The 69,942-nt window shown below is 45.3% G+C and overlaps 7 protein-coding genes and 1 pseudogene across 8 annotated transcripts; 4 read left to right on the top strand and 4 right to left on the bottom strand.

The window, feature by feature from the left end:
* The first annotated feature begins 10,571 nt into the window (after positions 1-10,571).
* LOC136521335 (protein STAR1) lies at positions 10,572-14,998 on the top strand. Of its 2 annotated transcripts, XM_066515065.1 has the most exons (4): positions 10,578-10,776; positions 10,878-11,210; positions 14,038-14,225; positions 14,313-14,978. In XM_066515065.1, exons 1-4 carry the CDS (start codon positions 10,758-10,760, stop codon positions 14,565-14,567), a joined length of 795 nt encoding a protein of 264 aa, XP_066371162.1. In that variant the 5' UTR covers positions 10,578-10,757; the 3' UTR covers positions 14,568-14,978. The 2 variants fall into 2 exon arrangements, with proteins under 2 accessions (XP_066371161.1, XP_066371162.1); XM_066515064.1 differs by having other exon boundaries at positions 10,572-10,776; positions 14,038-14,998.
* An 11,559-nt stretch (positions 14,999-26,557) lies between these two features.
* On the bottom strand, positions 26,558-31,976 carry LOC136521301 (UPF0014 membrane protein STAR2-like). Its single transcript, XM_066515013.1, has 3 exons — positions 31,316-31,976; positions 30,943-31,188; positions 26,558-27,031 (listed from the first exon to the last, which is right to left on the bottom strand). Exons 1-3 carry the CDS (start codon positions 31,619-31,621, stop codon positions 26,720-26,722), a joined length of 864 nt encoding a protein of 287 aa, XP_066371110.1. The 5' UTR covers positions 31,622-31,976; the 3' UTR covers positions 26,558-26,719.
* A 4,076-nt stretch (positions 31,977-36,052) lies between these two features.
* LOC136523118 (protein STAR1-like) lies at positions 36,053-38,486 on the top strand. The gene is made up of 3 exons (XM_066516901.1): positions 36,053-36,673; positions 37,817-38,004; positions 38,094-38,486. The coding sequence occupies exons 1-3, from the start codon at positions 36,196-36,198 to the stop codon at positions 38,343-38,345; spliced, it is 918 nt and encodes a 305-aa protein (XP_066372998.1). The 5' UTR covers positions 36,053-36,195; the 3' UTR covers positions 38,346-38,486.
* Positions 38,487-40,216: 1,730 nt separating this feature from the next.
* Positions 40,217-40,675, bottom strand: LOC136524509 (pentatricopeptide repeat-containing protein At1g31920-like). Its single transcript, XM_066517858.1, has one exon. The coding sequence runs from the start codon at positions 40,673-40,675 to the stop codon at positions 40,217-40,219; it is 459 nt and encodes a 152-aa protein (XP_066373955.1).
* A 3,218-nt stretch (positions 40,676-43,893) lies between these two features.
* Positions 43,894-45,833, top strand: LOC136523119 (protein STAR1-like). Its single transcript, XM_066516902.1, has 3 exons — positions 43,894-44,166; positions 45,186-45,373; positions 45,461-45,833. The coding sequence occupies exons 1-3, from the start codon at positions 44,115-44,117 to the stop codon at positions 45,713-45,715; spliced, it is 495 nt and encodes a 164-aa protein (XP_066372999.1). The 5' UTR covers positions 43,894-44,114; the 3' UTR covers positions 45,716-45,833.
* Positions 45,834-46,467: 634 nt separating this feature from the next.
* Positions 46,468-53,700, bottom strand: LOC136521755 (UPF0014 membrane protein STAR2-like). The gene is made up of 3 exons (XM_066515527.1): positions 52,915-53,700; positions 52,535-52,780; positions 46,468-46,928 (listed from the first exon to the last, which is right to left on the bottom strand). Exons 1-3 carry the CDS (start codon positions 53,218-53,220, stop codon positions 46,617-46,619), a joined length of 864 nt encoding a protein of 287 aa, XP_066371624.1. The 5' UTR covers positions 53,221-53,700; the 3' UTR covers positions 46,468-46,616.
* A 2,897-nt stretch (positions 53,701-56,597) lies between these two features.
* Positions 56,598-59,277, top strand: LOC136522188 (protein STAR1-like). The gene is made up of 3 exons (XM_066515979.1): positions 56,598-57,217; positions 58,409-58,596; positions 58,686-59,277. The coding sequence occupies exons 1-3, from the start codon at positions 56,752-56,754 to the stop codon at positions 58,935-58,937; spliced, it is 906 nt and encodes a 301-aa protein (XP_066372076.1). The 5' UTR covers positions 56,598-56,751; the 3' UTR covers positions 58,938-59,277.
* Positions 59,278-64,851: 5,574 nt separating this feature from the next.
* Positions 64,852-66,024, bottom strand: LOC136524510 (UPF0014 membrane protein STAR2-like; annotated as a pseudogene).
* Positions 66,025-69,942: the final 3,918 nt, after the last annotated feature.

A 69,942-nucleotide genomic window follows, 5' to 3' on the forward strand; every position in this document is an offset into this window, starting at 1 on the left:
CAGTAATAGGCTACAGGGATCGGACATGCCGCCTCTGTTCGTACGACGCCACGTAGCTAACACATGTATCACCCATGTCCCCCCTTCAACTATAAAAGGGAGAGACCGGGGCTGTTTCTAAGGGGGGCGAGTTCAGGGACCCAAGTTCACGAGGTAGACGAACACACACTCGACACTCTGTAACACGCACGCTTCCCCGCTGTCTGAGATCAACATCTCAAGCAATTCACGCCGTCCCGCGCAGAGACCTGGGACCAGCTCCCTCTCTCGCCCTGCTTGTAACCCCCTACTACGAGCATTTCGGTGCAAGGAATACAAGATCAATCTCTCAGACTGGACGTAGGGCGCCCATTGCCCGAACCAGTATAAACCTTGTGTCTCTTTGCATCACCATCCGGGATTAGGGACACGCAGTACATTTTTACTAGTTGGGTGAGGGCCTGCCGGTCCGAAACACCGACACATGGTGTAGGCTTAAAAATTAATGATTACTTATGTCATCATGATACTTAAGTAAATATTAATACAAGCATTTATACCTAAAATTCTAACCCGTGCGAGAGCACGGGTTGATGGACTAGTGAAATCCAAATTTTCCGCAATGAAATTCGATTTCGTTCATGTCGCCGGTTGGCAAAACGGCCCTGTGATCCAGGACCGGTAAAACATGGGTGAAACCCAAAACCCGCTAGGATTTTTATCTTGTTATGTGTGAGTTTGTTAATGAATAAAAAGCTAGATCCAGCCCGTACCCGAAACCTGCTAGGCTTTTTATCCTGTTATGCATGAGTTTGTTAATGAATAAAAAGCTAGATCCTGCACGTTTGCGAGCGGCGTCTGAGAACCTGATCTATCATATTAGAGTAACTCGCTCATATCTGTCAACAATGTCTCACTATTTCGAGTAGACTTGTATCTAATTAGTGGCATATGTAAAACAAGTTAACATGCTCATCCCGAATTCAAACCTAGCTTACTTTCCCCCTCCCCCATCCAATCATACTGCATCGGAAGCCCAATAGGTACGCATGACCCGAGTGGACATGAGTTTTAACACAAAATTGCACCCGCAACATACATGTTTTAACGGTCATATTTTATATTCTATGAATTTGGGTCGACAAAACCTAGTGGGTCTATGTCGGTTGCCATGTATATCTTGGAGAAGGTTCATAGGGCGTATCACACCCATAACTCACTGTTTCACCCAGCACAGTAATTTCAAGGGTTCACCTACTGGTACGCTTGTACCATCGGTGGTGGTGGTGGTGGTGGTGGTAGGACAGTAGCATGTAATGTATCACGTCCCAATGTCCCCATGCTTGCATGTTCCTTTCAAGTTTCAACTTTCAACGGCCGGGGTTTCGCTAGTAGACCGACACGCGTCGTTTTCGTCGTCAATCTGGCGACGGGATGGTTGAGATTGAGGCACGAGGCGAGGGTCTCTCTCTCTGACCGATCGATGGCGACGCGGAGGACCACCGACGGCGACGTTCCGAGGTGGGCACGCATGACAGCCTCATCAGCCGCCAGCCCAGCCGGCACATCCGCCCACCCAGGCACCCAGCTCTGGAAATCATTCACCGCCACTGTTGCCCTCTGCAGCCAGTCGCAATGCAAATGCGTGCGCAGCGTACTGCAGGTGAGGCGAGCGCGCATGCATGAGCATGAGACAGACAGCATCCATGAGCGACGAGAAAGATCGTCGTCGCCAGCCCAGAGCATGCATAATGCAGGGAGATTCGCGACGTGATTAGCGGCACTGTTACGCCGTCGTGCCAGGGAGGTATACGTGCAGTGTTTAGAGTGACGCCAGCTCGGCGAGCAGGCCGGCACGGCATTGACCGCCCAATAGGGATCCAGACCACGTCGGTTTCATTCATCCCAATAATGCGTCCGTGCTAGCATGGATGAAGCGACGTGTGATGTCTGGTGATGGAGCCGGGAGGGAGCCGTAGTTTCAGTCTTTCAGACGAGAAAGCACCGGGATATACTCTGTTTCGTCATGCTGAAAGAGACGCAATCTCGGTCGTTCATCCCCTGCGTAATCCCAGTTTACTACGGAGTAATAATAGACTACTTATATATAGCTTAATGGCTGACGTCAACTGAATTTTGTTCGGAACTTGGGCCTTGTTTAGATTACCTCAAAATTCCTTAATCACATCAATTTTTGGACGCATGCATGAAGCATTAAATGTAGGTAAAAAAAATAACTAATTGTACAGTTTGGTTGTAAATCACGAGACGAATCTTTTGAACCTAATTAGTCCATGATCGGACAAAGTTTGTCAAATATAAATGAAACGTGCTACAGTGTCCAGATTGCAAAAATTTGCAATCTAAACAAGGCCTTGGGAACGCAGCATGATTTTCAGAACCACCGTCGCCACCGAACATTGTCCCGTTCGCTTGTCTTATAAGCCATACTTTTTCAGTCAACGAACATTAGTTTTCTCTCACAACAAATCAGCCAACAATACTTTCAGCCGCTTATTAAACAGGGCACACATGATCCCAGTGGAGTACATGTAGTGCCATCACTGAAATCTGAGACAGGCAGACCTGGCAGAGGCAGGCACATTACTCCTCCGAACTTTGCGCCTTGTTTAGTTTCACCCTAAATTTCCAAAAATTGCTACAGTACCTATCACATCGAATGTTTGCGGCCCGTGCATGGAGCATTAAATGTAGACGAAAAAAAAACTAAGAGCAGTCCCAATGGTGCATTGATGATGGTTTCTATCCTCATTAAATGACTTACCACGTAGGCAAAACGCTGATGTGGCAACGTAATTAATGAAGAAAGAGAGCAAAAATCATAGAAATGGTTTCTTCATGAAGAAACTAGGTCTACTCTTGACCCAATGCACTAAGAAACCATAAAATCGCCATTGGAGAGAAACCACCAGTTTATAGGGAGCTCGTGTCGCATTTCCATTGGAGGAAAAGATAGAGTTGGGAGAGAGAAAGAGAAAATAGTTATTACTCATAGAAACCATAGGTTGGAAATGAGTACTTTTTTTTGTGCGGTATCCTATGTTATAGAAACTACTAGTTTCTTTCATTGGGACTGCCCTAATTGCACAGTTTGGTGAAAAATTGCGAGACGAACGTTTTGAGCCTAATTAGTCCATAATTAAACACTAATTACCAAATAAAAACAAAGTGCTACACTAGCCCCAAATTCCAACTTCTAAACACGCGCTTGATGTCACGCACGCACGTACGAACACACATGAGTACTGTAGGTTTAGGCTTGGGAAACATCGCGCGTGTTCATTCAATGGTCTGTAGTCAAGTGGCGCATCATTCATTGGTTGCCAGCTAGTATCGTGGAATCGGTGAATGATGAGAGCTACGAGTAAGCTGTAACACCGACGTGATTAACAATAGTGAATTTTCTTTTTAAAAGATTTTTGTTATGTCAGTACTAGAACTAAGGCCTCTTTCATTTCGCAAAAAAGTGAACCCGATAAATAGTACCACTTTCGTCTTATTTGGTAAATATTGTTCAATCGTGGACCAACTAGGCTCAAAAGATTCATCTCGTGATTTCCAACTAAACTGTGTAATTAGTTATTTTTTTACCTACATTTAATACTCCATGCAAGCGGCTAAAAATTGATGTGATGGAGAGAGAGTGAAAAAACTTGGAATTTGGATAGCATCTAAACAAGGCCTAACTATAGTTTGACAATGTTAGAAATTAACTTAGCGCGTGTTTAGTTTTAGGAAGTTGAAATTTGGGGCTACTGTAGCACTTTCGTTTTTATTTGGTAATTAGTGTTTAATCATGGACTAATTAGACTCAAAACATTCGTCTCGTAATTTTCCACCAAACTGTGCAATTAGTTTTTTTTGTCTACATTTAATGCTCCATGCACGGGCCGCAAACATTCGATGTGATAGGTACTGTAGCAATTTTTGAGAATTTGAGGTGGAACTAAACAAGGCGTTAGAATTAGGCCCTTCAACAGGATCTTTGAGCGATGACTGCGATGACCCGTGCCTGCTTCGTGTCTTTCCTTTACGGTAATATGCTCCGATTAAGACGTTCGAAATGGACGGACGCTGCACTCTGCTCACTTCCACGCCTAGTCTCTCGCTTCCTCCTCTCTTCCGTGCATGCGCCCCGTGCCTACCTCCGACGTGCGGCCATGGCTGCCCCCTGGCCGGCGGCGACGCACTCCCCCACCCCGGTGGCCTCCTCTCCTCACCCCGGCGTCCTCAACCACCGGGAGCGCCCAACTCTCGCGGATTCGGTGGCCCTCCCCCACCCTGGTGACCGGAATTGACCGACCCAGCCTTCTCCTCCCTTATATTGAATATGTATGTTTCAAGTGTTTCACGCGTTTTAGATATATGTTGTATTTGTTTTATGTGGATGTTGCAAAAGTAGATCTGGGGATGTTGCGCATGCTGCAATTATTTCAGAGGCACGTTGCAAGCGCATGTTTCGAGTGTTGCAAGCGGCAGATGAAGTGTATTTATCTGGATGTTGCATATGTTTCACACATACGTTGTATGCGTTTTATTTGAATGTTGCGTATGGCTGCAATGGTCTTCAATGTTTTCATGTGTGTTTTTGAAGTGTTTCAACTGTCTTTCAGAGGTATGTTACAACTGTTGTATTTGGATGTTTCAAAAGTAGATCGGTGTTGCATCTCTCCTCCCCACCTTTTGCCGCATCGTCTCTCCCAGCGCCGGCAGGACATTCAAACGACGCCGCAACCGGGTCCTTCCAAATCAGAGGCATCGCGCGTCCTTCCCCTCTTGTCACTTGGGCGATGCGAGCCCCACGTTGAGTGCGAAACAGAGTGCAGCGCACGGGCGTCCATCTGGACGTCCGGACGCTAGCACTACTGTTCCTTTACTCCAGCGCTCGGTTAGATCGGGTGCTTACGGTTTGTGTGGCTAACCTCTGTCGTTCACATTGGGTCGCGAGAGGGGAAGGAGAGCCTCTATTTATGAGCGCTGTGTATGTGGAGCCGTAACTGTGGTTCTGTTGTGGCGACACTAATCAAGTCGCATACATGGGTTTCCCCCACGGACTCGGTCGTGTGACCGTTTCCTGAGATCAATCAGATGGCTTACTGTAGCAAATAATCTCTGCAATAAGAGAATAAAATCGTCGAGTTTTACATCTGAATTCAATGAGCCTGCTTTGGTACCGGACCACCAAAATACAACGCTTATAGTTGTAGTAGCGCCACAAAGTTATTCGGTCTGTTCGTTGGTTGGTTTCTGGGTTGGTTTGGACTGGTTGGTGCTAGTTTGTTGTGAGAGGAAAATACTGTTGGCTGGCTGGTTTGGGCTGACTGAAACCAACAAGCAAACAGAGCCATTGGCTGCTGTTAGGGATGAAAACGGTACGGATATTTTCCGACCGTATTCGAAACCGAATCTGTTTAGAGGGATTGAGATCTGTCCGTATCCGAGTCCAGATATGCAACATCTGATACCGTATCCATATCCGAATACTCAAATCGTATATTTATGATATCGATATCCAATCGTATCCTATCCGACATAGTTGACACTATCCGTATTCGAATCTGAATCCGGACAAAAATATGAAAATAAATATAATATCGGTGATATCGTCTGTATCCGATCCGTTTTCATCCCTAGCTGCTGTTTGTTGGTTGGCGACATTCAAACACGCATCGATCTTCAGCGCCACATGCACCTGCGTCGTGGCATCAAGTGGAGGGTAAACAAACAACCTGTTAGGCCCAACATTCGTGAAACTATGGCCTGGTATATAGCTTGACTCTCAGGCCTTGTTTAGATGCCATCCAAATTCCAAGTTTTTTCACACTCTTTTCATCACATCAATTTTTAGTCGCTTGCATAGAGTATTAAATATAGGGAAAAAAATAACTAATTACATAGTTTAGTTGGAAATCACGAGATGAATCTTTTAAGCCTAGTTGATCCACGATTGGACAATATTTGCCAAATAAGACAAAAGTGGTACTATTCATCAGGTTCACTTTTTTTGCAAAGTGAACGAGGCCTCAGTGTCAGGCAGCGATCTTGACGATCAAGCGACTGAACTCGATAGCCTAAAAAAAGCTGCCTAGCAGACAGAGCTACCTGGGCTTGAAACCAAAGAACTGCTGAATGATCCATAATCTTAAGGAAAAAGTCTACTTAACCCCCACCTTTTATACTTGGTTTATTTTACCCCTCAACTATGAAACCGTCTGTTTTACCCCGTGAACTTTTCAAAACCATCTATTTTACCCCCTGGATAGTTTTCTGGCGGCGATTTTGCTACAGCAACCGCGGGTTTGCTACAGTAACATTGGATTTGCTACAGCACCCGTGGTTTTGAATTTTCTTTTTTTTTATTTTCGATGAATTTTTGAAAAATCATAATAAATCATAGAAAAATCATAAAATAAAAAATCTAATTTTGTTGGACTCCACATGAGTAGATCTACATAGTGAATATATAATACGGTATACTTTAGTACAAAATTTTTACTGTAGCCTTAGATTAATTGAAAAATCTAATTTTGTCTGTAATTAATTGGAATAATTCATAGCTGTAGCTTCTATGGTCCAATTGTGGTGAAAATTTTATGGTACGCTAATTATTGTATGCTTGAACTATAGTAAAAATTTCATACTCATTGGACTATGTATAACTTAGTTATAGATAAATTCTAATTAATTACAGATAAAATTGGATTTTTCAATTAATCTAAAGCTATAAAAAAAAATTTGTACTAAAGCATACCGTATTATATATTCACTGTGTAGATCTACTCATGTGGAGTCCAATAAAATTAGATTTTTTATTTTATGATTTTTCTATGATTTACTATGATTTTTCAAAAATGCACAGAAAATAAATAAAAAAAGGAAATTCAAAACAACGGCACTGTAGCAAACACAACGTTACTGTAGTAGACCCGCGGTTACTGTAGCAAACCGACCAGGGGTAAATATATACGGTTTTGGATAGCTCAGGGGGTAAAACAGACGGTTTCATAGTTGGAGGGTAAAGTAGACCAAGTATGATAGGTGAGGGGTTAAGTAGACTTTTTCCATAATCTTAATCACGAGGGCAGTAAAGTCGATGGTCATTATCTAAAAAAAAGGGAGTAAAGTCGATGGTCAATGGAAACTATTTTGGGCCAATTCAGAATCAGGCCAATGTACGGAGACTGTGAGCTTCCTAACCCACGTAACCAGCTCAGATCTACTCAACTATAGTCTGTTTTGGGCCTTTCGGCCTCCGGGCCAAAACTCAGAGGCCCACGACGCAATTCGGCCGGGAAGAGAGGAAAACACCGTGCGGGCCGCGTTCGCCAACTGCTGCAAGCAAAGCAACCGTGCTGAGCGGCCTCCTTGGACGACGCTGACATGCGCGAGTCGTCCGTACGGACAGCGCGCGGCGCCTGGCGAGATAAGATATATATACCGCGGCTCTGAGCGTGTTTTTCCTTTATCATCATATCGCACAAGTGGCCTCCGGCTAGCTTTGCTGATATCTGGGCGGGGTGTTTTCTGGGGCGGGGGGCGATACTGCTGGTCAGGCCGGCGTCTTGTGATCTTGTCTTTTTCTAGCTCGGGCAGATCTCAGGGCCGAGCTCCTGATTTGGGCCGCCGGAATATTGGGTTGCCATTTGCCAAGGTGCTATCTTATTACAAAAAGGTGAAGCATTTTGAGCTTTGAGTATCTATTACTCAAAATATATTTGTATATGTTTTACATGTAAAGCGTGAATAGATTCCTATTTCACGTCCACTATTTACATAGACATTGTTTTTATATTATTTCCTCTAGATCCATAATTCAATTCGAAAAGCAATACTATCTCCAAAACATAACTTCCACAGCTATTTTTTTTTTCTTATAACATAATATGTACTCCCTCCGCTTCTAGTATAGGGCCTATTAGGATTTAGAAAAGTAAAACTTCATAAACTTTTGCCAATAATTACTCAAAGTATGTGTTTACACTGAGTACATAAAAGTTGTATAATTACATTTACATTTCATGTATCTTCCAGATTGATTTTGAAGCAATTAATGTGTATCATTGTAGGAGTGGTAGTCAACTTCTAATAAAGACTTATTCAAATCCCAATACACTTTTATAAAATAAACAGAAGGAGTGTAAAAAATCAGAGCATATATAATCTATACATGTTGTCTTAGTGCCTTCAAACTAATATGTTTTGAAAAAAATAGATAATGGTCAAGCTTTTAAAACTTATTATACCTCACTCTCATCCAAATCGACAAGAACTATAGAACTCGGGGATCGATGACAAACTACGTAACCGATAGTGCCACGTACATAGTGGCGGAGCCGGTCAAAAAAATGAGGTAGGGTGGACTACTATATACATATGCAGAACTTCACCGATATATCAGTCTATAACTTTGTATGTGTACCACTATATCGTATATATATCGGTGTATCACGTGACATTATATTCTAATATGCAATAAACAAATGGTACGCTACAAGTTTGAACACAATTACCTTTCACATGAAAAGGACATAAGCAGAAGTTTTGTTCCATAGTGCAGATAATTTACCATGTCCATACATCAAATGATCAAAAAACATAAACAACCTGCCCTAGCTCGACATACACTAGACATTTCAATAAAAAAAACCCAATAGTCCACATTTTTATCATCGTTATCCATGAATGTAATGAAAGAAAACATAAAGATAGGAAGGCTCGAGACTCGAGAAGACTCAGATAATTAAAATCAGTCCACCCCTAGTCCCCGCTGAATGAAGTTTTCCCTTCCAACTATCAAGTTTTTTTTTTCTGAACCGACCTGTGCTTGTTAGAAATATTACGGTGGTGCATAAGAATTCCCAAATATCTAAAAATGAAGATATACTGTTTTACACCCCAAGAGTTAAAAAAAACAATTCACTTTTACAAAAAATGATTTTGAGGCCTGATAACGGTTCGAAAGCACATAGTACTAACTTCAAGTTTATGAATGTCATAAATATCACTATTAATTTTCACAAATTTAGTTAAAATTTAAAAATTATCTTAGGGCAACTATAGAAGCTGATTTATTTAAGGAGGGAAGGACTATTAAAAATGCTTCTATTATCGTACTATAATTAATTCACATAAAAATTGATGTGATAGTCTCATGCCTTAAATAACTGATGTGTGGAGGCTCTTTATTGGCCAACTATGAATAAGATGCTATAAAGATGAAACGGAGTGGCTACTACTCGTGTGTGCAGCCAGTGGAAAGCACTGTTCTTCTCGTGCTCAAATAACCAAGAAGTCTATACTCCGACCGTCCGACGGCATACAACTCCGACGGAGAAAGAGAAACGAGATCCAGACGTGATAAGCTATTGGACAGGAAAAGTCTAGCTAGAACGACCCAACTTGAGTAGCAGAATATCTCTCTCTATCTATAACTAAAACATTCATAACTATTCTATCCACAGATGCCGCTCCTTGCCATCAGATCAAGAAGGCAATGCGCACTCACTCCATGCGATCAGCTTAATCCCCATAACAACCGCAGCAAATCAGGAAGGCAAAAATTAATTCCCGTAGCAATCGTGATCAATTCCGCGATCACCCCACGCCGCCAGTTAGTACCACCTAAAAAACCTCAAAGTGTACGCGCTTGGCCCCGAGAATACGTTGATCGGTCTTGCCAGAAGGAAAATTCCGGACATGCAAAATCCACATAGGCCCTCCCAGGATATACGGTGCACGTCCCACATGTAAAATCCGGATTGGTCTTGGCCAAAAGAAAAATTCCAGATCAGTCTTAGCCTGTCCACATACAATTCGGATCGAACCACCTAAAAAGGGAGACGATCATTGTGTACGCTATCGCCACGTCCACATATGTATCTATCTTCTATCTATCTATCTACACCTAAAAAATCCCTACAGCTATCGTCTGCGTCGCCCCGCCCCACGACAAAAAAAACACAGTAAAAAAAACCAACCTCCCCATTTCCAAACAAAAAAAAATCAAATACGACAAAAAAACTTTTCCAAAAAAACATATACAAGGCAAAAAAAAAAATCAAACTCTTCCACATCCCCGTTTCAAAAAAAATACGGCAAAAAAGAGTTTGCAAAAAAAGATACAGCAGAAAAAAACCGTTTCAGAAATAAACTCTTCCACATCGAAAATCATATCTCTACAACGCACAGGTTCCCTTACGAAGACTGTTGAATAAAAGCTGAGAAATCTGATGAAATGCTGCAATCAGAAATAACACTCATAGGCTAATATGTAAGATTAAGCTTAAAATTATTATGATACTGTTTTATTTCTGTTGCAAGGCACGGGCATAATCAGTTAGGAGAAAAAGCCTGGAACGACACACACCGATAAGCTGTGTGCCATGCGTGGGACCGACACCGAGACCGGCCGCCACCGAATGCCACCGCTCTTCCTGCCGCCGATCGAGTTGTCACGCAACGGCAACGCACGCACCACAAGCCGCCCACCTGAGTTGAAGCCCCCCGCGAAAAGGTAGCTAGCGAGACTGCGAGACCTAACAAAGAACCCATCTTTGTTAGCTGCGCTCCACAAAGCCGAAGAAGCACCACCACACATCACACGGAGACGACGGGACGCACGATCGGCACCCCATCTCCCTCCTACACACCTTTCCCTCCACCGAGACAGAGTGAGAGCTGCGGCCACTCTCTCTACTCGCTAGCAGCTCCGGCCTCCATCCCCTGCTCTTCTTCTTCCTCCTCCTCCTCCTCCAATAATGGGCTCAGCTTCGTCAGGTGAGCAACCAAGCAAACTCAGCTGGTGGATCGTACGATCGGATCAGGCCATTGTTACCATCTACCAGGTCCGTGATGATATGATTCGACGACATGCGCAGATGATCTCCGGGAGCACCTGCTGGACGTGGACGGCGTGGCCAACGGCGGGGAAGCGGCGCCCAAGATACGGGTGCGCGGGCTGCGGCGCCGCGCCGAGGCGACCGGCGAGGAGATCCTCCGGGGCGTCCACCTCGACGTGCCGCGCGGGGTCGTCATGGGCGTCATCGGGCCCAGCGGCAGCGGCAAGTCCACGCTGCTCCGCGCGCTCAACCGCCTGTGGGAGCCCGCGCCCGGCGCTGTGCTCCTCGATGGCGCAGACATCTGCGGCATCGACGTCCTCACCCTGCGCCGCAAGGTCGGCATGCTCTTCCAGCTCCCTGCCATGTTCGACGGTACGTCCGACTCTCCGGCGGCCATCTATACATCGATAAAGCTGTTTTTTTTCCCTTGCTGAGCCGGAAACTCGAAATCAGTCTGTCCCTATTAATGCTCGATCTAATTGATTCATCGATGGCGCTAAGAACAGAAGGTTAGGTTAATTAATTGCTAAGCACATGTATGTAAGTTGGCAGTGAGTAGACAGTTAGTGGCCAACTGTGATAAGCTGACCTTTCTAGATGTTGAATAGGTCAACAAGGTCCCTGGTGATAAGCACTGTTTCTCCACTCAGACAACAGGTCTGTTCATGATAAAAGCATGTGCCATCACTCTGATGAGCACACCATGATTTTTCTTTTTCACATATACAATGCGAATTGTGCTTGTCCTCTACATCCTGAGATGCAGAAATAACCATCCTGAGCACATCATGCACGTGATGGCGAACCTGGAACTGGAAGGCAACTGCTAACCTTTAAACAAAGCTTGAACTATTGATAAATTTAAGTTGGGATGCCATTCAGATTTTTTACTTTGATAGTACACAACTAATTTATCAACCAACTGGTAGTTTTGACAGAGCATGAAATATTTTAGGATTGCTGAAGATCTGGTCTAATGTATTTGCTTGGATGTAAGGTAGCTAGATAGGTTTGCCTCTTTCAAATGTATATATATAAGGGAAAATTTATATAACTGTAAAATGTGCCGTAGTATTAAACAAGATTAGTGCTAGTAAACAATCGATTGTTTAAAGAAGAGCCAGCAAAAACAATTAACTTAATGAAATCTTCACAAACTTCAATTGACAAGCAAGAACTGATCCAATTTAAATGGACCGCGTGTCTAGTCGCTTAATGGTTCTTCATAACCATTTTGAGCACGTAACAACCTTGCTTTACACACCGTATTTACACACCGTACCTTTGACGCGCCGGTTAGATGCACACGAAACTCAGAGCACGTATCAATTCTATTATGTTCATATTCTAACACAATAATTATATAGACGCTCTCTTATTTTGTCTCGCTGTAATAAATTTTAGTTATCAATTATTCTATATACTTTTCAATCTGTCATTGTTTGTAATTTTCTCCTTTTCCTCACCTCCAAGTGTTCTTGACATATATTTACTTTGCCATATTTTTCTAATTAATAGATGCTAGTAATTTGGATACAATATAGAGAGTTATTTTAATTAGGTTATTAGCAGAGGTGGCTAATTTAGATGTAGATGTAGGAACTTACTTTATTTCATTTCTATAATGGTCCATATGGGTTACTTCAGGTTATTTCTAACAACGGCGAAGTTGACTAATGGATGCAAATTTATCGAGTTACTTTATATTTTTTAGTATTGTATAGGTAGATGATTTTAGATAAAGATCGACTAGAGGTCATGTTATATAACTTTTTATTGTTGCAATGGAGGAAATATCTAGCATGCTCAAGCTCAATAAACATGTCCTTTTAGAATTGTGCAGCATTGTTTGACAAAAATATTTATTTGTATATATATTTGAAACAATGCTAGTCTAAGTGTAGAATGAAGCCCATAACTTAAATTTAGTTCACCCACTCCACCCCACCCAAAAAACTCTTCCTTCAATCCGTTCCTATGTAGCCCAACGACTTAAGTTAAAAGAAAACAAAAAATAATTTCATGAACTGTGCATTCTGCCAGATCCAACAACACTTGCGTCCCACAAAGAAACTAAGTTCAAAAACCTAGTCTTGGATCATGAATTTTCCATGATGCACGGCTTGCGATGGCGGGCAATTCACACTGGCCTTTTGATCATAAACGACCGAGCTACAAGTGTAAGTGTTGAACTTTGTTGTATTTGTTACATGCTCTTTTAGTTAATAGAAACCATTAGATAATCATAAAAATCTAATATTGTTTGAGAGACACAAGAATGGCCCGGAACAAACCTACCGATGTACGGAAGAAACACTCTGACTCTTAATATTATAAAAGATAATAGCATACAAGTGGTTAGGACATGTTTAGTTCATATTAGTTTTCATAATGGTAAAGGTGGGTAACTTGTATATGGTTTTAGGGATTGCTTCACAGTATTTTTCGTAGTGGTACAAGTGGTTAGGTCATGTTTAGTTCATGCTAATATTGCCAGAACATGTTAGTCATGTCATATTTTAGCTGTTTCATCTAACGCTACAATTATGGTGCACCATGCTTTGCTTTTTTAGTACCCTCGTATGCATCGTAGATTTATTTTATTTTTTGAAAAAAGTGGCACAATGTATCAACGACATGATAAAGCTTATATTTATTTCTTGTCAAACTTAACTACAAGTATGAATCAATTTATTTAACATATTTTTTGTGGCAACCATTGTCTAAGATTAGCCAGGACAAGATTAGGCACAGCCCCTAACTTTTTTCTCATAACAAATCAGTATCAGCCCGCTTATCAACCATGGCACGGTGTTTTTCTCTCATAACAAATCAGCATCAGCCGGCTTATCAGCCGCAGAAACCATCAGCCGAACAACTCAGGCCGAATGTTTCTGAATGTTATTGTTGATGTCGATATTAGAGTCCGCTAATCAATGGTCGAATGTTTCTGAATTTCCCCTAAAATTTAACATAGAGAGCCAGAAGTTAAATACAAAGTCAGCTACCTCTCAAAGGGTTTGTATGAATGCCCAAATACATATATCTATCCCAATCCATATGTGTTAGGTGGATTGAAATGAAATTTAATCTAAATTCCATCCGAACCCATCTCAACACGTGAATTTAGATGGATACATCTGAATCAGACAATGCCTAAGCAGATTTATCTGATTTTTCCGCTGCGTGCTTTTGGCAGGTACCGTGGCTGACAACGTACGATACGGGCCACAGTTGCGCGGCAAGAAGCTCACTGAAGCCGAAGTGAAGAACCTGCTGAGCCTGGCGGATCTAGACCCTGCTCTGTGCTCCAAGTCGGCGTCTGAGCTGTCGGTCGGGCAGGCGCAGCGCGTCGCCTTGGCCCGGACCCTCGCCAACGACCCCGAGGCATGTGCACCGTCAGCTCTCTTGCTTCGTCTTCCTGACACTGTCCTCCACCATTACCGGCTTGCTGAAATCGATCGGTTGCTTCAGGTGCTGCTGCTGGATGAGCCGACGAGCGCGCTGGACCCCATCTCGACGCAGAACATCGAGGAGGCCATCGTGCGCCTGAAGAAGACGAGGGGCCTCACCACGGTGATCGTCTCCCACAGTGTGAAGCAGATCCAGCGGATCGCCGACCTGGTGTGCCTCGTCGTCGCCGGCGAGATCGTGGAGGTGCTCGCGCCGTCAGAGCTGTCCGACGCCAAGCATCCGATGGCCAGGCGTTTCTTGGAGCTCAGCAGCTAAAGCCTGGTTGCAGCTTCGTTGGATTCCATCTCCTCGGATGCTTTCTAGCAGCTGTGCGGGATGGAAAGGATCGGACGTGGTTATCTGTAGGTCGTATTTGGCTTATAAGCCATGATTTATCAGCCGACGAACAATATTTTTCTTTCACACCAAACCAGCCAACAGTACTTTTAGTCATGACTTATAAGCCAAACAAGCCCAAACAAACATGACGATATGTTAAAGTAGCTTCAGACAGCTAGTGTATGTAAGGCTGTTGGCAGATTTGCTTTAATTTGTGACCACCCACACAGCCGAGGCCCACACATACGAATCAAAGGCCACCACTCCGCTGGATACACAGCCCATGACATAATTGTACTATACTTTGTCCGTTTTAAATTATAAATCGCTTTGATTTTTTTTTACTACGTCTATTTTGCTATGTATCTAGATATAATAATATGTCTAGATCTATAATAAAATGGATGAATCAAAAAAGTCAAAGCGACTTATAATTTGGCACGAAGGGAGTATTTACTAATCTCCAAACTCTAGTGTTAGTCGTCTTTGCTTTTTTTTGTTAAGAAGGTACATGGCAGTAATTCTCTATTCATCTGAAAATATAATTATTTCTAGATTTTTCCCAAGTTAAAATATATCAACGCCTCAGGCACCTGGTTAGTATAATAAGGTTTATGTTGAAACATCGGTTTCTAACAAGGGTGAGAAGTGGGCGGAGGCCTTCGTCTTAGGTCGGGGTCTCCGTCCGAGATGGACGGAGGCCGGCCTCCGCCTAAGATGGGCGGAGGTCCCTGAACGCAGCGCACTCCTGTCGGACACAATCCTTTGTCGGAGGCTCTAGACAGAAGGTCACTAAACGAGGGATTCAGTAGGCTGTGGTAAAGTGGGAGTAAGAAAGGGGCGGAGGCCTTCGACTTTGGCCGAGGCTCCGGTCTCTAGCTTCGGCAGAGGTGAAGGGTCGAGATGGCGGACTAGAGGAGGGGTGAATAGTCTTTTCTAAAATTAATCGCGTCGGCTAACCGATATAAATTCGGAATTAAAACAATCAGTCTAGCCAAGACTACACCCCTTTATATATGTTCACTAGCACCTAGCAAAGATAACAATTATGCAACTAAGGTCCTGGGCTAGCTAGAGCTCTCCTAAACAATTCAAGGAGCAAGGTCACAAAAACCTATGCCACTAATACTTTAAGCAATAATGGAGCTCTTACACATGCTAGTAAGCAAAAGCACAAAGCTAACTAATCTCACTAGCAATGCTCAATAACAAGGCAACCAATGCCTAATTAGAGAGCGCAAATACTTAGCTACACAAACTAAGCAATGTGACTAACAAGGTTACTAAAACCAAATTAGCCACGCAAGGGAGCTACTTCTATGCTACACAAGCAAGAAGGTAATTAGCAAGCTACACAAGCTATCTAATTACAAGAGCAACTATACAAGCTTAATATGTATAAAAAGTAATTGCAAGCTTGTGTAATGGGGATAGAAACCAACGGGAAGAACAAGGTGGCGTGATTGCCAACACGCTAGTCCCCGTTGTGTCGACCGCTCACTTGGTGGTTCGGCGGCTAATTAGCATCACCCGCTAAGCCCACACGTCGGGCGCCGCAAGAACCTACCCCGAAAGTGAGGGTAGCTCAATGACACGCTTTACTAGAGTTGCTCTTCGCGGCTACCGCGGGGCGAGCACAATGCCCCTCACAAGCACTTCTCCGGAGCGCCACACAAGCTTCTTGCGCGCTTCGACGGAGACCACCACCAAGCCGTCTAGGAGGTGGCAACCTCCAAGAGTAACAAGCACCACCGGCTTGCAACTCGATCACCTAGTGCCACTCGATGCAACCTCACGATGCAATCGCACTAGAATCGCTCACTCACACAATCGAATGATCACTATCAAGTATATGTGTGATGGAGGGCTCTCAAGCACTCACAAGCATGGACACTAAGTCCCTTGAGGTGCTCAGCACTAGCCATGGCCGAAGGCCACTTCTATTTATAGCCCCACGGGCTAAACTAGCCGTTACCCCTTCACTGGGCAAAAATCGGGCCGATCGGACGCTCCGGTCGTGTTGACCGAACGCTGGACCTCAGCGTCCGGTCGCCCACAGACGGCCACGTGTCCCAATTTCAACGGTCACTTAACCTGACCGGACGCAGCAGCTTCAACTGACCAGACGCTGAACCCCGAGCGTCCGGTCATTTTCAGTAAGGTACCGACCTCGACCGGACGCGTCCGGTCACACTTGATCGGACGCAGCCAGCGTCCGGTCACACTCCAGCTTCTACGTCATCGTACGTTAGCCTGACCAGACGCAGCCTGCCAGCGTCCGGTGTAGTCAGATCCAGCGTCCGGTCAGGCTACGTCCGGTGCAGTCAGATCCAGCGTCCGGTCAGTTGACCGACGCCAGCATCTTCGCGATCAACTCGTTTTCACTTCTAACTTCTTCACCCTTGCTTCAATGTGCTAACCACCAAGAATTTACATCCGGTGCAATAGAAAATAGGCATTCCATTTTCCCGAAAGCGCCAAATCCCGCCGAGCTTGCTCGGCGGGAGGGAGAGAGGGACCCAAACCCATCTCAACCCTGCAAACACCACCACCTTTGTTAATGTGCTAACACCACTAAGTGTACACTACCATGTGTATGCGTGTTAGCTTTTCACAATCATTTCCCAAAGGATGTTAGCCACTCAACTTGCCACGCCACTCGATCCTAGCGATGATGTAAAGTTAGATCACTCGAGTGGCACTAGATGACCGATATGTAAACAAGTTTGCCCCTCTTGATAGTACGGCCATCTATCCTAAACCCAGTCATAAACTTCTCTACACACCAATGACCGGTAAAATAAAATGCCCTAGGTTATACCTTTGCCTTGCGCATTCCATTCCATCTCCTTCAATGTCGATGCAACACATGCACCAACACGATCAACAATGATATGATCCACTTCATATCATCATGTGATCATATTGGTTCATTGATCTTGACTTTACTTGCTCTTCACCGTTGCCATCGTCCATTGGCGCCAAGTCTTGCTCAAGCTTCACCGCCACGCGGTCCATCACTCCAAAGCCTTCGACTTGCCCTTCACGCTTGCAACCGGTCCATCAAGCCAAGTCTTGTCTTGATCTTCTCCGCCTTGATCACATGACTCAATGTCATGTCTCATGTGCATTTAAGCTCCTTCATCATCACATGTGTGAGCTTTGCAACATTTCCAAGCTATTTTCACCTTCATGGCATATGTTGCTCACACACATGTACCTGTGGACTAATCACCTATGTATCTCACATAAACACAATTAGTCCACCTAGGTTGTCACTCAATTACCAAAACCAAACAAGGACCTTTCAAGAGGCACTGCCTGAAAGAGAGAATGAGGATCAAATATAGACTCGCAAGAACTAGGGTTTCATTAATTCATTCACCCGCCCCCAGCACGGTTACAAGTGCTCCCTATTTATAGGGCTCAACTACCACTTTACAGAGTTTACAACAGTGCCCCTCAACTGCTACGGTACATTCCAGGAATATTCCAGCCCTAGTATCTAACCTTAGGGGTGTTCTCATCACATCGTCTCGCCATGTCTTCACCTTGGGCCTAAGCCGACCCCCACTAGAGGCCCATCAACTATCCTCACATATGCCTTGCTGACTTGATCGTCCCGCACCTTGGTGGGCCTCCGACGCCTCGGGGAACACCTTCGCCATGATCACTGCACTAGGCATCCATTGTCCTAGGGAGAGCCTCCGCCGTCCCAGGAAGAAACTCCACCATCATTCTTGTACTAGGCCTCCGTCGTCTTGGGAAGAGCCTCTGCCAGCTAGGCCTCCGTCATCTTGGGGAGAGCCTCCGTCGGCTAGGCCTCCGCTGTCTTGGGGGGAAGCCTCCGCCGGCTGGGCCTCCACCGTCTTAGGGAGAGCCTCCGTTGGCTAGGCCTCGCCATCATGGGGAGAGCCTCCACCGGTTGGGCCTCCGCCGTCTTGGGGAGAGCCTCCGCCTGCTAGGCCTCCGCCGTCTTGGGGAGAGCCTTCGCTTGCTAGGCCTCCGCCGTCTTGAGGAGAGCCTCCGCCTGCTAGGCCTCCGCCGTCTTAGGGAGAGCCTCCGCCGGCTAGGCCTCCGCCATTATTTCTTCATCATGCCTCTTCGAGGGGGAGTTGACCCATACTCCGTATGAGCTCCCCCAACAGTAGCTCCTCAGCTACTAGGTTATGGACGGTACTACATGACCTGGTAGATGTTCATACAAGAAGAGGCACTATTCAACCCAGATCTTGGTTGCGAGGATTGCCCTTCGCAACCCATTCATGCACGCCTCGCTAAAAACTCCATCCCAAAAACCCTGTGGGAAAAAAGGGCATGGAGAAAAGAGCACGCGCATGACCCTAACCTATACATGCACTAATTCCTTAGGCTTTCAGCTTTGGGTGCCTTTATCTTCCAGATTTCTTCATCTATGGCCTTTGGCTCCTTCTGCTGCTTCTATAGCATGGTTCATCGGCTTCGCTCAGTGCTCCGGTCTTCATTTCTGGGACCTTCACGATGCGTAGGTCTGTATCCTTGAGGCCTTTGCTTCTGATGTCTTTTTGGCGCGCAGGTGTGTCTCCAAGGCCCAATTGTATGAGCCTTCGTCTGTGTCTCTTCTCGGTGCAGAGGTCTTCACCTTTGGGTCTTCCGCTATTGGTGTCATCTCGGCGTGCGGGTCTCCGCCTCCGAGGCCTCCCTAGGTCTTCATCTCTGGGGTCTTCGCCTCTAGTGCCTTCATGATGCGTAGGCCTTTGCTTCCAAAGCCTTCGTAGGTGTTCATCTCTGAGGTCTTTACCTCCGAGTCTGGTATCGTCTTGGCGTGCTAGCCTCCGTAGGCCTTTGACTTTTCTTCGGGCGGAGGTCTTTATCTCTGATCCTTCTTTGGGCGGAGGTCTTCGACTTTTCTTTGGGCGGAGGTCTTCATCTCTGATCCTTCTTTGGGTGGAGGTCTTCGTCTTTTCTTCAGGCAGAGGTCTTCGTCTCCGATCCTTCTTTGGGTGGAGGCCTTCGTCTTTTCTTCAGGCGGAGGTCTTCGTCTCCGATCCTTCTGTGGGTGGAGGCCTTCGTCTTTTCTTCAGGCGGAGGTCTTCATCTCTGATCCTTCTTTGGGTGGAGGCCTTCAAATAAATCTTCATTCACGAGCGCCAGAAAAAAGGCCTCACGCTCCTGAGTGGTTGGTCCTCTGGTGCACTCCCCTAGCCCCTCTTGGCTGGCGTTTGTGGCTGAGTTTTTAGCCGCGATTGGTGCAGTCGATGTAGTCGTAGTAGTCGAGGTAGAAGGTTGTTGTGAGGCCTTCAAACCGTTGCTCACGAGCACCAGGCAAAAAGACTTGATGCCCCGGAGAAGCTGGTCCGCGCGCTTCCCTAGCCCCTCTTGGCTAGTGCTCGTGACCAGGTCCTTAGTGATGCTTGGTGTAGGCGACACAGTTGTAGTAGTGGAAGTAGGTGTTCAGAACCAAGTTTGCCGATGTAGACGTCAACGAAGGTGTTGTAGAACTTGGTGTCGAAGGTGTCGACGGAGGTTCTTGAGCCATATTGCAAAAGTTGTTTGATAGAGGCGATGTTGTTGTACATGATGAAGGTGTCGATGAGGCCCCTCATGCCATCGCATTGGCGGAGGCTAGTTATCATGGTTTTGCCGAAGGTCCTCCTATAAAGCTGTTTGGTGAAGGCCAAAAGGTGTTTTTGGCGGAGGCGATGTTGGTGAAGTTACTGAAGATGGTTGTGGAGCCCCTCATGCCGAAGAGCTTGGCGAAGGCGATGCCTACATAGACGCCGACGCCGCGTGTCGAAGGCCGGAGAAGTCGTAAAAATGCAACTGAGTTGATCTCCTGCATTTTTAGGGACTTAGGTTGGGCATTATAGCTTCGTCGAATATCGACTTGCTTTGCAAGTCTTTCGACACCCGGAAAGGCACTGGCTTTCCCACTAGCTGCAAAAGATGGTTAGTCATTTATATGATACGTGAAGGTAGCATGAGAGCCTTAGCTCCGTGACCTGGTGCCCATGTTGGTTCAGGACTTCTTCCAGGATTTGATGTCTCAGCGCGACAGCCTTAGCTTCGTGACCTGATGCCCGTGTTGTTTCAGGACTTCTTCCAGGATTTTGATGTCTTAGCACGACAGCCTTAGCTTCGTGACCTGGTGCCCATGTTGTTTCAGGACTTCTTCCAGGATTTTGATGCATAGAGTCAGAGTGCCCGTGCATTCTCGGGACTTCTTCCGGGTGGCCCGGGCCATGCATTGCAATGTACTTACGCAATATATGTATGCGATGATGAGAATGATAGCATTTGCGCAAAAATATTTAAAAGGTGTAAAGTTATTATGCATCCTGCAAAAATGATGGTAAAGTTTGAATAAAATATAAGCTCTGCATTATATGAGAGGGTTATAGTTCAGATAGCTTGCGAAGGTTGCCATTTGAGGACCTGCACGGGTATGGACGTAACTATTATTGAATATATAAGTAATCAGTTCCTTACGAAGGTTAGACAAAATAACATTGGGTTGATGCATATTAATATGTTATAAATACTTTAAGGAAGGGATTGAACAACACCACCTGCAAAAATGAGGGAAAGTGTTAGCGTTAGAGGGCTCAAAGGTTTAGTCACTGCCGAAGGTGTAATGCTGATGGAAACCAACTAACTGACGAAGGCCACTGACTGACAAAGTTTGCTCACTGTCGAAGGCCTATGACTGATGTAGGCTGCCTAAAACCAATAATATGTGAAGTCCACTAACTCATGAAGACCATGACTGGCGAAGGCTCAAACTGACGAAGGCCAAAGGCGGACAAAGGTTGCTGACTGGTGAAGGTCAATACATGTCGAAGACTGTGGAGAACCAATGATAAGGTGCACTGACATATAATGAAGACCAGTCTCCGCCTAAGATGGGCGGAGGCCGGCCTCCGCCTAAGACGGGCGGAGGTTGTTGGCTGTTGAATACCACTTACTAGAGAAGGCCATTTGTAGATGAATATTCACTGACTCATAGAGGATCACTGAGTTATCTGATAAGTGTTGAATATTCCATGAGAACCACTGACTGGCGGAGGTTGTTGACTGATTCATATAATTGTTGGACAGATATGTGATGAAGGCTGATCACTTAACGAGAAGAATTGCCTGCTGTAGAGTATTGACTGATTTGGCTTGAGGAGGTGAAAACACGCATATAACGAATGAAAATATATTCTAAGGGAGGATAAGAGGTACTTACAGTACTGGTGACCTGCATGTTATTGAAAAAGAGATTCGACAAGAGTTGAAAATTGTTTTAAGTTTAGCCGGGTTAGGACCAAGCATGTATAGCCACTTAGGCCATGCTTTGATTGTGGCGAAGGCCACGAGAAGATTTTTTGTTACATTGATGACAAGTTGTATGCAAGGTATTTAAATTTTGCCTTAAGAGGCGAAGGTTAGATCAAGAATGCATCAAAATAAATCATAAGAGCAAGAGTACTAGGCATTAATTAAAAACTGGCAAGAATTATTCTCTCGCACTAGTTTGGTACCTTAGGTGCGGCAAATCAAGAATTTGAAGCTACAAAAAGATAAACAACTTGAACCATGGCCGGAGGTTAGCTTATAAATAAATGAATGAAATATATCATACGAAGGTACATGTGTTAGAAAAATTCTTTGGCCTTCGCCGTGTGGTTTCGATAAACAACAATAATGATTATTTTGTTTAAATTTGCATGCATACCGGATTATATTATGAGATCGGAAGGTAAAGGGCTTGAGTCCCACATACATGTAACGTACAACTTTTGCAGAAGAGTTTAGATGGGTGGCCGAGTTACTTAGCTGCGGTTTGCGTCAGAGGTCAAATCCTTCGTTGCCAACATGCTGGGCCAGCAGCTGCGGATAAAATCAGTTGGCCCCCTTCACTTCTTGATGTGGCTGGAGTTGTTCAGGAGTTGTGGCAAAGGATGCAGCCTCCGCACCCGCGCGGAGGTCGCTGGGCCGAAGGCTTCGTGTACTGGTCCTTTTTGGTTGTGCCGACGGCTTCTTGGGCGATGCGATGCCAGCCTTTGGGCTTGCGTTCCGACCGGCGTAGACGCTAAGGACAACGGCTGCGTCAAGTTGCTGTCAGGTCCGTGTGCCCACATCTTGCCTTGGCCATGCTCCAGGATGGGAGAGAGAGCGTAGATGACTCCTAAATTTGCTCAATCCAAATAGAAGCTTGTGTTCCTGCTGGTTAGCTAGCACAGAGAAGAAATCTCTCACACAGAGGTTGAGATATACGTTCGTGATATATATTTTTTATAGAAAAAGCTGCCGGAGGCTTAAGGTGATGTGGCGATGGCCTTGAAGAAAAATTCCAGTGAAACTTTCTGAGGGCTTCCAAAGAAACCAGGACAATGACGAAGGCTCATCATGGTGAGAAATTCCATTTCCCCATAACTTCTGAAAGCACCAGAAAAACCGAAAGAGCCTTGGCAAACAACTGCGAAGGTTCCAGCGGCAATGAATCGGCGGAGGTCCGGCTCCAACATTACAGATTGAAGAGAATTCCAGCAGTCTTGACAGAGTGATGAAGGTTCGGACTCTGACCGAGTGATAGAGGCTCCAGCTCTCACATAATAGCTTCACTTCCAAGCTGATGGAAAAACTGAATTCAACCCCGATTGATGGAAATTCTTGGTTCAGCAGCAACTAGCTTCCAATGAAAGTACGAGAGTGAAGGTGATAGCCTCCCATGGAGATTTGAGCTCAGATGGAAAATTGATGAATTACATCAAACTCCATAGCTCAGAATAAGTATGTGCTCTAGTCCAGCTTTGCATGAGGTCATGAGATTCAAGAGGTCTTCGCTTAGGATCAGGAGTGAGACTTTGCCAGAGCCTTCGTGTGCACCAATCCATTGGTGGGATAATACAAATAAGAAATGATTGGTTCAAACGAGCAGCTTCGGGAGACCAGGTCACCTGTGCCGAAGGCAACTTTGGCCGGCTGGATCGGAATTCAGTCTCCGCGCGGATGACGCTGGAACAGACCGTCGGAAGACGACCACCTCGCCAGCATCACCCGGGCAGCCTATGGAGCGAGCAGCAGATCGGGGCCGGAGTTGTCCGTGAGTCCGCGGCGAAGGTCGTAGCCTCCGCGCGGGCATGGTGGCGCTGGCTGAAGGACGAGCTCCAGCACTATCCGGCGGCTCTTCCGCGTGTGTTCTTTGCATATCTTCGAATCACCTGTGCATGCATAGAACGAAAAAACTTGCGCGGTCCTCCTGTTAGTGCGTGGAGGTTTTCTTGCTAAGGTCCATGGTTGAAGAAGGTGGTGCTACACTATACTAATGGTTTTGTGGTGGCTTTTAGTTTTAAACGGGCGAAGGTTTGGGCTCCTTTTTTTTATTACAAGAATTGATGCAGCAGAATGCTTGTCAGTAGCTTCAGCAAAGTTTTTGTCAACAACGTATGCCAATTTTGGCAGCGGAGGTCGTCCCACGCCATAGAAGCCTTCGGCCTAGGTGTTGGGAGGTCCTCACTTTGATATCTGTTGTCGAATATTGTGGCTCCATGATCCATGGTTGGCCACTTTCGACCCTCGTCCTTTTTTTTAAACTGAAAATTGTTGGCAACAACTGTTTTTTTTTTGGTTCACTGTGCTACTACTGATCAGTTGTCCCATCGAATGTACAAAAGTTAAAACGACGAGATGGGTATGTGTTTGTGACTTATCTGGGCCTCCGCACGTGCGATGGTTTGTATTTGCTTGACGGAGGCGAACTGCTGCAGCAAGCAGAACCTTTGGTAGCGTCGGGCGGTCTGACCAATTCGTGTGCCTTCGCCTTATTGTGGTGCAGCATGCTGAACGTCCTAGAGCGGGCGCCTTCGGGAGCGGCATTGAGTGCCTTCGCCTTAGTGCGACGCAGAACCGCGGTTCGGTGGCTCTGCGTGACCTCCAACAACATGCGCGCCTCTGGAGGAGCATTGAGTGCCAAGCTTTGCAGGGTGCAACGTTGACAGGCTGTTACGAGACCTTTCCTACAAAGTTGCAGATGCAGCTCTGCATGGTGTATGCGTTGGATTGCCAAGGTTGCAAAGGTAGCATATATGTGATCCAAATCTCTGAAGGCTTATATAGATTCTGCACATCTTTTCATAAACAGAGTAAAGGCATCATAGTGGCTAGCGGAAGTTGTATGATCAATATGATGAGAAGATCTGGTTACGAAATCCAGACTCATAAAACTTTTTACTGGATTTTGCGAAGTTATTAGCAAAAAATAGAAATAAGAACAGAGTACGGAGTTATCAAAATATAAAAATGTGAGCAAAGATGAAATCAGAGGGTAGTGCTGCTTTTATTTCTGAAAGCCTTCTAATTTTTGTAGAAACTTTTTGAAGTAGTAGCGGCCGAAGGCTTTAGGAGTTCGGCTAAAAATTCTTCTTCTTTTCTTTCTCTTTAGATCTCAGATAGTCTTTACGGAGGTGTAAGTATGTCGTACACTCATACCTTCGCCCAAAGGTTCTTACCGTCTTTTGAGGTTCACTGCCGATCTGCTAATGAAGTCGTTGCAGCAAAGGCTAAGCCGAAGAAGGTGCGCCGACGAAGGCAGGTCGGAGAAGGTCCTCTGATGAAGGTCTAGCCAGAGAATGTCGGCGATGAAGGCCAGTGGCGACTGGCGAAGGACGGGCTGGAGAAGGCCTGCCGACGAAGGCTCCAACTTCTAGCTCTACAAAAAATTTTGTGTCGAGCACGGTGGGCGCCACTGTTGAAACATCGGTTTCTAACAAGGGTGAGAAGTGGGCGGAGGCCTTCGTCTTAGGTCGGGGTCTCCGCCCGAGATGGGCGGAGGCCGGCCTCCACCTAAGATGGGCGGAGGTCCCTGAATGCAGCGCACTCCTATCGGACAAAATCCTCTGTCGGAGGCTCCAGGCAGAAGGTCGCTAAACGAGGGATTCAGTAGGCTGTGGCAAAGTGGGAGTAAGAAAGGGGCGGAGGCCTTCGACTTTGGCCGAGGCTCCGGTCTCTAGCTTCGGCAGAGGCACTGCCTGAAAGAGAGAATGAGGATCAAATACAGACTCACAAGAACTAGGGTTTCATTAATTCATTCACCCGCCCCCAGCACGGTTACAAGTGCTCCCTATTTATAGGGCTCAACTACCACTTTACAGAGTTTACAACAGTGCCCCTCAACTGCTATGGTACATTCCAGGAATATTCCAGCCCTAGTATCTAACCTCAGGGGTGTTCTCATCACACCGTCTCGCGATGTCTTCACCTTGGGCCTAAGCCGACACCCACTGGAGGCCCATCAACTGTCCTCACGTATGCCTTGCTGACTTGATCGTCCCGCACCTTGGTGGGCCTCCGACGCCTCGGGGAACACCTTCGCCATGATCACTACACTAGGCATCCGTTGTCCCAGGGAGAGCCTCCGCCGTCCCAGGGAGAAACTCCACCGCCATTCTTGTACTAGGCCTCCGCCGTCTTGGGAAGAGCCTCCGCCGGCTAGGCCTCCGCCGTCTTGGGGAGAGCCTCTGCCGGCTAGGCCTCCGCCGTCTTGGGGGGAAGCCTCCGCCGGCTGGGCCTCCGCCGTCTTGGGGAGAGCCTCCGCTGGCTAGGCCTCGCCGTCATAGGGAGAGCCTCCACCGGTCGGGCCTCCGCCGTCTTGGGGAGAGCCTCCGCCTGCTAGGCCTCCGCCGTCTTGGGGAGAGCCTCCGCCTGCTAGGCCTCCGCCGTCTTGGGGAGAACCTCCGCCGGCTAGGCCTCCGCCATTATTCCTTCATCAGGCCTCTTCGAGAGGGAGTTGACCCATACTTCGTATGGGCTCCCCCAACAGTTTAACAAAATACTAAATTTATGAAATAAGTATTCATATAGCGTACTTATTTAGTTTAGTGTCACAGATGCTAATGAAAAAGTCAAACTTGTAACTTTGAAAAAGCTTATAGACAAATGAACCATTGTGTACTCCATCAAACTAGTTTCAGCAAATTCTTCATAATGCCTTGACAGCGCATTTATTTGAAAGTGTAAACGTTAGTACATTTTCTTGAGAACTTAGTTGGAAAACAGAGAATTTTGGTACAAAGCTGAACCGACCTATAGTTTGAAACAGAGCAAGTAATTATTGGGAACGCTAGCTAGTCAGCAAAGACCTCCTCTTTGAGCTGAAAGGTCTTGGTGAAGAAGGCTGGCCAGCAGAGGAAGGACGAGACGATGCTGCTGACGGTGGAGGCGGCCATGAGCATGTTCTTGAGGACGATCTGCACCTGGATGGCCTCGAGCGGCGACGCGCCCGCCATGATGAGCCCTGTCATAGCGCCCGGCAGGTTGATCACGCCCTGGGTCTTGGCGTTGTCGATGCCGGGAGACAAGGCGATCTCCTGCGACGTTCTTATCTGCTGGAGTGTCGCCTGACGTGGAGTAGCACCCAGAGCAAGTGCCGTCTCAACCTGTAGAAAACAGAAGACAGAAATGTATGTGACATTGCGTATCTGCAATTGCAAGGTTACAATGATCATACAAAAGTTAGTATTTCTTTCGGAAGATGCTGTCGTTTGAGGTGGTTTGGTTTCGGTCGATCAGTCTGGTCTGCTAGATCCCAGTCGTATGGTGCGCTTTCTTTCTTCTTTCTAACAGACTCTTGTCGCCCTCCATCTGCTTCTCTCCAAAGACTGCGAGTTGTGACTGCACGCTCGCGTCGTCTATCTACGACGGTCATAAAAAAAAACGGTGCAAAGTCCGATAGTAAAAACAAACTGAAATATAAAGTGTTTTTTTCCCACCATTCTACATTTCTACTATTCCCGTATGAGTTTAAGGGCCTGTTCGGTACTGTTTAACTTCACCAGTGAATCGGCCTTTGTTGGTTTTGGTTCCAAAAGCGGCTTTACAGGTAGAACCGAATCTATTTTCATAAACGTTTTCATAAACGTTTGGTAAAACAGCTTCTCAAATAAGTTAACAGAGAGAAAATTTGGGAGAGGCTAGTTTTTTCAGGAGCTGAAAAAAACTGTTTTGAAAGAATCTGTTTGGTAGGAGAAGCTGAAAACAACTCTGTGAAGCTGGAATAGAATTCCTACCAAACAGGCCCTAAGTGCTGAGGCATGGTGCGGCGTTCCCAGCCTTCAGTCGCCTCTAACAAAGTTCTAGTAATCTTTCCGGTGACCTCACTGGCGAGCTCTGATGACTGCGCTTGCTTTCCATGGAACTTTCTGAAGTAACTCTCCGTGCATCACTCTGGTGCCCACCGGCAAGCTCAGAAGTAAAAACACTACACCACCAACTTCTCTCAAATCTTTTTTAAAAGTGTCCTAACTTCAAATGTGCCCCAATGAATACAATTTCTTTAAGAATTAAGCTAGTATTTTCAAAACATTTTCACTTGCTTTTTCGCCACATCACTAGACCTAATGCAAAGGCAAAGTAAAGTCATCACCTACTAGCACTAGACAATGCTTTAGAATTCCCCTCTTAATAGTATGGCTATATATCTTAAACTGGACCGTGCACTCTACTGCACCTTGGATGACGAAAACAAAATCTCTATGCATATTCCTTTGCCTTCATCAAGCTTATTTTCATCTCCATCCATATCTTCTCTTCATATTGAGCATATGCACTATTGTCTTGATCATCTCTACCACCTCTTAGCCTTGCTCAACTCATTCATGTCGATCTAGTTCAATCATCTCCAATGAAAGCATCAATCCACTAATTGTCACTCAATTACTAAAACCAAACTAAGGCTCTCAGCATTGTGCTTCGCACTAGACCAAAACAAGTTTTACTAAAACCAAACTAAGGCTCTCAGCATTGTGCTTCGCACTAGACCAAAACAAGTTAAGGTCTTGTTTGGATGGACTAGGGCTAATTGTTAGGTCTGACTAAAACATTGCCAGCTCTTCGTATCTCTCCTCCCTCACTCAGCCCCACTTCTTCCCTTTCTTCTCCCATACACAAACTTTGCTCATCTCTCTTCTCACCCAACTGGCAGGCCGAGGATGATAGCGACCGAGGCTGAGGCAGGCCAGAGTGGGGATAGTTGAGGCTGGCGCAGGGCAGGCGAGGCCAGCGCAACGGCTCGACATCGTGGCCATAATCATGGTCGGAGTGACAAACTAACTCTAGGGACAACCAATCAAGGTTGGTATAGGCAAGTAGATTCTGTGGGTTGGGGCAGATTCCATCGGCACAGTAGTGGCCGACTAGATGTATCCTATCGGGCCAGGATGGGGAGCTCGCTCGAGCAGCCATGGAGCCCACCATGCTATGCAGAGCTCACTCATCGATGGGCATGATCCATCTTTCGGCCTCCTCCCGTGCTAGTGGTAGTGCGACAGTTCTGGGTGTCACGACACTGCAAGTCGATGAGGTGGGCCATGGCAACGATCGTAATGAAGGTCATGGAAGGCTTGGCGGTAGACATGATGGTGGGCTCGGTAGCCATGGAGGCGCCATCCTCAGCCACACGACGATGCTACGTCAGCCACAAAAGCACGATGAGCTCGAACGACAATGGGAGAGAGAGGGGGAGGTTGTTGGGAGGGTAGGAAAGACTTTTTTGTCAATATATGTAGCACTTTTAGCCCTTGTTAGATGGCATGGGCTCGCTGTCCGACATGCTCGTTTAGCCAGCACAACACAACTAAGGGGCCACAGTGTCGTGCCTGGACTGAGAGTCGGCACGACATGTCAACATATACGACACAACATGAATAAGGCATATTGTCTCAATGAGTAGTGGCTATTTGTGCTAGTGTTGTGCCACTCATTTGGCCACCATTTTATACCTGCTTGGATGGAGTAGAGCTAATTTTTAGCTGCTAATTACTAGCTCATGCGAGCCAAATGGGCCCTATGTTTAAGATTATAATGTGACATTCATTCAGTTTCTTAAAATGACTATATGTTGTGCTGCTCTAATGTCATGAGCTAGTTATAACTAGTATTGAGGTTCTATTTGGATCCATAGAGCTAACAGCTACTCCATCCGTCCTATAATTTAGAGATGCAGACTTCCACAGTTCAAAATTTATACTAAAATATAAGGTATTATGGATCCTCAACCTCCTCTCTGTCCTCATCTCCTCTATTTTTTTTTGCAAAAATATTGATATTTCTTTTAAACTTTAGGATTATCCAAATCGACCGACATTAATTAAGAAAATAGTAACTACATCCTCTATCCTAAATAGTGAGGGAAAAGATGGTCTTTTGCTCGATTTCTTTTTTTAAAAGAATCACTTATTATAAGCGGTAATGCTACAAATAGGACGTCCGACGCCGGACTCCCCTCTGAATGCATGGCGTGACCTGCACCACAACTTTACCTCACTACTGCACGCGCCGCTCGCCTAAATAAATAAATAAATAAATAAAATCAAATCCTGGCCACCTCGCCTTACTCCACTTCGCTCCGCACGCGCCGCCTACCCAACGAGCTCATCTCTCTCGTGCTTCCATGCTGCTTTGCTCTCTCTCTCTCTCTCTCTCTCTCTCTCTCTCTCTCTCTCTCTCTCTCTCTCTCGCTTGCCCACCCCGGCACGCGCCCTCTCCCACCTCGGCGTCCTCGTCCTCACCCATCGGGAGCCCCAATACCGCAGATCTGGTGGCCCTCTCCCCCACGCTGGCGAGATCCATGGAAGTGGTGTGACGGTGTTGCAGGGGGAGTGGGCGGCTCTCCCCCACCCTGGCGCGACGCCCTCCCCACCCTCGGCGGCGCCCTCTCTCACCCTGGCGACCGAGCTCCCCCACCCCGGCGGCCATGGCGCTCCTCGCCCCCCCCCCCATCCGCCACCGTCACCGCCGAGCCAAGCCCGGTACTGGCCGCATTGCACGCGTAGCCGCTCGCGGCCGATCTCCGACCCCGACGACCGAAATCGACCGGCCCAGCCTTTCCCTCCCCAATGTTGCATATATATGTTTCAAGTGTTTCATGCGTTTCAAATGTATGTTGCAATTATTTCATATTGATGTTGCAAAAGTAGATCGGGGGGTGTTGCCACTGTTCGCCTAAACGGTCGTTTAGCTGTTTAGACACCGTGTAAATGCTACACAGTGGTACACCGTTTCCATTTAATTAGACGTTTAGCCCGTTTAAACGGCCGTTTTGCCCGTTTAATTGGCCGTTTAGACTGAATAATGGCTAAACGGTGAGTGACCGACTATTTACCGTTTAGCGTTTAGAACTATTCATGTGTGAATATAATTTATAGCTTGAAATTTTCATGTTTTTTAATTGGGACTGGTACTTCTATTCCTACCAAAACGTACCCAATGGATACGATGGGGGCGATAATTAAGGGAAAGAAACAAGCAGCAACTAGTGCCATGCCAAACTGTGAGGGGGTTCGGAGCTGACCAGATTCTTATGAGTCTTGATGTCCTGCTGGAGCTGCTTCATGGCGACTCCGGTGACGGTCATGGCGTTGCCGATTACCATGCCGGAGATGGGGATGATGTATTGCGGGGTGAACGGGAAGACTTTGAACAGGAGGAGCAGGATCATGGTGGTCCCCGTGCCGACGAGGATGGACACGAAGGCGATGTGCTTCCCGCGGGGGACCTGCTTCGCGCGCTTGCCCGCCGTGTAGCTGGCCACTGTCACCTGTGTGTGTCATGTTGTTCGTTATGAAACTGGATTAGTCATCAGATGATGCATCTTATCAGGGATGAAACTTTCCTGATCCATGTACGAAACCAAGAACACATCAACTACGTTAGCCGTTACGTACCATGAAGAGGTATGTGAAGAGGATCCAAGGTGTGGCGTTCTTCTGGACGAAGATGAAGTGGAGGACGAAGCCGATGAGGAGGAGCTGCACGAAGGAGCGCGCGACGGCGTAGAGCGTCTCGCCCTCGATGCCCAGGCGCTGCGTGAAGCTGAGCATGACGGCGAGGGCGACCACGGCGGTGGACGCGGCCGGCTTGACCATGCCCACCAGGAAGTCCCGCCAGAAGCCTGGCTCCCCCAGGTCCGGCTGCCGCGGAGGCGGCGCCAGAGTCGTCTGCTCCAGCAACGCCGTCGCGAGCTCCATCATATCTTCAGGCTTCAGCTACTACAGTCCACAGCCAAGGACCTCCTACGTTCCTATCATCGTTTTCGCGGCAATATTGTGCGAGGGTTGTCAGCCAGCACTAGCTACTTCATATTTTCACCACCGATGCATACAACAAAGACAAGATTGGGTGATGAACGTATGCTCCGCACTCAGCGATCCAAAAATAGGTCGCCACTTAAATCAATCACCACGCACCCACTGCGTGCTGCAGATACACACATACACCCGTGCCATATATCTACCGGCATAGATGGCACTAGTGCTGATGGCCCAACTAACCGTGTCACCAGTGGCCATTGCGGGATGTGTATGGGCCTAAGGAATATGCCGGCAGTTTACTAAGGCGCATACGTTACCACTTGCAAGTGAATGGGGCCGGTGCGTACCGCGTCCTACCATATAGACAAAAATTCAAAATAGTACGGGAGGCGTACTTGACTAGCAATATGGAGCAATTGCATTGCAGCTGAGTGTGAGGGACCTCTTGATAACTTTTTCTAAAAGAAGAGGTAATTATATTAAAACTCAGCATAATGTATGCCCAAATTGCAAACGAAAGAATCTAAAATAAAAAAGAAACAATATTCTATTCAAGTCCTTCCACCGTCTTCTTCGTAAAGGTTTCCGTCGATGGAGCCCTACTATTCATTATATATCTGCCCCATACGCTATACGCAGGCTGGGGCATCCAGCAGCGACTCGTCTCCGTGCGACGACGCGAGACGCTTCGATACTGCCGGTCAGCAATTGTTGGACTTCCTCTCACCCTGCGGCTCTGCACTATTTCTTCTCGATGGTCTCAGAATTGCCAAAGAGATAAGACCCCGACGGAGACAGCATGCAGGACCTGGGCTGCTTAGCTCCACCCGCATGGCCAAAGAGATAAGATAAGAACTGACCAAGACCGATGCAAATCCAACTAACGACACGTCTGGCGAGGAAGGCTGAGATTTCTTCCGCCATGGAACGGAAGCAGCCAAAGAAGCAGCATTCCGAAGTCCAAACACAAACAGGACAGACAGCGATCGAGGGGTGAGTTGGGTGCTCGCTCGGGTGGAGTAAGGGCTCTGGAGTCTGGACCAGCAGCGGGAGGGCATGGCGGCGTTGTGCTTGGACGATGAGGAGGGCGGTGGCGGCGGCGGGAAGGAGCGCCCGGCGGCGCCCCTCCGGCGCTGAGGCTTTGCCGGGGCTATGGCGCTAAGCAGTCCGGGCTAGTGTGCCGAGTCGTCCAAAAGGCCGATCGAAATTTCATACCCAACGGCCTGGTCCAGCCCAATGAAGATGCGCTGACACACATTTTTGTTCAATTCTGAGATTCTGACCTATATAGTACTAGAATTATGTTTGCTAAAAAACTAGAATTATATGATAAAAAAAAACTAGAATTATGTTTGCTAAAAAAACTAGAATTATGTTCCCATCGAATCTCTATATATGATTCGTGCAAAAAAAACGGGCTAACGGATAGGGCCACGTCGCTTGCAAACCCGCTAGCCATCAGATCCCCGCAACATGCATTATCAACCGTTGGATCAGACCTCTCACCCGTTAAGCCAGACCCGAGCAATGGATCGGGCCTCCCGCCCATTAAAAAATACCAGAGCAATGGATGCAGCCGTCCTAAGCCTAGAGAGCTAATGGGCCCCTTCTCGTGTATTCATACATTACTACTGTTCAGTATATATCAGCCCATACGCTATACGCAGGCTGGGGCATCCAACAGCGACTCGTCTCCGTGCCACGACGCGAGACGCTTCGACACTGCCGGTCAGCAATTGTTGGACTTCCTCTCACCCCGCGGCTCTGCACTCTGCACTATTACTTTTACATTCAGTTATTAGTAACGTTTTGTATATATCTGTATATGTACTAGCGACGAGAAGTACTAGTAGTATTTTCATATTTATATAAAAGATCCAAAATTTTAGTTTCCTTCTAGGTCTAAAAAACTATTTTAAGTTTGGTAAAACAACTTGTTCTAAGTCAAACTATTTTAAGTTTGATCAAATCTATAGAAAAACACTAATATTTATGATAGTAAACCATGATCAATAATAAGACCGTCTCCAACGGCGTAGGTAAACGCAGACCCAAACGCAAAATGCCTATGGCACAATGTTTTGGGTTCCGAAATCACGCTCCAACGGAGAAGGCAAACACGGCAGCCATTTTGCGTAGCATCCGACTCGCAAGGCAAAAAAGCGCTTCGTTCTCGACGACGCAAAACGAGAGAGAGAGAGAGAGAGAGAGAGAGAGAGAGAGGGAGCAGGTGCGGGGCCTGGCACAGGGGGCGGGGCAGCAGGTGCGCTACCGCAGCAAGGGCAGTCCTCGCCCTGCGCCGGTGCGCCGCCGCAGCAGGGGCAGCCCTCGCCCTGCGCCACGCCCGCGCCCTCGCTGCGGCCCACCTCCCCGCCGGCGCGCGCCCTGCTCCGATGCGCCGCCACGCCGAGGGGCGCCCGCGCCCGTGCCCACCGGCGCCTCTACGCCACCACGCCGGTGCGCCGCCGCGCCGAGAGGCGCCACCACGAGTCGAGCAAGACAGAGAGAAAAGAGAGGATTGGAGAGAAAGAGAAGAGAGGGGAAGAGGGCGGGGAGGCAGAGCGGAGGCTCCTGGTCACCGGCGGCTGGCCGGTGTTCCAGCGCGAATTGGCCGGGGTAGTTGGGCGGCGACGGTCCTCGGGAGGAGCGTCGCAGGACGGGGAAGAGAAGGCAGAGGGGGAAAAAAGAAGAGCAGAGCAGGAGAGAGGAGAGGGCAGCGGGATTTGGGGCTTCCTGCTCGGTCATCCGTTGGAGGGTCACGGAATAGGTGCCGTAGCTTTCGTTACTGTACGTTACCTAAACGGTGAAATGGATATTCGATTTGGGTAACGTTGTCGTCGAAAAAGAAACGCTAAATCTATTTATCACCGAGTGATTCTCGGGGTCGTCTCACTCGATTTATTCTCTACCGTCCGATCTCTCTGGTATATGATTTGCGTTCTCCTGCGCCGTAGGGCCGTAGCTGGCTAGTGCCCGCGCGGTAGGAGGCAGGCACAGCACCCCGGTCACACTGCCCACCTGGACCCCTGTGCCTGTTGCCTAGTACTAGTACGTATAGTAGAATAGGCAGCACAGAACCGGCCACATCTGCCCACCTCGGCCTTTGTGCCTGTTGACTCAGTACCCACTAGGCCCTACCATGGATGTGGATATGTATATGCAGATTTGTTTCTTTAATAGGTACAGATTACATACTATATTTTACTATTTGTGTTTTGGTGTAAACTCTGGCCTAGTTTGAGATTTTGGTTACGGCAGTACTTTCGTTTTTATTTGGCAATTAATATTTAATCATGGACTAATTAGATTTAAAACGTTCGTCTCGCGATTTCCAATAAAACTGCGCAATTAGTTTTTTTTTGTTTTCGTCTACATTTAATGCTCCATGCACGTATCGCAAGATTCGATGTGACGGGTACTATAACACTTTTTGGAAAAAGTTTTTGGAACTAAACATGGCCTCTATGTGTAATTGGTGTAAATTGATTATTCGTATATGAGAATGGTTAGGATTATTTGAAAAGTTATATGATTTTTTTGGCTTTTTTATTTTATTTTCTGTATGTTTTATTTGGTTCTCCTTTGAATTTTTTTAATTTGGCTTACATAGAAATAATCTGGCTATTTTTTGGTTTTTTATTTTCTGTATGTTTTATTTGGTTCTCCTTTGATATTTTCTAATTTAGCTTACATAGAAATAATCTGGCTATTTTTTTTTTGTTATTTGGATAGTTTTTTTTTGTCTATTTGGTCTAGATCCAAGGGTCATGAAAATCAGGTGTTTCATGGACAAGAATCACTCGATTTTTATTTGTTGCCAATCGAGTGACGGCGTGGCGTCCAATACTCGAGTGTGACGGCCGTCAAAATCACTCGACCGATGGTAGACAGACCAAAAGAAAGACGTTCTCGCTTCTCGAAAAGTCAATTCTTTTTTTAACTTTGACCAAGTATATATAAAAAATATTAATATTTATAATATATAATTAGTATTATTAGTTAAATTGTTGAATATTTTCATAATAAACTTATTTTGAGAGATAAATGTTGCTAATATTTTCTACAAATCTAATCAAACTTAAAAGAGTTTGATCGGCACATATCCCATACTTGTCTTACTTTTTGCAACGGAGAGAGTATATTATGAAACATATCTTTACTAAACTAATATCAGTATATACAACGTCAAATATATTTTTATAATATATTTATTTAATGCCATAAATAATTTTAAATAATTTATTTTTTAGTAATTTAGAAGTTAATTTATTTTAAGACAGAGGCAGTAGATAACAGAAGACTCTCTCTGGTGCTAAGTTACGTATCATGCACCAGCTGAGCTGGGCAAAATATCCTTGTCTTTCAGTAATCAAATCGAGCACACATACAATCCTGATAAAGAGCACGAGAACTACTAGGGCCGCGCACCCATCGGGTGCTACAAAGCAACTTCACGTCTGCTCATTTTATCTTCTTCTCACTCTCTGTCTCTGTCCTCTGAAATCTCCACTCCAATGGCCTCTTCAGCTTCAGGTCAGCAACCACCCAAATCGAAGCACCAGCAAGTCGAGCTTATCATCTCCAGCGCGGCGGCGGGTCGCTTGTTCGATGAAGAAGACGAGGCTAAGGAGCTCCTGCTGGACGTGGTGGACAGCCTCGCCGACGCCGGCGGAGGTGACGGGCCGGCGGCGGCGCCCGGTACCGGCGGTAGGCCGCCGCCCAAGATACGGGTGCGTGGTCTGAGGAAGCGGGCGGCGTCGACCGGCGAGGAGATCCTGCGCGGCGTCCACCTGGACGTGCCACGTGGGGTCGTCATGGGCGTCATCGGGCCCAGCGGCAGCGGCAAGTCCACGCTGCTCCGCGCGCTCAACCGCCTCTGGGAGCCCGCGCCCGGGGCCGTGTTCCTCGACGGCGCCGACGTCTGCGGCCTCGACGTCCGCGCGCTCCGGCGCAAGGTCGGCATGCTTTTCCAGCAACCCGCCATGTTCGACGGTACGTACGAACGTATACTCCTGCCAGTACACGCTAGACGGCTAGAGACGGACTTCGTTCATTCTTTTTCTCTGCCAAACAAACTGCGGCCTTTTCTTCAACCAAGACGAAGTGCACGAACACGTGGACCGTACGATCGGGGACGAACGTTTATGATCAATTGTTCAAGAGCCCAACCGATGACTTTTATTAAGAGCTTCTTGCATGATTTTTTTTTTAAAAAAGAAAATGTTCAGCGCACTTAATACCCACGACTTTTGAAGCATGATGCCAGAGTTCACGGCTTCAGGCTTCCTCGCTCTAAGACTAAATCTAAGTCCGTTAAAGTTTGTTCTAAATAAATAAATAAATAAAAATAAACCTTGTCAAGTTATATTTTAAATGAAAAGAGTTACACGTCACATTATGATTTTTAGGTGTAAATAGTCAAAGATGAAAAAAAACTAAATTGAATTGATCCTGATCGAAGAAAGTAACATAACCGATAGTTAGCAAAATGAAAGTGTCCGGCTTTATAGTTTGTACCACTCTGAGGATGATAAAATCAGGCTATGTGTCCAATTTTACAAGTACGACTTACTTGTTTGTGATGTCATATGGGTTTTCGGTACACATGATGAAAGAGAAAATTGACCGGTACGAATAAAATTTCTTGCTTCGAAGATGGCAATGGCGGACTCGGATTTCTAGGTTTTAAACTGGCATCATTAGCTAAAGGACGGTTTTGACAGGGCAAACCATGGTTACATAATTCAGGAGTGATGTGGCTTTGACGTAGTATGTTAGGTAGCTTTGAATGTAAGCTTGTATGGTTATTATTGTTTAAGCCTCTCGATAATTCCCGATTTCTCCAAAGAACAGAGCGGTGCAGAGAGAAGCAAACAACTACTCCCAATGTTCCAAATTATAAAGCGGTCTATCTTTTCTAGATAGATAACTATAATCGTTATGTATCTAGAAAAGGTGGAACGACTTATAATTTAGAATAGAGGGAGTACATAAAAAAATCGTTGTAAACTGTGTGACAAGCAAGACTTGATGTCCATTTTGGAATTTATTTGGGCTTTACCACGGAAAAAACACGCAAAAACGCGTATCCCACGATGTCTAATTTTTGTTATGTTTCTGTGTGTGCTATGCTAGGAACTGTGGCATACAACGTGCGCTACGGGCCACAGTTGCGCGGCAAGAAGCTCACCGAAACCGAGGTGAAGAGCCTGTTGAGGCTGGCCGACCTCGACCCTACCTTGTCCTCCAAGCCTGCCAACGAGCTGTCCGTCGGCCAGGCGCAGCGCGTTGCCTTGGCTCGCACCCTCGCCAACGACCCTGAGGTGCGCGCGCTCAGTCACTTTGTCGTCGTCGCCGTCCCGTCCTCCGTGGCACTGTCGATATGATCACCTTTGTCGCTGGATGCATGTAGGTGCTCCTGTTGGACGAGCCGACGAGCGCGCTAGACCCTATATCCACGCAGAACATCGAGGACACCATAGTGCGTCTGAAGAAGACGAGGGGGATCACCACGGTGATCGTCTCCCATAGTGTGAAGCAGATCCAGCACATCGCGGACCTGGTGTGCCTTCTCGTCGCCGGCGAGGTCGTGGAGGTGCTCGTGCCGTCAGAGTTGTCCAGGGCCAAGCATCCCATGGCCCGACGCTTCTTGGAGCTAAGCTGAAGATTGATCTGAGCAGGTGGAAGATATATATACTATCTGATTGATGTATGCGAAATATGCGTCATAAACAGAAACAATACGATATATATATTATTGGTGCGACATACTCACTACCATAATCCTGAATTACTTTGATTGCTAAAGATTTCCTCGAGGGTCTAGATAAAACTGCCAAGGAAACGCTTGGCTGCGGACATAGACCTCCAAGGAAATGAATATTCTTGAGTGCTAAACCAAACCACCAAGGTAATTTTAAGTTTTCTTGATTGTTGTTACAGACCGCCAAGGCAATTGTTCATTTCTTTGTGTGTTATTCAAAACTGCCAAGGTAATTCGTATTTCCTTCGGTGCTATTCGAAACCACCAAGGTAATTCATATTTTCTTGAGTGTAATTTGAAACCTAAGGAAATTTTCAGAGCTTTAAAATTAATTTTTCAAATGACCTCAGATGGAGATATGACATAAACCAAAGTTATAGTATTCGACGAGATCTAGATCCTTTTAGTTCAAACTTTTTACATTTGATCTGAGCAGGTGTAAGGGATATATATATATATATATATATATATATATATATATATATATATATATATATATATATATTATCTGATTGCTGTATGAGAAATCTACTTTATCATACAGAAACAATACAATATATATCATTGGTGTGCCATGTAAAACGAACACTCCCTCTATTTTAGATTATAATTTAATTGTCTATTAACACGTGCTACTGTGCGGTCTAGAATCTTAGAACATATGTTTGTTAGCGTTTAGTACCTACAAGTAATAAAAGTTACTTAAATCAATTTTGCATATTTTGTCTTTTGTTTATTTACGTCTGTGTAGTCTCTATCCATTTGTCATAACCCTATCAATTATTGATCTTTCAGTTTTTTTTTTTCATTCGTATCCGCAGTTTTCCTCTTGATAGTACCTCCATGTATCTTCAATGCAAAACTTTATTAGTTGCTACATGTTTTCTCACGTTAAATTGAAACTCATATGCTTACTGTATCTTTTTATTAACACTCGTTTCGTATTATATAAAAAATAAAAGAGTAAAATACATCGGAGGTCCATTAACTTTCGGTGAACTGTCATCTAGGTCCATCAACTTTGAAACTGCATTTTTTGGTCCATTAAAACTTTCGTTTTGTGTCATCTAGGTCCATCAGCTTTGACTCTTGCATTTTTTGTCCATGAACTTTTAAAATGGTCCACTGCAGGTCCACGTATGCATGCACACACGTCGGCCTTTTGCGTCGGTGGAGCCATGCCTGCACTCGCCACGTTGCTCGTCTGCGGGGCATGCATGTGTGTTTTCCTGCTCGAATCATGACAGGGGCGCATCGCTGCGCGGCTGCCCGACGCGGCCGTCGACGACCTTCTCATCCCGAGCTACTCGTACCTCGTGGGGACGCTGTACGACATGGCGCGTGGCGGCACAGGGCAACCAGATGCTGCGGCTCGATATGGACAGCATGCGGAACCGCGTGCAGGAGCTCGAGCGCGAGTGCACGAGCATGAGGAAAGCCATCGACAAGATGGACCGGCGAGGCGGGGCACCGGTGGATAGGGGAGCGTCGTCCGTGCCGGCGGATGGGAGGTGGGGCGCGATAGTGACGAAGCGGTTCGGGTGCAAATTCCCGGCGTAGGTCTGCCAGTCGCAGCAGCGGACGGTGGTGGCACGGACTCGCCGGCCACGCATTGATTAGAGCCCCTGAGTTCTTAGCCATTGCACATCCTAGCTTTGAGTTCATTGTTCTGTTCTCTTGATTCTTTCAGAGTTTTCCCTGCGCGGCATTGTGTCCTTTTTCACTGAGATCATTGAATTGTGTATTAGCAGCGCACAAACTGTACTTGGAAGTCAGTCATCTTGCTCTGATTGTGCAACGGCAAAGGCTCGCCACTCGTTGCAGTAGTGCAGCGCGTTGGACGCGACCTCCAGCCGCATGTGGTCGAAGCACCGCAGCCCTTCCTCGAGCAGACCGTCGCGGCTGCAGGCGTTCAGCACACCGACGTACGCCGCCGCGTCGGGCGCGTGGCCTTCCTTGACCATCGCGTCGAACACCTGCAGCGCCTTCCGCCCGTCCCCGTGCAGCGCCAAGCCGGATAGCATGGCGCTGTACGTCCACGCGTTCTTGCAGTCCATCGCGTCGAACACCGCCGTGGCCTTCTCGATGCTGCCGCACTTGGCGTACATATCAACCAGGGACGTCTGCGTGATGGTGTTCAGCCTCGCGGTGTTCCTCAGCAGCACACAGTGGACGCTCCGCCCGACGTCGAAGGAACCCAGGTGCGCACACGACGAGAGCACGCTGACCATGGAGCTCTCGTCGGGCCTCCACCCATCGAGCTGAAGCTGTCACCTGCCTCCCTTCTTGCAAGGCCGCGAGCTGCGCGCACGACTTGAGTACGAACGGGAACGTGTAGCTGTCAGGCCCGACGCCCGCCTCCAGCATGTCAACGTACAGGCGCAGCGTGGCTCACGGCCGGCTCACGATCGCGACTCGAAGATGGACGCTGCAAGCTCCATGCCGCCCGGCCAGCCCGAGAGCGCGCTGAGGAGACCCGAGCTGGAGGCCGTAAGCATGACTCACGCACGCGGCACGCACGCCGGCGCACGGCCGGCCCATCGTCGTCTTTCTGATTGACGCTCCAACGACCGACCAGCGGCATCCTTTTCGGTCCATTATGCACGATCTCTCTTTCTTCTTTTGGCTCTGGTCTAATCCAGTAGAGCAGCAGTTCGTTCACTGCACGACATGTGGTCGCCTGTTACTAGCTAGCTAGCTACTGCACTTCATTTCATCTGATCTCAACATCGTCCGGCCAGGGCGTTCCCCGTCGAGGGCGGCGGCAAGGCGCTGCGGTTCATCTACGGCAGCCGGCCAGGGCCGCTTAGCCGGTTAGCCGGTTAGCGTGGCCGAAATGCACTAACCCTGTCATGATTTGAGCAGGAAAACACACATGCATGCCCCGCAGACAAATGACGGCGGCGAGTGCAGGCATGGCTCCACCGACGCAAAAAGCCGACGTGCGTGCATGTATGCGTGGACCTGCAGTGAACCATTTTAAAAGTTCATGGACCAAAAATACAAGAGTCAAAGCTGATGGACCTAGATGACACAAAACGAAAGTTAATGGACCAAAAAATGCAGTTTCAAAGTTGATGGACCTAGATGGCACTTTACCGAAAGTTAATGGACCTCCGGTATATTTTACTCAAAATAAAAAACTTAGGTCGTAAAATGCACTCTTAACAACTATAATGGCATAAACGGTCATTTAAACATACAGCACGTCGCTCAAGATCAATGGTAGAACTTAAAATGAGAGTAAGGCCGGAAAGTGTAGTGGTGCGAATTTCATGAGGATATTGATATTTAAGCCTTATAGTGACTATTTACTCTAAAAGAATCTCAAAGACCATAATGGTGTAACAACCTTTCATCAGCACTAACCTCTCCCACATCTGATGGTGTTGAATTTTCTTATAAACCAATTATATGTATAGTAACATTGTTTTATTATTATAAAAAAGTAGAGTTCTTACTTTTGTAATGGGAGTGTGCGTGCGTCGTGGGTGTCTACGTTGTACTATGTAATTCACAAAAAAATATGTCAAATGTTTTAGTTAAATGTAAAAATTTATTTAAATTAACAATTTATATGGATTATATGCCATGGATATTAATATAATTGTAAATAATTTGTTAATATTATTCATATTTGTATATGAGTCATTAAGGGGATATTTTCCATGATTATTGGACACAATATATGTGTATATTTATTACTTATGCATATGCGTGTACTTATTCTTTGGTTGTTGGTTCGCTCTAGTAGTTTGGTCAATAAATTTGGCGACTTCAGATTTACCTAAACCTTGTAGCGTGTCATATATGTTTGACAATTGTTTAGGTGGGATTTAAATCCCGTTTGGATAACCTAGAACTAATTGTTAGTTTACTAGTTGCTAGAATTAATTGTTAGTTAGCTGATTAAAAGTTAGCTACCAAAGTTTAGTTTTGTGTGATCAATTAATGAAATGTGGCAATCGCTCTCAAGATTCAAAAATCAGTCTGTCCCTATTAATGCTCGATCTAATTGATTCATCGATGGCGCTAAGAACAGAAGGTTAGGTTAATTAATTGCTAAGCACATGTATGTAAGTTGGCAGTGAGTAGACAGTTAGTGGCCAACTGTGATAAGCTATCCAGCTGACCTTTCTAGATGTTGAATAGGCCGGTCAACAAGGTCCCTGGTGATAAGCACTGTTTCTCCACTCAGACAACAGGGCTGTTCATGATAAAAGCATGTGCCATCACTCTGATGAGCACACCATGATTTTTCTTTTTCACATATACAATGCGAATTGTGCTTGTCCTCTACATCCTGAGATGCAGAAATAACCATCCTGAGCACATCATGCACGTGATGGCGAACCTGCAGGAACTGGAAGGCAACTGCTAACCTTTAAACAAAGCTTGAACTATTGATAAATTTAAGTTGGGATGCCATTCAGATTTTTTACTTTGATAGTACACAACTAATTTATCAACCAACTGGAAGTTTTGACAGAGCATGAAATATTTTAGGATTGCTGAAGATCTGGTCTAATATATGTATTTGCTTGGATGTAAGGTAGCTAGATAGGTTTGCCTCTTTCAAATGTATATATATAAGGGAAAATTTATATAACTGTAAAATGTGCCGTAGTATTAAACAAGATTAGTGCTAGTAAACAATCGATTGTTTAAAGAAGAGCCAGCAAAAACAATTAACTTAATGAAATCTTCACAAACTTCAATTGACAAGCAAGAACTGATCCAATTTAAATGGACCGCGTGTCTAGTCGCTTAATGGTTCTTCATAACCATTTTGAGCACGTAACAACCTTGCTTTACACACCATACCTTTGACGCGCCGGTTAGATGCACACGAAACTCAGAGCACGTATCAATTCTATTCTGTTCATATTCTAACACAATAATTATATAGACGCTCTCTTATTTTGTCTCGCTGTAATAAACTTTAGTTATCAATTATTCTATATACTTTTCAATCTGTCATTGTTTGTAATTTTCTCCTTTGCCTCACCTCCAAGTGTTCTTGACATATATTTACTTTGCCATATTTTTCTAATTAATAGATGCTAGTAATTTGGATACAATATAGAGAGTTATTTTAATTAGGTTATTAGCAGAGGTGGCTAATTTAGATGTAGATGTAGGAACTTACTTTATTTCATTTCTATAATGGTCCATATGGGTTACTTCAGGTTATTTCTAACAACGGTGAAGTTGACTAATGGATGCAAATTTATCGAGTTACTTTATATTTTTTAGTATTGTATAGGTAGATGATTTTAGATAAAGATCGACTAGAGGTCATGTTATATAACTTTTTATTGTTGCAATGGAGGAAATATCTAGCATGCTCAAGCTCAATAAACATGTCCTTTTAGAATTGTGCATCATTGTTTGACAAAAATATTTATTTGTATATATATTTGAAACAATGCTAGTCTAAGTGTAGAATGAAGCCCATAACTTAAATTTAGTTCACCCACTCCACCCCACCCAAAAAACTCTTCCTTCAATCCGTTCCTATGTAGCCCAACGACTTAAGTTAAAAGAAAACAAAAAATAATTTCATGAACTGTGCATTCTGCCAGATCCAACAACACTTGCGTCCCACAAAGAAACTAAGTTCAAAAACCTAGTCTTGGATCATGAATTTTCCATGATGCACGGCTTGCGATGGCGGGCAATTCACACTGGCCTTTTGATCATAAACGACCGAGCTACAAGTGTAAGTGTTGAACTTTGTTGTATTTGTTACATGCTCTTTTAGTTAATAGAAACCATTAGATAATCATAAAAATCTAATATTGTTTGAGAGACACAAGAATGGCCCGGAACAAACCTACCGATGTACGGAAGAAACACTCTGACTCTTAATATTATAAAAGATAATAGCATACAAGTGGTTAGGTCATGTTTAGTTCATATTAGTTTTCATAATGGTAAAGGTGGGTAACTTGTATATGGTTTTAGGGATTGCTTCACAGTATTTTTCGTAGTGGTACAAGTGGTTAGGTCATGTTTAGTTCATGCTAATATTGCCAGAACATGTTAGTCATGTCATATTTTAGCTGTTTCATCTAACGCTACAATTATGGTGCACCATGCTTTGCTTTTTTAGTACCCTCGTATGCATCGTAGATTTATTTTATTTTTTGAAAAAAGTGGCACAATGTATCAACGACATGATAAAGCTTATATTTATTTCTTGTCAAACTTAACTACAAGTATGAATCAATTTATTTAACATATTTTTTGTGGCAACCATTGTCTAAGATTAGCCAGGACAAGATTAGGCACAGCCCCTAACTTTTTTCTCATAACAAATCAGTATCAGCCCGCTTATCAACCATGGCACGGTGTTTTTCTCTCATAACAAATCAGCATCAGCCGGCTTATCAGCCGCAGAAACCATCAGCCGAACAACTCAGGCCGAATGTTTCTGAATGTTATTGTTGATGTCGATATTAGAGTCCGCTAATCAATGGTCGAATGTTTCTGAATTTCCCCTAAAATTTAACATAGAGAGCCAGAAGTTAAATACAAAGTCAGCTACCTCTCAAAGGGTTTGTATGAATGCCCAAATACATATATCTATCCCAATCCATATGTGTTAGGTGGATTGAAATGAAATTTAATCTAAATTCCATCCGAACCCATCTCAACACGTGAATTTAGATGGATACATCTGAATCAGACAATGCCTAAGCAGATTTATCTGATTTTTCCGCTGCGTGCTTTTGGCAGGTACCGTGGCTGACAACGTACGATACGGGCCACAGTTGCGCGGCAAGAAGCTCACTGAAGCCGAAGTGAAGAACCTGCTGAGCCTGGCGGATCTAGACCCTGCTCTGTGCTCCAAGTCGGCGTCTGAGCTGTCGGTCGGGCAGGCGCAGCGCGTCGCCTTGGCCCGGACCCTCGCCAACGACCCCGAGGCATGTGCACCGTCAGCTCTCTTGCTTCGTCTTCCTGACACTGTCCTCCACCATTACCGGCTTGCTGAAATCGATCGGTTGCTTCAGGTGCTGCTGCTGGATGAGCCGACGAGCGCGCTGGACCCCATCTCGACGCAGAACATCGAGGAGGCCATCGTGCGCCTGAAGAAGACGAGGGGCCTCACCACGGTGATCGTCTCCCACAGTGTGAAGCAGATCCAGCGGATCGCCGACCTGGTGTGCCTCGTCGTCGCCGGCGAGATCGTGGAGGTGCTCGCGCCGTCAGAGCTGTCCGACGCCAAGCATCCGATGGCCAGGCGTTTCTTGGAGCTCAGCAGCTAAAGCCTGGTTGCAGCTTCGTTGGATTCCATCTCCTCGGATGCTTTCTAGCTGCTGTGCGGGATGGAAATGATCGGACGTGGTTATCTTTCTAATCTCCTCTGTTCGTGTATACCATATGTTAAAGTAGCTTCGACAGCTAGTGTATGTAAGGCTGTTGGCGGGATGTTAAAGTAGCTTCGACAAGGCTGTTGGCGGATTTGCTTTAATTTGTTTTTTCTTCTGGACCACCCACGCACAGCCGAGGTCCACACATACAAATCAAAGCCCACCACTCTGCTGGATACACAGCCCATGACATAATTGTACTATACTCCGTCCGTTTTAAATTATAAGTCGTTTTTTTTTTGCTACATCATATGAATACTTATTTCATAAATTTAGTATTTTGTTAAACCTTATTATACTAACCAGGTGCCTGAGGCGTTGATATATTTTAACTTGGGAAAAATCTAGAAATAATTATATTTTCAGATGAATTGAGAGTTACTGCCATGTACCTTCTTAACAAAAAAAAGCAAAGACGACTAACACTAGAGTTTGGAGATTAGTAAATACTCCCTCCGTGCCAAATTATAAATCGCTTTGACTTTTTTGATTCATCTATTTTACTATAGATCTAAACATATTATTATATCTAGCGTACTTATTTAGTTTAGTGTCACAGATGCTAATGAAAAAGTCAAACTTGTAACTTTGAAAAAGCTTATAGACAAATGAACCATTGTGTACTCCATCAAACTAGTTTCAGCAAATTCTTCATAATGCATTGACAGCGCATTTATTTGAAAGTGTAAACGTTAGTACATTTTCTTGAGAACTTAGTTGGAAAACAGAGAATTTTGGTACAAAGCTGAACCGACCTATAGTTTGAAACAGAGCAAGTAATTATTGGGAACGCTAGCTAGTCAGCAAAGACCTCCTCTTTGAGCTGAAAGGTCTTGGTGAAGAAGGCTGGCCAGCAGAGGAAGGACGAGACGATGCTGCTGACGGTGGAGGCGGCCATGAGCATGTTCTTGAGGACGATCTGCACCTGGATGGCCTCGAGCGGCGACGCGCCCGCCATGATGAGCCCTGTCATGGCGCCCGGCTGGTTGATCACGCCCTGGGTCTTGGCGTTGTCGATGCCGGGAGACAAGGCGATCTCCTGCGACGTTCTTATCTGCTGGAGTGTCGCCTGACGTGGAGTAGCACCCAGAGCAAGTGCCGTCTCAACCTGTAGAAAACAGAAGACAGAAATGTATGTGACATAGCGTATCTGCAATTGCAAGGTTAGAATGATCATACAAAAGTTAGTATTTCTTTCGGAAGATGCTGTCGTTTGAGGTGGTTTGGTTTCGGTCGATCAGTCTGGTCTGCTAGATCCCAGTCGTATGGTACGCTTTCTTTCTTCTTTCTAACAGACTCTTGTCGCCCTCCATCTGCTTCTCTCCAAAGACTGCGAGTTGTGACTGCACGCTCGCGTCGTCTATCTACGACGGTCATAAAAAAAAACGGTGCAAAGTCCGATAGTAAAAACAAACTGAAATATAAAGCGTTTTTTCCCACCATTCTACATTTCTACTATTCCCGTATGAGTTTAAGGGCCTGTTCGGTACTGTTTAACTTCACTAGTGAATCGGCCTTTGTTGGTTTTGGTTCCAAAAGCGGCTTTAAAGGTAGAGCTGAATCTATTTTCATAAACGTTTGGTAAAACAACTTCTCAAATATGTTAACAGAGAGAAAATTTGGGAGAGGCTAGTTTTTGAGCTGAAAAAACTGTTTTGAAAGAACCTGTTTGGTAGGAGAAGCTGAAAACAACTCTGTGAAGCTGGAATAGAATTCCTACCAAACAGACCCTAAGCGCTGAGGCATGGTGCGGCGTTCCCAGCCTTCAACCGCCTCTAACAAAGCTCTAGTAATCTTTCCGGTGACCTCACTGGCGAGCTTTGATGACTGCGCTTGCTTTCCATGGAACTTTCTGAAGTAACTCTCCGTGCATCACTCTGGTGCCCACCGGCAAGCTCAGAAGTAAAAACACTACACCACCAACTTGTCTCAAATCTTTTTTAAAAGTGTCCTAACTTCAAATGTGCCCCAATGAATACAATTTCTTTAAGAGTTAAGCTAGCATTTTCAAAACATTTTCACTTGCTTTTTCGCCACATCACTAGACCTAATGCAAAGGCAAAGTAAAGTCATCACCTACTAGCTCTAGACAATGCTTTAGAATTCCCCTCTTAATAGTATGGCTATATATCTTAAACTGGACCGTGCACTCTACTGCACCTTGGATGACGAAAACAAAATATCTATGCATATTCCTTTGCCTTCATCAAGCTTATTTTCATCTCCATCCATATCTTCTTTTCATATTGAGCATATGCACTATTGTCTTGATCATCTCTACCACCTCTTAGCCTTGCTCAACTCATTCATGTCGATCTAGTTCAATCATCTCCAATGAAAGCATCAATCCACTAATTGTCACTCAATTACTAAAACCAAACTAAGGCTCTCAGCATTGTGCTTCGCACTAGACCAAAACAAGTTTTACTAAAACCAAACTAAGGCTCTCAGCATTGTGCTTCGCACTAGACCAAAACAAGTTAAGGTCTTGTTTGGATGGACTAGGGCTAATTGTTAGGTCTGACTAAAACATTGCCAGCTCTTCGTATCTCTCCTCCCTCACTCAGCCCCACTTCTTCCCTTTCTTCTCCCATACACAAACTTTGCTCATCTCTCTTCTCACCCAACTGGCAGGCCGAGGATGATAGCGACCGAGGCTGAGGCAGGCCAGAGTGGGGATAGTTGAGGCTGGCGCAGGGCAGGCGAGGCCAGCGCAGCGGCTCGACATCGGGGCCATAATCGTGGTCGGCGTGACAAACTAACTCTAGGGACAACAAATCAAGGTTGGTAAAGGCAAGTAGATTCTGTGGGTTGGGGCAGATTCCATCGGCACAGTAGTGGCCGACTAGATGTATCCTATCGGGCCAGGATGGGGAGCTCGCTCGAGCAGCCATGGAGCCCACCACGCTATGCAGAGCTCACTCATCGATGGGCATGATCCATCTTTCGGCCTCCTCCCGTGCTAGTGGTAGTGCGACAGTTTTGGGTGTCACGACACTGCGAGTCGATGAGGTGGGCCATGGCGATGATCGTAATGAAGGTCATGGCAGGCTTGGCGGTAGACATGATGGTGGGCTCGGTAGCCATGGAGGCGCCATCCTCAGCCACACGACGATGCTATGACAGCCACAAAAGCATGATGAGCTCGAACGACAACGGGAGAGAGAGGGGGAGGTTGTTGGGAGGGTAGGAAAGACTTTTTTGTCAATATATGTAGCACTTTTAGCCCTTGTTAGATGGCATGGGCTCGCTGTCCGACATGCTTGTTTAGCCAGCACGACACAACTAAGGGGCCACAGTGTCGTGCCTGGACTGAGAGTCGGCACGACGTGTCAACATATACGACACAACATGAATAAGGCATATTGTCTCAACGAGTAGTGGCTATTTGTGTTAGTGTTGTGCCACTCATTTGGCCACCATTTTATACCTGCTTGGATGGAGTAGAGCTAATTTTTAGCTGCTAATTACTAGCTTATGCGAGCCAAATGGGCCCTATGTTTAAAATTATAATGTGACATTCATTCAGTTTCTTAAAATGACTATATGTTGTGCTGCTCTAATGTCATGAGATAGTTATAACTAGTATTGAGGTTCTATTTGGATCCATAGAGCTAACAGCTACTCCATCCGTCCTCAACCTCCTCTCTCTCCTCATCTCCTCTATTTTTTTTGTAAAAATATTGATATTTCTTTTAAACTTGAGGATTATCCAAATCGACCGACATTAATTAAGAAAATAGTAACTACATCCTCTATCCTAATTAGTGAGGGAAAAGATGGTCTTTTGCTCGATTTCTTTTTTTTTAAGAATCACTTATTATAAGCGGTAATGCTATAAATAGGACGTCCGACGCCGGACTCCCCTCCGAATGCATGGCGTGACATGCACCACAACTTTACCTCACTACTGCACGCGCCGCTCGCCTAAATAAATAAAAAAATCAAATCCAATCCTGGACACCTCGCCTTGCTCCACTTCGCTCCGCACGCGCCGCCCAAGGTTTTCATTATCGGAAATAAAATTTTATCGGAGGTCATGGATAAATAGGATAAGCAAGATATATCGGAAATATCGGACCAAATTCAAAAAAAAATTCAAATTGTTTTAAAAAAATCCGTAGAATTTGACTTGAAACTATTCCTAAGCTATTAAACATCACTTGTTCACAGATAAAAACAAGAATAAAACATTATAGTGTGGGATTGTCGCACGGCTGAATTTGGGTTGTCTGTGTGGAAGCAGGAAAGAAGGGAAAAATTTGGCCGATGTCAAATTTTATCGGACCCTGTGGATAGAAAGGAAATTTCGGAAATTTCCGTGAATTTCGGCCGATAAAAAAAACCTTGGCGCCGCCTACCCAACGAGCTCATCTCTCTCGTGCTTCCATGCTGCTTTGCTCTCTCTCTCTCTCTCTCTCTCTCGCTTGCCAACCCCGGCGCGCGCCCTCTCCCACCTCGGCGTCCTCGTCCCCCATCCCGACGTCTCCTTCCCCTACCCCGGCGGCGCCCCTCCCCCCACCCCGGCATCCTCACCCACCGAGAGCCCCAATACCGCAGATCTGGTGGCCCTCTCCCCCACGCTGGCGAGATCCATGGAAGTGGTGTGACAGTGTTGCAGGGGGAGTGGGTGGCTCTCCACCACCCTGGCGCGACGCCCTCCCCACCCCCGGCGGCGCGCTCTCTCACCCCGGCGACCGAGCTCCCCCACCCCGGCGACCATGGCGCTCCTCGCCCCCCCATCCGCCACCGTCACCGCTGAGCCAAGCCCGGTACTGGCCGCGTTGCACGCGTAGCCGCTCGCGGCCGATCTCCGACCCCGACGACCGAAATCGACCGGCCTAGCCTTCCCCTCCCCAGTGTTGCATATATATGTTTCAAGTGTTTCATGCGTTTCAAATGTATGTTGCAATTATTTCATATTGATGTTGCAAAAGTAGATCGGGGGGTGTTGCCACTGTTCGCCTAAACGGTCGTTTAGCTGTTTACACACCGTGTAAACGCTACACAGTGGTACACCGTTTCTATTTAATTAGACGTTTAGCCCGTTTAAACGGCCGTTTTGCCCGTTTAATTGGCCGTTTAGACCGAATAATGGCTAAACGGCGAGTGACCGACTGTTTACCGTTTAGCGTTTAGACTATTCATGTGTGAATATAATTTCTAGCTTGAAATTTTCATGTTTTTTAATTGGGACCGGTACTTCTATTCCTACCAAAACGTACCCAATGGATACGATGGGGGCGATAATTAAGGGAAAGCACTACTGGAAACCGGCACTTTGCCGAGTGCCGCACTCGGCAAAAAATTAATCGGCAAAGAAGCCTTTGCCGAGTGCTTTTTTTTCGGGCACTCGACAAAGCCTTTGCCGAGTGCCGGAAAAGCACTCGGCAAAGATTTACACTCGCAAAATGAAAATGCGAAAAACCCCCAAAATAATAGCAATTTTTTTTTCCGGGGGAGGCTGCCACCGGCCAGCGCCCGCCCGTCTCCATCGAAGTCACTGCATTTTTTGCGCAAATTTCGCAGCTAACGTGGCCAGCGGGATTCGAACTCATGACCTCTCCCTCGCGTGTCTGCTGCTCTACCACTGCACTACAATATCACTTGTGTCTAGATTCCGTTATCTATCATCTTATATTATACTAAACCGAGAGTAAATTGCTTGTTTGAGGCCCTAAACGAATTCAAATCAAAAAGTGGTCAACTACAAAGTTTCATAACTTTTCGAGATCTATAATTTTCATTTAGGAAGTTTTTCCATCCGAGGTCGTTTGAAAAATTCGAATTTTAAATTTGAGAGATTCAAACGTAGTTTTGCATGATAAGATGATTTCAAATCAAAAAGTTGTCAACTACATAGTTTCATAACTTTTGGAGATCTACAATTTTCATTTAGGAAGTTTTTCCATCCGAGATATTTTGAAAAATTCAAATTTTAAAATTTTCAAATTCAAACGTCGTTTTTGCATGACAAGACGATTTCAAATCAAAATGTTGCCAACTACAAAATTTCATAACTTCTCAGGATCTACAAAGTTAATTTTGGTCATTTGTTCATCCGACATAGTGGTAGTAACATTGTTCACAAATCTTATATATCTCTCTTCTACTTTCATGAAACTAATATGAGAGATATGAGAGAGATGTAGATTTTATGAACAACGTTATTGTCGCTTTGTCAAATGAAGAAATGACCAAAATAAACTTTGTAGATCTTGAGAAGTTATATAACTTTGTAGTTGAAAAGTTTTTCATTTAAATTCATTTATGGCCTCAAAAATTACTTTGAAAAAATAATTTGCCGAGGGCCAAAAAAAAATGCACACGGCAAAATGTCTCTTTGCCGAGTGCCAGAAAAAAGGCACTCGGCAAAGACGCATTTTGCAGAGTGCCAAAAAATGGCACTCGGCAAAATACATCTTTACCGAGTGCCAGAAAAAAGGCACTCGGCAAAGACGCATTTTGACGAGTGCCGAAAAATGGCACTCGGCAAAATACATCTTTGCCGAGTGCCGAAAAAAAATACTCGACAAAACCATCTTTGTTGAGTGTTTTTTTTTTGCCGAGTGTATTTTATTTGGCACTCGGCAAAGACCGTCTTTGCCGAGTGCCCGATAAAATACACTCGGCAAAGCCTCCGGCACTCGGCAAAGTGCCGGTTTCAAGCAGCAACTAGTGCCATGCCAAACTGTGAGGGGGTTCTGAGCTGACCAGATTCTTATGAGTCTTGATGTCCTGCTGGAGCTGCTTCATGGCGACTCCGGTGACGGTCATGGCTTTGCCGATTACCATGCCGGAGATGGGGATGATGTATTGCGGGGTGAACGGAAAGACTTTGAACAGGAGGAGCAGGATCATGGTGGTCCCCGTGCCGACGAGGATGGACACGAAGGCGATGTGCTTCCCGCGGGGGACCTGCTTCGCGCGCTTGCCCGCCGTGTAGCTGGCCACTGTCACCTGTGTGTGTCATGTTGTTCGTTATGAAACTGGATTAGTCATCAGATGATGCATCATGCATCTTATCAGGGATGAAACTTTCCTGATCCATGGACGAAACTAAGAACACATCAACTACGTTAGCCGTTACGTACCATGAAGAGGTATGTGAAGAGGATCCAAGGTGTGGCGTTCTTCTGGACGAAGATGAAGTGGAGGACGAAGCCGATGAGGAGGAGCTGCACGAAGGAGCGCGCGACGGCGTAGAGCGTCTCGCCCTCGATGCCCAGGCGCTGCGCGAAGCTGAGCATGACGGCGAGGGCGACCACGGCGGTGGACGCGGCCGGCTTGACCATGCCCACCAGGAAGTCCCGCCAGAAGCCTGGCTCCCCCAGGTCCGGCTGCCGCGGCTGCGGCGCCAGAGTCGTCTGCTCCAGCAACGCCGTCGCGAGCTCCACCATATCTTCAGGCTTCAGCTACTACAGTCCACAGCCAAGGACCTCCTACGTTCCTATCGTTTTCGCGGCAATATTGTGCGAGGGTTGTCAGCCAGCACTAGCTACTTCATATTTTCACCACCGATGCATACAACAAAGACAAGATTGGGTGATGAACGTATGCTCCGCACTCAGCGATCCAAAAATAGGTCGCCACTTAAATCAATCACCACGCACCCACTGCGTGCTGCAGATACACACATACACCCGTGCCATATATCTACCGGCATAGATGGCACTAGTGCTGATGGCCCAACTAACCGTGTCACCAGTGGCCATTGCGGGATGTGTATGGGCCTAAGGAATATGCCGGCAGTTTACTAAGGCACATACGTTACCACTTGCAAGTGAATGGGGCCGGTGCGTACCGCGTCCTACCATATAGACAAAAATTCAAAATAATACGGGAGGCGTACTTGACTAGAAATATGGAGCGATTGCATTGCAGCTAAGTGTGGCCTGAGGGACCTCTTGATAACTTTTTCTAAAAGAAGAGGTAATTATATTAAAACTCAGCATAATGTATGCCCAAATTGCAAACGAAAGAATCTAAAATAAAAAAGAAACAATATTCTATTCAAGTCCTTCCACCGTCTTCTTCGTAAAGGTTTCCGTCGATGGAGCCCTACTATTCAGTATATATCAGCCCCATACGCTATACGCAGGCTGGGGCATCCAGCAGCGACTCGTCTCCGTGCGACGACGCGAGACGCTTCGACACTGCCGGTCAGCAATTGTTGGACTTCCTCTCACCCTGCGGCTCTGCACTATTTCTTCTCGATGGTCTCAGAATTGCCAAAGAGATAAGACCCCGACGGAGACAGCATGCAGGACCTGGGCTGCTTAGCTCCACCCGCATGGCCAAAGAGATAAGATAAGAACTGACCAAGACCGATGCAAATCCAACTAACGACACGTCTGGCGAGGAAGGCTGAGATTTCTTCCGCCATGGAACGGAAGCAGCCAAAGAAGCAGCATTCCGAAGTCCAAACACAAACAGGACAGACAGCGATCGAGGGGTGAGTTGGGTGCTCGCTCGGGAGGAGTAAGGGCTCTAGAGTCTGGACCAGCAGCGGGAGGGCAAGGCGGCGTTGTGCTTGGACGATGAGGAGGGCGGTGGCGGCGGCGGGAAGGAGCGACCGGCGGCGGCCCTCCGGCGCTGAGGCTTTGCCGGGGCTAAGGCGCTAAGCAGTCCGGGCTAGTGGGCCGAGTCGTCCAAAAGGCCGATCGAAATTTCATACCCAACGGCCTGGTCCAGCCCAATGAAGATGCGCTGACACACATTTTTGTTCAATTCTGAGATTCTGACCTATATAGTACTAGAATTATGTTTGCTAAAAAACTAGAATTATATGATAAAAAAACTAGAATTATGTGATAAAAAAAACTAGAATTATGTTCCCATCGGATCTCTATATATGATTCGTGCACCAAAAACGGGCTAACGGATAGGGCCACGTCACCTGCAAACCCGCTAGCCATCATATCCCCGCAACATGCATTATCGACCGTTGGATCAGACCTCTCACCCGTTAAGCCAGACCCGAGCAATGGATCGGGCCTCCCGCCCATTAAAACATACCAGAGCAATGGATGCAGCCATCCTAAGCCAGACCCGAGCAATGGATCGGGCCTCCCGCCCATTAAAACATACCATAGCAATGGATGCAGCCGTCCTAAGCCTTGTTTAATTCCAAAAACTTTTCCCAAAAAGTGCTACAGTAGCCATCATATCGAATCTTGCGATACATGCATGGAGCATTAAATGTAGACGAAAAAAAACTAATTGCATAGTTTGGTTGAAAATTGCGAGACGAACGTTTTGAACCTAATTAGTCCATGATTGAACACCAATTACCAAATAAAAACGAAAAGTGCTACAGTAACCCAATTTCCAAACTTTGGCCAACTAAACAAGGGCTTATTAGTAACGTTTTGTATATATGTGTATATATACTAAGGTATTTTCATATTTATATAAAAGATCCAAAATTTTAGTTTCCTTCTGGGTCTAAAAAACTATTTTAATAGGTACAGCACCGTAGAGCCGTAGCTGGCTAGTGCCCGCGCGGTAGGAGGCAGGCACAGCACCCCGTCACACTGCCCACCTCGACCCCTGTGCCTGTTGCCTAGGTCTCGTTTAGTTGCACCGAGTCGGCGACGACTGTATTCCTGTAGCTACAGTACCATTTTGTTTTTATTTGACAATAATTGTCCAATCGTTGACTAATTAGACTCAAAACGTTCGTCTCGCAAAATACAACCAAACTGTGCAATTAATTTTTGATTTCGTCAATATTTAGTACTACATGCATGTACCATAAGTTTAATGTGATCAGAAATCTTCTTTTTGTATAATATCAAAGTTGAAAATTTGGGGTGAACCAAACACAGCACAGAACCGGCCACATCTGCCCACCTCGGCCTTTGTGCCTGTTGACTCAGTACCCACTAGGCCCTACCATGCATGTGTATATATATGCAGATTTGTTTCTTTAATAGGTACAGATTACATACTATATTTTACTATTTGTGTTTTGGTGTAAACTCTATGCCTAATTGGTGTAAATTGATTATTCGTATATGAGAATGGTCAGGATTATTTGAAAAGTTCTCTGATTTTTTTGGCTTTTTTATTTTATTTTCTGTATGTTTTATTTGGTTCTCCTTTGAATTTTTGAAATTTGGCTTCCATAGAAATAATCTGGCTATTTTTTTTTGTTATTTGGATAGTTTTTTTTGTCTATTTGGTATAGATCCAAGGGTCATGAAAATCAGGTGTTTCATGGACAAGAATCACTCGATTTTTATTTGTCGCCAATCGAGTGACGGCGTGGCGGCCGTCAAAATCACTACCGATGGGTAGACAGACCCAAAAGAAAGACGTTCTCACTTCTCAAAAAAGTCAACTCTTTTTTTAACTTTGACCAAGTATATATAAAAAATATTAATATTTATAATATATAATTAATATTATTAGTTAAATTGTTGAATATTTTTATAATAAACTTATTTAGAGAGATAAATGTTGCTAATATTTTCTACAAATCTAATCAAACTTAAAAGAGTTTAACCGGCACATATTCCATACTTGTCTTACTTTTTGGGACGGAGGGAGTATATTATGAAATATATCTTTACTAAACTAATATCAGTATATACAACGTCAAATATATTTTTATAATATATTTATTTGATGTTATAAATAATTTTAAATAATTTATTTTTTAGTAATTTAGAAGTTAATTTATTTTAAGACAGAGGCAGTAGATAACAGAAGACTCTCTCTGGTGCTAAGTTACGTATCATGCACCAGCTGAGCTGGGCAAAATATCCTTGTCTTTCAGTAATCAAATCGAGCACACATACAATCCTGATAAAGAGCACGAGAACTACTAGGGCCGCGCACCCATCGGGTGCTACAAAGCAACTGCACGTCTGCTCATTTTATCTTCTTCTCACTCTCTGTCTCTGTCCTCTGAAATCTCCACTCCAATGGCCTCTTCAGCTTCAGGTCAGCAACCACCCAAATCGAAGCACCAGCAAGTCGAGCTTATCATCTCCAGCGCGGCGGCGGGTCGCTTGTTCCATGAAGAAGACGAGGCTAAGGAGCTCCTGCTGGACGTGGTGGACAGCCTCGCCGACGCCGGCGGAGGTGATGGGCCGGCGGCGGCGCCCGGTACCGGCGGTAGGCCGCCGCCCAAGATACGGGTCCGTGGGCTGAGGAAGCGGGCGGCGTCGACCGGCGAGGAGATCCTGCGCGGCGTCCACCTGGACGTGCCACGCGGGGTCGTCATGGGCGTCATCGGGCCCAGCGGCAGCGGCAAGTCCACGCTCAACCGCCTCTGGGAGCCCGCGCCCGGCTCCGTGTTCCTCGACGGCGCCGACGTCTGCGGCCTCGACGTCCGCGCGCTCCGGCGCAAGGTCGGCATGCTTTTCCAGCAACCCGCCATGTTCGACGGTATGTACGAACGTATACTCGTGCCAGTACACGCTAGACGGCTAGAGACGGACTTCGTTCATTCTTTTTCTCTGCCAAACAAACTGCGGCCTTTTCTTCAACCAAGACGAAGTGCACGAACACGTGGACCGTACGATCGGGGACGAACGCTTATGATCAATTGTTCAAGAGCCCAACCGATGACTTTTATTAAGAGCTTCTTGCATGATTTTTTTTAAAAAAAGAAAATGTTCAGCACACTTAATACCCACGAGTTTTGAAGCATGATGCCAGAGTTCATGGCTTCGGGCTTCCTCGCTCTAAGACTAAATTTAAGTCCGTTAAAGTTTGTTCTAAATAAATAAATAAAAATAAATAAACCTTGTCAAGTTATATTTTAAATGAAAAGAGTTACACATTATGATTTTTTAATAATCTTAATTAATAATGTGGATCTTGTGTTGTAAATCCACGTAAGTTTTTAGGTGTAAATAGTCAAAGATGAAAAAAAACTAAATTGGCTTGATTCTGATAGAAGAAAGTAACATCACCAAAAGTTAGCAAAATGAAAGTGTCCGGCTTTATAGTTTGTACCACTCTGAGGATGATAAAATCAGGCTATGTGTCCAATTTTACAAGTACAACTTACTTGTTTGTGATGTCATATGGGTTTTCGGTACACATGGTGAAAGAGAAAATTGACCGGTACGAATAAAATTTCTTGCTTCGAAGATGGCAATGGCGGACTCGGATTTCTAGGTTTGAAACTGGCATCATTAGCTAAAGGACGGTTTTGACAGGGCAAACCATGGTTACATAATTCAGGAGTGATGTGGCTTTGACGTAGTATGTTACGTAGCTTTGAATGTAAGCTTGTATGGTTATTATTGTTTAAGCCTCTCGATAATTCCCAATTTCTCCAAAGAACAGAGCGGTGCAGAGAGAAGCAAACAACTACTCCCACTGTTCCAAATTATAAAGTGTTCTATCTTTTCTAGATAGATAACTATAATCGTTATGTATCTAGAAAAGGTGGAACGACTTATAATTTAGAATAGAGGGAGTACATAAAAAAATCGTTGTAAACCGTGTGACGAGCAAGACTTGATGTCCATTTTGGAATTTATTTGGGCTTTACCACGGAAAAAACACACAAAAACGCGTATCCCACGATTTCTAATTTTTGTTATGTTTCTGTGTGTGCTATGTTAGGAACTGTGGCATACAACGTGCGCTACGGGCCACAGTTGCGCGGCAAGAAGCTCACCGAAACCGAGGTGCAGAGCCTGTTGAGGCTGGCCGACCTCGACCCTACCTTGTCCTCCAAGCCTGCCAACGAGCTGTCCGTCGGCCAGGCGCAGCGCGTTGCCTTGGCTCGCACCCTCGCCAACGACCCTGAGGTGCGCGCGCTCAGTCACTTTGTCGTCGTCGCCGTCCCGTCCTCCGTGGCACTGTCGATATGATCACCTTTGTCGCTGGATGCATGTAGGTGCTCCTGTTGGACGAGCCGACGAGCGCGCTAGACCCTATATCCACGCAGAACATCGAGGACACCATAGTGCGTCTGAAGAAGACGAGGGGGATCACCACGGTGATCGTCTCCCATAGTGTGAAGCAGATCCAGCGCATCGCGGACCTGGTGTGCCTTCTCGTCGCCGGCGAGGTCGTGGAGGTGCTCGTGCCGTCAGAGTTGTCCAGGGCCAAGCATCCCATGGCCCGACGCTTCTTGGAGCTAAGCTGAAGATTGATCTGAGCAGGTGGAAGATATATATACTATCTGATTGATGTATGCGAAATATGCGTCATAAACAGAAACAATACGATATATATATTATTGGTGCGACATACTCACTACCATAATCCTGAATTACTTTGACTGCTAAAGATTTCCTTGAGGGTCTAGATAAAACTGCCAAGGAAACGCTTGGCTGCGGACATAGACCTCCAAGGAAATGAATATTCTTGAGTGCTAAACCAAACCACCAAGGTAATTTTAAGTTTTCTTGATTGTTGTTACAAATCGCCAAGGTAATTGTTCATTTCTTTGTGTGTTATTCAAAACTGCCAAGGTAATTCGTATTTCCTCGAGTGCTATTCGAAACCACCAAGGTAATTCATATTTTCTTGAGTGCAATTTGAAACCCAAGGAAATTTTCAGAGCTTTAAAATTCATTTTTTTTAATTTTTCAAATGACCTCAGATGGAGATATGACATAAACCAAAGTTATAGTATTCGAGGAGATCTAGATCCTTTTAGTTCAAACTTTTTACATTTGATCTGAGCAGGTGTAAGGGATATATATTATCTGATTGCTGTATGGGAAATCTACGTCATCATACAGAAACAATACAATATATATCATTGGTGTGCCATGTAAAACGAACACTCCCTCTATTTTAGATTATAATTTAATTGTCTATTAACACGTGCTACTGTGCGGTCTAGAATCTTAGAACATATGTTTGTTAGCGTTTAGTACCTACAAGTAATAAAAGTTACTTAAATCAATTTTGCATATTTTGTCTTTTGTTTATTTACATCTGTGTAGTCTCTATCCATTTGTCATAACCCTATCAATTATTGATCTTTCAGTTTTTTTTTTCATTCGTATCCTCTGTTTTCCTCTTGATAGTACCTCCATGTATCTTCAATGTAAAACTTTATTAGTTGCTACATGTTTTCTCCTCACGTTAAATTGAAACTCATATGCTTACTGTATCTTTTATTAACACTCATTTCGTATTATATAAAAAATAAAAAACTTAGGTCGTAAAATGCACTCTTAACAACTATAATGGCATAAACGGTCATTTAAACATACAGCACGTCGCTCAAGATCAATGGTAGAACTTTAAATGAGAGTAAGGCCGGAAAGTGTAGTGGTGCGAATTTCATGAGGATATTGATATTTAAGCCTTATAGTGACTATTTACTCTAAAAGAATCTCAAAGACCATAATGGTGTAACAACCTTTCATCAGCACTAACCTCTCCCACATCTGATGGTGTTGAATTTTCTTATAAACCAATTATATGTATAGTAACATTGTTTTATTATTATAAAAAAGTAGAGTTCTTACTTTTGTAATGGGAGTGTGCGTGCGTCGTGGATGTCTACGTTGTACTGTGTAATTCACAAAAAATATGTCAAATGTTTTAGTTAAATGTAAAAATTTATTTAAATTAACAATTTATATGGATTATATGCCATGGATATTAATATAATTGTAAATAATTTGTTAATATTATTCATATTTGTATATGAGTCATTAAGGGGATATTTTCCATGATTATTGGACACAATATATGTGTATATTTATTACTTATGCATATGCGTGTACTTATTCTTTGGTTGTTGGTTCGCTCTAGTAGTTTGGTCAATAAATTTGGCGACTTCAGATTTACCTAAACCTTGTAGCGTGTCATATATGTTTGACAATTGTTTAGGTGGGATTTAAATCCCGTTTGGATAACCTAGAACTAATTGTTAGTTTACTAGTTGCTAGAATTAATTGTTAGTTAGCTGATTAAAAGTTAGCTACCAAAGTTTAGGTTTGTGTGATCAATTAATGAAATGTGGCAATCGCTCTCAAGATTCAAAAAGTAGAATAAGAGCACGACATTACGCTAGGAACACACAAACAAGGCACTATATCAAAGACGGCACTATATCAAAGACGGACCAACAACGTGTGTCTCTAATGACTAATTAGAGACGGAGCTCAATCGTAAAAGAGGGAGTGGGGAAGAAGATGAGAGAGGAATGGCATGTGGGCCCACATACTAGGTCTACACTCAGCAGCCATGCATGCGTCAATGATAATTTGGACCTCTTGTGGCCAGATTAGGATGTCTGGGGATCTAGATTTGTAGTTTTGAAAGTTAGAGAATTATGTGGCACCATCGTGTGTAAGTACTTATCTCATGTGGCTCATTTAGCAAGTTTGGAGACCTAGACGCACATTTGAAAGTTCAGAATTGTAACACCCTAAAATTTGCACTTTTAAAAATAGGATTAAAATGATTTATTATGAATTTTTGTGCACATGAAATATAGAAAAATATTTTTTTTCATTATATTAAAATTCATCATAAGGAGTAGCAACATGGATGAGCATACAAGTCAGTGCATTTGATTTATTGTAGTGAGTGGTTGAATCCAAATTCAAAATGAATTTGAAAATGGCTTTGAAATAAAAGAAAAGAAAAATAAAAGAGAATTTGAAAAATTAAAAAGGGTTTCAAAAGTTTGCAAAAGTTCAGTTTTGCAAACCTCCCAAAAGTGCTCATTTTGAAAAGTATGTTTGAAACAATGTTTGAATTTGTTTTGGTTTACATTTGAATTTGGGAAATAGAACAAGATTTGGAAATTGTAAAAAAAATTGCTTTCTCCTCAATCTGGCCCTCCTCTCTGCTAGCCCGGCCTGCCTATCAGCCCTCTCATTCCCCGCTTGGGCCGCTCCCCTCGGCCTACTAGGACAGGCCGCAGCCGGCCTCTCTCCAGCTCCCTTCGGCCCACTCGTCCTTGCACGGTCGACAGCCCACCTCTCTCTGCCACCCTGGCCCCGCCTTCTCTCCCACCGACAGCCTGGACCCACTGGTCAGCTTAATCTCCCACCTCGCGTGGCCGATCCGAACTCCACCGTTGTGTCCTTCTCCGCCCTGTCTTCATCTTGGAGTACGCCTCAAGCCACGCCGAGCCCTCTTAAATAGTGCCCCAACGCGCCGCACCGCCTCCCTCGTACCCTAGAGCCCGCAGCCGCCTAGCTCTAGCTTCGCCGCGCCTCGCAACCCTAGCGCCGCTTTCTGCCGCCACCGCGCCGTCGTTTCAAGGCTCTCTGTCGTCAACTGGATGCCTTCCAAGCTTCACGTAAAGGTAAGGAACCTGTAGGTACTATCCTCGATCCCTCTTTCGCTCTCTGTTGTCTCCACGACGTCACCGTAGCCTCGCCATCGAACCCGAGCCGCTAGATCGCGTGTACCGCCGTCATCGTCCCTCCCCTGCTTTAACCGGTACCCTAGTTGGATCTGCCTTGTTCCCCTCTACCTCCATGTGAACTCCGTTGAAGCAATAGAGCCCCGTAGGGTGTTTTCGAGCCTCACCGATGAAGATCGGCCATGGAACCGCCGCCGAGGTCACTATTCCGGCCGGCGATATCCCTCTCCCCCTTCTCTGTCTAATCAGAGCCATCCAAGTCAGATCCAACGACCGACAGAGCCCGTTACCCCTTTGCCATGGTTTTTTGTAGAAAACCCCCTCCATCTTTTTAAGTATAAATCTGCAGTCCCTGGTTTCTTCCAAAAGGGTCCCTAGTTTCTTCCAAAAGGTCCCTGCTTTTTCTTTAAATAGTGCCCACAGTCCTCGACCAGATTTAAAGATCGGATTTTGTTTATTTTAATTCGAAAAATTATGTTCCATCTATTTACAAAATTGCCACTATCTTTATTAGGCCATATCTTCTCCGTTTTAACTCCGATTTGATCCGTTCAAGTTGCGTTAGGTTCGTAACGATGTTATCTACGTGTTAGTATCATTGTTTAGCATGTTTAGAGCTTTTGAATAAAATAGTAATATGATTAATCTATATGAAGCTACTTTTTCAATTAAAAGCAACTCAGGTTTTTACCCTTGTCTTTTGTAAATAGAATAACATTAATCTTATATTGGTTTTCTAATACAAATATAATTTGGCTTAAAACAATTTAGATATTTCTCCGAAGTATCTTATATATGTTTTATAATTAAAATAAATAAAGCCTATGGTTTCTTTTCGAAGCGGATCTATCGGTAGATGTATCTTTTACACCATAGCTCCGGTTAGTGTGCTTTTCACGCATGTGTGTTCGTAGCAACGTGTAGAACATCTTTAAAACCTTTTTACTTGTTGTTTCATCTGATTGGTATATTGTTCTAATATAGATATGTTTGAATGTTATGCATGTTTGTTCGGATGCTTGTGTGGTGCTTTATGATCATGTCCAGTCGGTAAGTTATACGTGGTGAATCAAGAAGCAGATCTTTGAAGATTTAGATTGAAAGAGGGAACTAAGTTTAAGACAAGTATAGCATGGGATCATCCTTGTTGTCCTATTCACCTTAATATCATTTTAATCATATGCACGTGTCTACCTTGGCAACCGTAGTAATTTTCCTAGCTATTTGATATCCTTGATTCCTTGATACCTATGGGTTATTGCATTGGGTAGTATGATGCTAGTGCTCAACTAAAGCCATGATCTTGTAACTTGACTAATGGTATATGCAATAAATACTAAAAGATGTTTTTAGCAATATGGAGGGGCTAGTGCATTGGGCTATTTTATAGTGCTCTAGATTTCTCTCCCTAAGGATTTATCTGTAAGTGATCATCCGGGACTTACAGTATAACTGTGAAGGCTACATGGCTCTGGCTTTAGCTCAGTATGAGAATCTTTTCTAGCTTGTTAGAGATTACCTTTATTGCCGTAAGAATGGCTTGCCGAATCAGGTATAGGACAGCCTCTACTCTTATGTGTATAGCCGTAAGAATGGAATTATGCCATTCAACAGGGGTTTCATATATCTGTTTGCCGAGTGAATCTAATGGTACTAACTTGTTAGACGAACCTTTAAAAGGCTTCATAGTGAACCGTCGACCTTCCTTGGTAGTGGGTTAAGAGGCTGATCACCTCGGATGAAAGGGTAAATCATGGCTCACAGTGAAAGTGTACAACCTCTGCAGAGTGTAAAACGGGTATATCAGTCGTGCTCACGATCACGAGCGGCCTTGGAAGATTTATGGAATAGATGATGAACACTGGTGATACTGACGATAAAGATGCTCACTAATGATGACTATTTATGTTATTCATTATTCATGTTTACCTGATCATGTGTTTATATGGGCTTGTGAATAAACTTGTTGCCACCCAATTGCTAAAAGATGACACATTAAAAGCTAATTGCAGTTAAACCAGTATCACCCTTTTGAGCCTCATGAACCCCATGTTATATTTGTTGAGTACGACATGTACTTACGCTTGCTTTATTTTTTTTCAAATATTTGGATAAAAATCCCGGATGGGTACCAGATTGCTAGAGTTTGGAGGAATTAGGTACCAGATTGCTAGAGTTTGGAGGAATTAGGCTTGTGATCAATCAGTCAGTTGTCCCTATGGAATTAGAGTCTTCACCCGAAAATCGGAGTTGTCTTTCCGCTGTTTGCTATCTAAGGTTATATTCTTTATACTAAGTACGTTATATATTGAGCATTGTCTATTGATATTACCCTTATTTGTAGCTATATGTGAGATTTGACTTTCTGGACTCACATATGGTGTGTATCTGGTTTTGTTCTTAAAACCGAGTGCTACAAGAATTTAGATGGCATCACCGTACAAGTTTAGGTTATATGGACCTAACATGTTAAATCCATGTCAACGATGAGTCAACATGCCATGTTGGCGTATAGAGCAAATCGAAACCCATGTAAACTAGTGTTGGAGTCCTGGATAAGTTTGATAATAAGGGCCTAAAAATAAAAAAAATTAAAGTTTGAGACATGTATGACACCACCTCCCAAGTTAATTTATGTATTTTATTTTATTCTTATTTTAAAAACAACAATATAATATCCTGGGAGTGGCCTTATACTTGATACCAATCATGAAGCACGCTAGTCATCGTTGCGGAAGACTTCTTCTTTAAGCTGGAAGGTCTTTGTGAAGAAGGCTGGCCAGCAGAGGTACGACAAGCAGATGCCGCTGACGGTGGAGGCGGCCATGATCATGTTCTTGAGGACTATTTGCAGCTGGACTGCCTGGAGCGGCGATGCACCCGCCATGATGAGCCCTGTCATGGCTCCTGGCAGATTGATAAGCCCCTGGGTCTTGGCGTTGTCGATGGCCGGGGACAGCGCGATGCCCAACGACCTCCTCATCTGCTGGAGCGTCGCCTCGCGTGGCGTTGCACCTAGAGCAAGTGCTGTCTCCACCTGCAGAAAAGAGAAAATAAACAAGATTGTATTATTTGCAATTGCAAAGTGACGATCAATGATCATACAAATTAGGCAGGAATTAGGCAAGGAAAAGAAATAGGCAGCACGTCGCCAGGCTACGATAGGGGTTCGAGTTGACCAGGTTCTTCTGGATCTTGACGTCGTCCCGAAGCTTCTTCATGGTGACTCCAGTGACGTTCATGGCGTTGCTGACCATCATGCCGGCCACAGGGATGATGTACCTCGGGGTAAACGGGAAGACGTCGAGCACGAGGAGCAGGGCCATGTTGACCACGGTGCCGACGAAGATGGACACGAAGGCGATGTACTTTCCACGAGGGACCTGCTTCGCGCGCTGGCCCGCCGTGTAGCTCGCGACCGTCACCTGTATCGTTCGTTAATCGTTATCAAATTCAGTTAGTCAGATCATCGGTTAGTCAGGTCGTCTTGTGGATGGATACTTTTCAAATCGAAGGGGGGGGGGGGGGGGGGGGGGGGGGGGGGGGGCAAATTAGATGAAGAACACATCAATGCAACTACCGAACTACGTATAGATGATGATGAAAAGAGAGTGCATGCATGATTGATCATTTGGTTACGTGCCATGAAAAGCTAGGTGAGGAGGATCCAAGGGGTGGCGCTCTTCTGGACGAAGATGAAGTGGAGGACGAAGCCGACGAGGGAGAGCTGGACGAAGGAGCGCGCGACGACGTAGATCATCTCGGCCTCGATCCCCAGGCGCTGCGTGAAGCTGAGCATGACGGCCATGGTGACCACGGCGGTGGCAGTGGCCGGCTTGAGCATGCCCCAAAGGAAGTCTCGCCATACCATGGAAAAATTTTGTGCACTCATCCCCAAGTTTGATTCTATTGACTGTATATCTCTTCCTCCAATAGAGATTCTTGTAGTGCAAAAGAGTTTGGAGCTGATTCTTGATCAATCTTCTCAAATTGGCCTCTGGGTTGTACAGGTGTCTAGCATCTTCGAGGGCATCCAGAAAACTGATGACAATGTTACAGTTCCCTATTAGCAACTTTAGGTTGGACAGATTATGGCTCCAGCTCTTCAATTCAGCTCTGAGTTTCTTGAACTTCGCAGAGATAGTTTTGTGGGATTAGAGGCCACTGGGGTAGATAATCAGCTATCTTGCACTGTTGTTAGGAAACTATCATGTTCTACCTAGAAATTCTCAAATCTAAAGACATTGGAGTGAGGTATCTGAGTGCTGATAATAATTTTGCAGGGGATGTGGTCTGATGTAATTTTTGCCAGGGCTAGCACTTCAGTGTTTGGAAAGTCCAGAGTCCAATTTGGTGACGTAAAAAATCTGTCAAGCTGCTCAAGCAAGGGATCAGACTGCATATTACTCCACGTATAGGCTCTTCCTTTCAAGGGGAGTTCTATGAGCCCTAAGTGCCCGATGGCATCATTGAAGACAAGTGTATCTGCTAGATTACCCCCTGGCCTATTGCGGTTATTTAGAGAACGATAGAAGTTGAAGTCACCTAAGAAAATCCAATTCATCGAATCATCTATCTCGTGACCTTTGAACCAATTGATAAATGTAGTACGTGCTGGATCATCACAGGGCCTGTAGACATTTGTCAGAAACCAAGTGTCACCATTGTGAGCAGAAGTAAAATTCACTGTAATACTGAAGCTTTGTTTATCCACAATCACACCCCGAAAGATGGAGCTGTTCCAAAGCACAAGGAGCACCCCCGAAGCCCCAACAGATGGAATGTAATCAAAATGATCAAAGCGTCTTGGAGCAAATTTGCGGATGAAAGACATTTCAAAATGCTCCTGCTTAGTCTCCTAAAGACAAACAAGAGAGCAATCACTCTCCTCAATCTTATCCCATACTGCATCACACTTTTCCATAGCATTGATACCCCGCACATTCCAACATAAAATGTTCCAACTACGATTATTCATTAGGAAATGACGATTGCATCAGCGCTTCATCTGAGAGCTCACTAGGAGCAACTCCACAGTCAATTCCCCAGCCCTGGAGAACTGGTATTGATACTGGTCTGGCTTGGCCTGTATTCTCATCGATCTGGACAACACATATCTTGCGTTTCTTTGTAGGCTCTCTATTCAGTCTATCCAGGCAGAAACCATCAGTTTGTTGAGTCTGGTACTGCGCCTGACACTTCCTTCTACCAGAGGAATGGATGGATTAGAAGCTTCTATTGGCAAGGAGATGACAGTCGCCGTCCTGTTCTTTCAGCCTCTGGTGACTGGTGGGCTGGGCTAAAATTGTCCCATTTGAAATTCAAAACTAGCTGAGCCGGAGGACCGTGGGCTTTGAGATCCACCTCCCAAGCTCAGGGACAAACCACTCTCTTGCAAGGGGATAGCATTTTTTGACACTAAGAGGTCCTTGTGAACATCATGAGCGGCGCGATGCTTGGCTTCAACAATGTATGGCCAGAGTTGTAAAGCTAAAGCATGAAGGCATGGGCGCCATTGCACAATTTCCACTCCAGAAGAAGGAGCGATGTCTTCAGTTGCTACCTAATTCTGTACCACCCCACGGTCAACCAGTATGGGCCTGAACATGATGGCAACCCCTGGATGAGTAAGAGAGCCATCTGGTTGAGCAGAACTTGGGATGCCCCTCCTATGGAATAGACTGACTGTGGGACCTGTGAAGGTATTGAGCCCACCACTTTGAGCTTGTGGTGCAGACTGCACAATGGGAGACACATTGACCTCCTCCCTAAGCTGCAAGTTTTCTGCTAGGACCTTGAGCATTATAGCATGAACCATCAGCCAATAGGGTACCAAGTCCAGACCATTGGGTACAAAAATGTCATCTTCGACTTCCTATATATCGAGTATACCTTTGTCAATGATTTTAGAACCCACTGTAAAGGACTGAGCAGAGATAGTGCTAGGCTATTTAGGATCAAAGGGTTGATGCCCCTCATGGTGAAGCCATCCAACAATCCATAGCGGCTGTATAATAGCTGGTCTGCACAGAGTTTGTTCGCTACCATTAATTTAAGAGCTTCTGTTTGAGGGTTCAACTGTTGCTCGGTTTGGGAACACAAAGAGTCTGGCTTCTCAGCATTATCAGCGCTAGAATTGAGGGAGTCATGGGAATCAAAACGATTAGGTGAGGTTGCCTTCTGAATCCATATTTGGTTGGGCCGGGCTTTGATGAGACATTTCCTCTGAACATGACCATAGTTATAGCAGGCCCAGCATCTGATTTTGCTAACGTAGGATGAACGATCGTGTCTGACTCCCAGGCAATGGCTGTAGCTCACAAGACCCAAAGAAAGATTTGTATTCGAATCCAAACCATTAGCCTCCAAAGAATCCGCCGCGCATTTAGCATCGGAGGAAGGCGGCTGGGGGCTATCACAAAGAACACGGCCACGATCAAGATGAAACTCGAATTTGTCCCCAATGTAAGCCAAGTGAAAGGTCCTAATATGGCTAGAGGGGGGTGAATAGCCTATTTAAAAATCTACAAATCAACTAGAGCAATTTGATTAGTATGACAAATAGCAAAATGCAAACTTGCTCTAGCTCTACAAGGGTTGCAAGCCACCTATCCAACAATTCTAGTGCAATGATAGCTAGACGCTCAATTTGCTATGATACTACTCACTAAGAGCTCTCAAACTTGCTACACTAAAGACCTCTAGTAGATGAACTTAAATAACAAAACAAGCTCTCAATTCTAATTACACCAAAGAGCTTACCACAACTAGTTTGCAAGAATATAAAAGAGTGAGTAGAGTGATTATACCGCTGTGTAGAGGGATGAACCAATCACAAGATGAAGATGAAATCAATCACCGGGAGAATACCAAGGGGCAAGAGACAACCGATTTTCTCCTGAGGTTCACGTGCTTGCCAACACGCTACGTCCCCATTGTGTCGACCAACACTTGGTGGTTTGGCGGCTAAGAGGTGTTGCACAAACCTCGTCCACACAATTGGACACCACAAGAACCTACCCACAAGTGAGGTAACTCAATGACACGAGCAATCCACTAGAGTTACCTTTCGGCACTCTGCCGGGGAAGGTATAAATCCCCTCACAATCACCGAAGATGGCCACGAACAATCACCAACCTGTGCCAATCCTCCACCGCTGCACCAAGCCGTCTAGGTGGTGGTAACCACCAAGAGCAACAAGCGAAATCCGTAGCAAAACATGAATACCAAGTGCCTCTAGATGCAATCACTCAAGCAATGCACTTGGATCCTCTCCCAATCTCACAAAGATGATGAATCAATGATGAAGATGTGTGGGAGGGATTTGGCTAAGCTCACAAGGTTGCTATGTCAATGAAAATGTGCAAGAGAGTGAGCTTGAGCCGGCCATGGGGCTTAAATAGAAACCCCCTCGAAATAGAGCCGTTGGGCTCCTCACTGCACTGAACACGGGCCGACCAGACGCTCCGGTCATATTGACCGGACGCTGGACCTCAGTGTCTGGTCGTGCGATGTGCGCCGTGTCTCATCGGCTTCAAACGCCGATCGCCCGATTTCAACGGTCAAGAGATGACCGGACGCGTCAGTTAGAAAGTGACCGGACGCTGGACCTCAGTGTTCGGTCGTTTCCAGTAAGGTTCCAAACATGAATTTTCACAACCGGACACGTCCGGTCATGCTCGACTGGACTCACCCAGTGTCCGGTCACTCAATGTCTCCACTGTGCACCACACGTCAGCGTACGTCAGCATTGACCAGACGCACCTTGCCAGCGTTTGGTCACTCTTCGCACCAGCGTCCAGTCATAAG

Source organism: Miscanthus floridulus, chromosome 18 (assembly GCF_019320115.1).
Source record: "Miscanthus floridulus cultivar M001 chromosome 18, ASM1932011v1, whole genome shotgun sequence".
Classification (NCBI taxonomy): Eukaryota; Viridiplantae; Streptophyta; class Magnoliopsida; order Poales; family Poaceae; genus Miscanthus; species Miscanthus floridulus.

Bases quoted from the DNA above. Each gene is read 5' to 3' on its own strand.
- LOC136521335 (XM_066515064.1), top strand. The intron at 11,211-14,037 runs GTACGTCCGACT...TGCTTTTGGCAG, and splicing joins GCTCCCTGCCATGTTCGACG to GTACCGTGGCTGACAACGTA.
- LOC136521301 (XM_066515013.1), bottom strand. From the start codon at position 31,621: ATGATGGAGCTCGCGACGGCGTTGCTGGAGCAGACGACTCTGGCGCCG. The intron at 31,189-31,315 runs GTACGTAACGGC...TGACACACACAG, and splicing joins TCTTCACATACCTCTTCATG to GTGACAGTGGCCAGCTACAC. The intron at 27,032-30,942 runs GTCAGCTCCGAA...TGTTTTCTACAG, and splicing joins TCAAGACTCATAAGAATCTG to GTTGAGACGGCACTTGCTCT.
- LOC136523118 (XM_066516901.1), top strand. From the start codon at position 36,196: ATGGCCTCTTCAGCTTCAGGTCAGCAACCACCCAAATCGAAGCACCAG. The intron at 36,674-37,816 runs GTACGTACGAAC...GTGCTATGCTAG, and splicing joins GCAACCCGCCATGTTCGACG to GAACTGTGGCATACAACGTG. The intron at 38,005-38,093 runs GTGCGCGCGCTC...GGATGCATGTAG, and splicing joins CCCTCGCCAACGACCCTGAG to GTGCTCCTGTTGGACGAGCC.
- LOC136524509 (XM_066517858.1), bottom strand. From the start codon at position 40,675: ATGGTCAGCGTGCTCTCGTCGTGTGCGCACCTGGGTTCCTTCGACGTC.
- LOC136523119 (XM_066516902.1), top strand. From the start codon at position 44,115: ATGGCGGGCAATTCACACTGGCCTTTTGATCATAAACGACCGAGCTAC. The intron at 44,167-45,185 runs GTAAGTGTTGAA...TGCTTTTGGCAG, and splicing joins TAAACGACCGAGCTACAAGT to GTACCGTGGCTGACAACGTA. The intron at 45,374-45,460 runs GCATGTGCACCG...CGGTTGCTTCAG, and splicing joins CCCTCGCCAACGACCCCGAG to GTGCTGCTGCTGGATGAGCC.
- LOC136521755 (XM_066515527.1), bottom strand. From the start codon at position 53,220: ATGGTGGAGCTCGCGACGGCGTTGCTGGAGCAGACGACTCTGGCGCCG. The intron at 52,781-52,914 runs GTACGTAACGGC...TGACACACACAG, and splicing joins TCTTCACATACCTCTTCATG to GTGACAGTGGCCAGCTACAC. The intron at 46,929-52,534 runs GTCAGCTCAGAA...TGTTTTCTACAG, and splicing joins TCAAGACTCATAAGAATCTG to GTTGAGACGGCACTTGCTCT.
- LOC136522188 (XM_066515979.1), top strand. From the start codon at position 56,752: ATGGCCTCTTCAGCTTCAGGTCAGCAACCACCCAAATCGAAGCACCAG. The intron at 57,218-58,408 runs GTATGTACGAAC...GTGCTATGTTAG, and splicing joins GCAACCCGCCATGTTCGACG to GAACTGTGGCATACAACGTG. The intron at 58,597-58,685 runs GTGCGCGCGCTC...GGATGCATGTAG, and splicing joins CCCTCGCCAACGACCCTGAG to GTGCTCCTGTTGGACGAGCC.